The sequence below is a fragment of the Passer domesticus genome, chromosome 1 (assembly GCF_036417665.1).
Source record: "Passer domesticus isolate bPasDom1 chromosome 1, bPasDom1.hap1, whole genome shotgun sequence".
Taxonomy (NCBI): domain Eukaryota; kingdom Metazoa; phylum Chordata; class Aves; order Passeriformes; family Passeridae; genus Passer; species Passer domesticus.
In genome coordinates this window covers 104,133,330-104,205,418 of record NC_087474.1, presented here as the reverse complement: position 1 = coordinate 104,205,418, position 72,089 = coordinate 104,133,330, and the positions used below count along the sequence as shown (strand labels likewise).

At 37.5% G+C, this 72,089-nt stretch overlaps 1 protein-coding gene and 2 long non-coding RNA genes across 3 annotated transcripts in view; all 3 read right to left on the bottom strand.

The window, feature by feature from the left end:
- Nucleotides 1-8,391, bottom strand: part of LOC135289069 (uncharacterized) — an 18,124-nt gene extending 9,733 nt beyond the window's left edge. Inside the window, exon 1 of the long non-coding RNA XR_010351871.1 lies at nucleotides 8,256-8,391. This is a non-coding gene — a long non-coding RNA (uncharacterized LOC135289069). The remainder of the gene's footprint in view (nucleotides 1-8,255) is intronic.
- Nucleotides 8,392-23,009: 14,618 nt separating this feature from the next.
- Nucleotides 23,010-32,734, bottom strand: CBLN2 (cerebellin 2 precursor). Its single transcript, XM_064432279.1, has 4 exons — nucleotides 32,577-32,734; nucleotides 31,126-31,699; nucleotides 28,872-28,991; nucleotides 23,010-28,571 (listed from the first exon to the last, which is right to left on the bottom strand). Exons 2-4 carry the CDS (start codon nucleotides 31,492-31,494, stop codon nucleotides 28,374-28,376), a joined length of 687 nt encoding a protein of 228 aa, XP_064288349.1. The 5' UTR covers nucleotides 31,495-31,699; nucleotides 32,577-32,734; the 3' UTR covers nucleotides 23,010-28,373.
- A 1,186-nt stretch (nucleotides 32,735-33,920) lies between these two features.
- Nucleotides 33,921-71,435, bottom strand: LOC135307807 (uncharacterized). The gene is made up of 3 exons (XR_010368452.1): nucleotides 68,383-71,435; nucleotides 43,525-43,660; nucleotides 33,921-36,994 (listed from the first exon to the last, which is right to left on the bottom strand). It is a non-coding gene; the product is annotated as an uncharacterized LOC135307807 (long non-coding RNA).
- Between the last annotated feature and the right edge of the window lie 654 nt (nucleotides 71,436-72,089).

Sequence of the window (72,089 nt, the reverse complement as noted above, 5' to 3'; positions counted from 1 at the left end):
TTCAAAATATTTAAAATATAGCTCAGCAAAATTAGCAATTTACTCAGGTAAGTAAGCACCAGTTGTATGTAAGCTGAGAGAAGAACTGAATAGGGAGGTTTTGCCTGTGATCCACAACATCCACATAATTAAACAGTGATTCCCACACACTTTAATCAATTTCAGCTAAGTAGCTAGCCACAAGACATCTACAGTATGTATCTATCCAAAGGCCATCTGACCAAATATTTTTCCTACTTTATCACTAAAAGAGCTACAAACACATCAGATGATCAAACGATACACTGACTATGTATTTCTAACAATTTTTTTCCTCCTCGACCTAAAATGTAGTTTGCTGTCTTTCCAAAGAATCAGAAATTCACTTCTTGAGATAAATTGACAGCCATGAGTTCGCTAGAGTAATCATCAGAGAGAATTCTCATTCAACCATGTTGCACATATGGATAGGTCTGATTGCACAAAATCTACTAAAAATAATTACTCTGATTCAAAAACAATAGCAAGACTGCTGTTAATCATTCTATTGTCTGAAACATCAATTGGTAACAATCAAGGGAAAATACAAGAGCAGAAAAATTGTGGAAGGAACAATGACATTTATTAAGCATATACAGGTCACCAAAAGGCAACTCTTTTTATGATAGCACAAATGTGTAACTCTCTGTAATCACACAAGACTTACAGAACAATACATGTTATTGGCAAATAAAACCTGAGTATTATGAGAAGATCGCATGCTTCTGGAAAATGCCTCTCTTAAAAAACCCCCCAAAAAATCAGTAAGAGCATAATGAGGAATGGTGCTGCTTTATTTAACAACAGAAATGGAAACAACACTTTTGTGGTGCTTGTCTAGCTGTCAACAGAAAATGCTTAAAAAAACTCGCATCAAAACCATTTTTTTTTAAATTTAGGTCCAACTGAATTGAATTATTTTTGTATTTTTAAAAAAATCTATTATGAAGCAAAATATTTAGGGTTGTTTTCTTCACAAGAAATGCCTCATTTGACCTGATATTTCTTCAATATTTAATGAAATAAAATTAAATGTTAACCTTACAGTGCAAGGGGTAGGGTGGAGGTGGGAGAAATTTTACAAAAATGCTAAAGGAAAGGAAAGAATCAGGTTAGATAAGGACTCAGTGTTAAAGACCACCTAAATATGGCAAATAAGCTTGAAGCAAACTTAACCAAAATAACTTTGTATCCCAGCTTCTCACCTGGTGATTTTTTTCCTTGTTCATCATACTTCTGAAGCATTTTTTTTCTGTAATTGATTTTATCAGCAACATATTATCCTAAGAAAGACTCACATTTAGTATTTCACTCACTTCTCAAAGATAAAGAAATGGAAGGGTCTATATTAGAGTAATCAAATTTTTATACAGAGTGCAAAGTGACATAGAGAAAGCCTGAAATCAGAAGATTAATTAATTCCAATGGGAATCTGTAATATTAATCCTGTTGATATCCAGAACATTTTTTTAATAAATGCCTTGCATGAAAAATTAATTCTGCTTTCTACCTGTCCCCTCAAACAGGTAAGCATTTGATTTTTCTGACTAAGCTTTAGTTGCATACTTTCTGATTGTTAAAAAAAAAAAAACAAACCAAAAGATTCCAATTATGTGGTTCATAGCTTTTTATTTTTGATCACAGAGACACAAATGCATCAAAGTGTATTACTTATTGAAGGCAATAACTTCAAAACTGAGCAAGTAATTGATGACGGATAGCATGTTAGAAGGGTCTGCTCATAACAGCAGTTCAGCAAACACTAGTTGCCTTCTGGGAGTGAGGCTATATGTGTATTTGTCAAGACAAACCCACAGACATTTTTACTCCTTCTGCACATTTGAATATTATAAACGATTCCAAAAACATTACAAACACTCCCCAAAATAACCAAGAGAGAGTTCAGGAAGACTTTCTCTCTTGTGTCTAACAGAATATCAAACAAGTTTCAAATAATTAGGTAAATTTGTGTACCATTAAAAACCCCATACTATTTATTATTTACAGCTTATTTAGAGTCTTAAAAAAAACCAAAACAACGAGAAAACCCAAGATCAAACAAACAAAAAAGGCCAACCCACAAAACCACACCCCAAAAAATAAAAATTAAATGTATGTTGAACTGTTTGGAATATCAGGGGTTTAACTCTGTATTTTATTTTTTTCTACTCAGGCACTGCCTCCTAAAAGCATGTATTTCTGTGCGCATGCATACATGCTGCAGAATATTCATGTCTTACCAGTTTGTGTCAGGAGATTCTTTCAGTCTGCTTTTCTCCTCACCTTTCCTAATTTCTCCTTTTCCCAAATCTAATCAACTTCTAAGATAACTTTGAATAGTGTTTGCTAAATTCCAGGGTATAATGAAGGGAAGAAGTCATCACCATTGACTGAAGTATCTTCAACTCCTCCAGTTCTTATCCAATAATAACATTCTAAGACTTTATTGAGATATTGAAAATACAGACAAGAGAAAGCTTTAGATAGTTACTTATTGTCCAGTCATTTGATGAGAGGTATCTTACTTTGCAACTGACCTGAGAGCTTAGATTCGTTTTCTCATGTTTCAAAAAAATGATATTATTATTATTAAAGCTTAAGTAATAACTTTTCTAATTGGAGGACACCCACCAGGTTAGATATAATTTTAAGTTCACTAGCATCCTATTCTCACTTCTCCCTGAACTTCAGCACAAACTCGAGAAAGTAATTTAGACTTAGTTAGCCTTGGTTCACTGAAAAATTACAATACTAATGCCAAACTCTCTTGACCATTCTAAGATTATACAGTTCATATGCAACATGGGGAGACTCCATAATGAACTTCATTACAAAAATGTAAAGTATTATTCATATATTCCCTTGAAGTATCACTGAAAAATAGCTTTCTTAAATACCCTTTAGTATTTACTCCTAATAATCTTGATTACACAAAAATTCAATAACAAGCCCACAACAGTGTTTCTCTGCAAACAGATGTCCTTTTTCTAAGTTCTGTCTCAAAGAAAGTGGCCTCCAACATGACCAGGAATATAAACTGAGGGAAAAAAAATAAAAAAGGAAAAGGCTTGTTTATTTGGGATAACAAAATCTTCAAACCTCAAAAAGGTTTCAGCAAGCCTGAAAACTACTTTTTCCATATATTTGTTTACAAATAAAAACATACACCAATTAGAAGTGCTTAGCAAAGATAAAGGCCAGCATACCATATGATTTTCCACTGGCCAAGTACATTAGTAATGTCTTCCACCTACAGGGGGTCATAAACAGGAAAAGCAAAGACATGGTTTGACATAAGTTAAAACAATTTAGAAATGAGAAGCACAAGCTATTCTTTTGAGATTGTCTAAGAGAAAAAGCCATCCTCTGGAATACTGAGATTTTAATTTGGGCTTTTAAAGTAATCTGTTATTTGTTTCTCCCATTTACAATAGCTCTAAGTCCAAGCCTGGCACCTCCTTTTACTTAAGGTTGAAGAATCTAGTTTGGTAATAACACACAGTGTTTGACACTCACAGTTTTGTGACTGTGCAAAGATGAAGCCTTTAATCTTTGAAGCCTTTGCACTGTCACAAAGCTATACTGAGTAGAAGGAAAAGGAGACCAAAAAAAAAAAAAAAAAAGAGGAAAAGAAAAACAAACAGAAGAAAAACATGGAAAAGAGCGAGGAAAGATGGAAATGGATTGGCTGAATAACAACAGAATGAGGAAGGAAATTTCAATGCAATAGAGATAAAAGGAGAGAAAAATAGTCCTAACATCATTGTAGGAACCTGTCAGTCAGAGATCAGAAACACTTATTGTTCTGGCAGCCAAAGATTACAACCACAAAAAAAGCAAGCATTCAAGCACAACAAAATCTGAGGAGATGCTCTATTCAAAGCAATCATTTTCTTAGGAAAGTTTGTAAACATGAACAGCGAGGTTTATGAATAAAGTAAGTGACAGTTTATTTCAAGTATTATATTAAACTGAAAATATATCACTGATTAATTATTGAACTACATTTTAAAGATTAATATCTTGTTGTTTAAAACTCCAAAGTTTAATTAAATAACCTGATGAGTTTTACTTTACTTTTTAAGTCTTGAGATAATAAACTTCACTAGTTTTAGAAAGTTAAATGTATAAATAAAACAGATTGGCTGTCCACTAGATCCAGAAAATAAAATCATTCCCTTTAATGTCTAGAAGAAAGGCTTCAAAGACCAATATTCCAATCCTTTGAATAGTGACATAGCTGCCATCTGAGCAATGTAATACTGAAAGCTAGATTAACTTGTGTGAACAGATTCAGCATCATCTAACTAATGTAAGGTAAACAACACTGAAGGGATTAAATCCTTTCGACAAAAAATTCTCTCCTCCTTTACCAACTATGTTTTAAAAAAGAAGAAATTATCTACTCAGTAAGGGAAGAGGTCTGTCAATATACATCTAAATAATCAATGGTAAATGAAATGAGTTACACCAAGCTTTTGACATCAGCTGGAAAAGACAATAGCATGTCTCAAACAGAAACAATAGCCCAGCTGGGATGTTTTACCCTGTATTGGGAACAATTTTTGTTAACCAGTATATCTAAGCCATCTGTATAATGAATAAGTTGATAGTATGTAAATGGAGATTGAGTGGAAAGGTTGATAAAATAAACAAGAACTAGAACATCTATTGTGTTTTGTCCATTTTTGAAAAGATGAGAGTGAAGTTGCTTTTGATCAAACTGTAAATGTAAATTCTCCTAGAGCTCCCTAGAGAAGGCAAAAGAAACTCCTTATGATTCAATCCATCACCCTGCATTCATAAATACCTATTGAAAAATTAAAATGTTAACTGTTAAAAGATATTCATCAGCAGAAGGTTAATATCTTCCTTCATCGGTATTTCTCAATTTAATTGTAAACTAAAAGTCTTATTAGGCATACCCAGCAGTAAACTGATAATACCACCTAAATGCTCAACAGATGTCTCTAACTGGAAACATAAAATTTTAATAGTCACTTTCTTCAGTATTTAAAGACTATATTGTTATCAACATATTTTTCAAAAAGGAAGTCATGCACTTCTGCCAGTTATATTTATTACACCAAGGAACACTTTATTACAATAATGCAGATATCTTCATTCCACAAACCCCAAAGGTACTTAAAGCTAGGATTTTATTACTTGTGCCTGAGGCCAAACAAAGCTATAAACCTGCTACATTCTAATTCAAATACTGCTGGTGGGGCTTGCTTTTTTGTTCCATAAATTACAATACAATGTAATTAAATGCACACAGAAGTGGTAGTCATAGAAACAGTCTTACCAATTGACAAAATTTTAAGACAAATGAAAAAAAACCCCTGATTTATGAACAATTATTTTTACTCTGTACTAACTTATTTCCCCTCAAAAGGAATATATGTTAATATTATTCCAGCAGTATGGGATACTGACTGCCCCTGAAGTGCTACCAAGAGCTGCTCACACTATCTACCATTATAACAGTTATTCTGTTCCTGTCTAACAAGGTGCACCATCAATTGCATCAGCTCTGTGTTTTCAACAGGCTGACACTGACCAAGTGTTTCATCCAGTAATGGATGAAATATTCAGACACTAAATGCATAACAATTGATGTCTGTTGTGATATTGCTTTGTTTAAAATGAGAGCACCCATAACACTTGGAAAGCCTCTCTAGAAGTATCACAAGAACAGGAAGCTCTCCAGTACTTTGTGATACCTGAAGCTATAAGAATTTTAAATCATAAACAGTGGAATTCCCAGAGTACGACATAAAGTACACAAGTTCTTATATCTAACAAGACTTTATATTCTTCTTAAGAGTTCTGTTTAAGTTGTGTAGTATTTGGTAGCACTTATAAGTCAAAAATCTATAGCTTGCTTTACTAGCATTTTATTTCTAAAAGTATTTTAGCATTTAACTCATTTGAACATATTTCTGAAAAATCTTACTATTTAATATTATCTTGGCAAAGGCACCAGAGGGTCACAGCTAGGTTGAAATTTTCTGCATATTCCACAGACATGTAAAATGGCAGTCTGATACACATCAGGGCTTATTACATGTACAGTACTTGTCTGGATTTATAGAGTGTTATCCTGACTTTTCCACACCTGTCATAGAGACACCAGTTGTTCTTCCTGTAACTTATCAGGATGCCTAGACTGCTTTATAAATTTTCCTTGTCATGTTCATAATTTCCAAAAGAATAGAAAAAAGGGGATATGGTTGTGTTGGTGAGAAGGACTTCCCTGACATATTTTTTGTTACTAAAGCAACTGGCAATGGACAAAAGGAATGAAGAGGACAAGTACTCTTCTGAGTGTTTTATGAAGCCAAGTTTTAATGTAAAAAAAGAGAAACTAGGTGTCCAGAAGGCATAAATTGATGTTTAATCATGTATGCAGAAGTAGGTACCTTTGCGTAAAACACCAGGTTTGCACATGCTCTCAAAACAAGTGAACATAGACAAGTTTCTAGCACTTAGGCTTTTTTTCCAAAGCAGGAACTATCCTTCATTCATGTGTTTCAGCTCAGTGTTCCTGGAACTTTAAAATGCAGACTACAATAGAATCCATAACTATTAATAAGAAACATCAAACAACCCAAGATAATCCCTTTCCAACCATTAAACACATCCTCAAAAGAGAATTTGACTTAGATTCAGCATATTAAAAGCAAAAAACAACATGGAACAGAGAAAGTGCCACCTGTCACTTAGACGCTGTGCCAACTCTAAAGCAAATGTGCAGCAATTCTACACATACACACAAATGCTTAAAATTACAGAACAAAAGCTGACAAGTCCCAAGAAATAGTATGCATACTTATGTGTGAAATTCCCCTTCTCCAGCTCTCCAAAGTAGGTTCAATGAGTTCATACAGCACAGCAGGGTCAGAGTAAACAACAGTGTAATTTTCTTTAAAGCATATAAGAATGCAAGGAATCTGGAATTCAGACTAGACAGAAAAAAACCCCAAAACATTCCACAGCACACTCTTAAATCCTTATCCCTGCTATGAACCAGATAATCTATTTCTCTGGAGCACAAGTTTCCTCTAGCTCATGTGCTCAGGTTTCTTCCTGAGAGAAACCAGAGCAAAGGTAGCTATGAGTAAGCCATGACTAGTTTTTAGTCTGCATGGAGCTGGAAAACAGCTAATTTTACTAACTCCAGAGCTGATGAGTTTGGTCATCAATGCCAGAGTTCAGCTGTTAGATTTCTATTGAATAGAAACCTCAGCTTAACCTTAATTTCTAAATTCACCTTCAGATATAGAACAGGTGTCAAGTAAAGAATGTTACATGCAGAATGTTAGGGATGCTCTAAAAACTTATTATAGAATAGGAAGGTGAAAATTAAGCTTTCTGTGTTCTATTCTTGTTTGGCAAAGCCCAGCAGCTAACAAATATTCCTAGATTTTGATCCAATGGTTTCTCATGTTAGTAATGCTGAATAAGACTGCTAGTAGGCCCTTTTGATCACTCTGACAGTATTGTTCTTTGTGGTCTATGATTTTCTCTTATATTTTCTGATTGTTCATCACCACCACTACTGTATATAAAGACACCAGGGATTATTTCCAAAATTGGAGGTAGTTAGGCAGTAGCCGTTTTATTTTTCTTAGTTATAAGTGCACCCAGTTTCATTTTTTTCCAGCATATCCATTGTTTTGTGTCATCATTATACCAAGATATTTCTTAGAGTAAAAATTTCTTTCAGATAATATGCCCTCATATGTAATGAGATTTTTATGAATGTATCTCTCATTCTAAATCTAACATAGGCAGTCTAAGTCATAATTCAGGACAGTAATCTTGTATCAGAAAGGAAAGAAAATGCTTTATAAAATTAACACTGGCTTTCTAGCATTTTTAAACAGTTCTAATGATGTCAAACATTTTTAAAACATCAAAACTGTTGTTCTGGTTAAAAAACACCAAACATAAAGAAGAACAATGCCTTGTCCATTCCCTTTTTAATTTTTTGTAAAAGAATTTCTGATTAAATATAAACAATTAAAAAGTATTTAGAAAAAATAAAGCAGGCGGTTCACAGTAAATCATTGTTCTAATACTACAATTATTGTAAGTACTTGCATAGGAAAGTGTCATTGCAAGTAGTGTAATTCTCACCTTCCCTGGTTTCTAACTGCAGTATGCAAAACAATTTCATAGAAAAAGCCACACAGTAATAATATTCTCATAACAATTTCAAGTCTACTCACATTTTTTGTTTGCTGGGTTTTTTAGTTATGTTTTTTTAATATCTTTCTTTTTTTTCTACTGACTCTCAAAGAGTTATTTATTCAGACTTATAAACTTTTGTCTGACTTTTTCATTGGGCCTTCCCCACAGCTTCATCATTTAACTATCCACAGCTGCAATCTAGATAGCTGAGTACAGCATTAACTCATTACTGGCCAGCAGCTCAGAGCAGGCTGGCCAGTAATGAGTTGTCACAAATGTCTATTATCTTCTTTATTAGTGTTCTGGTGCATTTAAAAACAAATGCTGGTATCTTAGTAACAAAACCAGGTATTATGTACTCCTCTGACTGTGCTGTGCATGCCTTTCAGATATAAGAATTGTATTACCCACAATTTATTGATCAAGTGAAAAAAGTATTGCAGCTGCTGACAATACCATTTTGCTATTTGACCTTTTGGATTTGAAAGTGGCACATTTTGATTATCTACTGAACTGCAACTAACAAGCAGACAAACATCACTACAATCAAATTCAACAATGTTGTCAAATGTAACAAAAATTGAAATTTGCGCATATTTCCAGATATTGTTAAAAATTATATTTATACTGCTTTTTGACAATAGGTGTTAAGTAACTTATGTTCTTACCATTTGTTGCATTAGGACATGCACTACCACTATGTGCGCTATTTTTTAACTGTCTTGGGGTTCTCCTCTTTAGAAAGAACTATATATTTCACAGCTGATACATGTTTACACTGACATCATGGCATAGAATAAAGGGAGCATCAACCTTATCCAGAAATTTGAATTGGAATACTAGCAGTTACCTTTTCCTATATGAAATAGTGTGGCCTGTTGTTTTACTGTTCAGTTCAAATATTGTGTAGCTCTAACTCTGCAGAGAGATGATACATGTTTTAGTCAATGCTGAGATTTGGGTATTTAAGAGCCAAAAGAAGCAGTGTCTCTGTCTATATATCTGCATTTTGATTTTTAGTATTGCCCAAAGGCCTGCAAAAACAGAGAATCTATAACCACACAAATACACAGCAAAATTTTTCTGAGAATCCTTACTGATAACACTGAAGATCATTCTTTCTGTTCACTGCAGTGTGCCTCATCTGTGTTTTACACAATATATGAGATTTAATGAAGTCAAGCAATTAGAACGGACAATATCTTCTTTCACTATGTTAGTTAGCAGGTTTGGAATTCCCAATGGCCCTACCTTTCTTCTTGTAAGATTTTGTTTCTAGGAACTTCCTGTGATAGTGCATGGCCCAAACTTTGGCTGCCATAGCTTAAGAAAAAGCAACACATTTCTCTTCTAGGGTGTGTTCTCAAACACAACTGAATTTCATTTTCAGATACAAGCAAGAATAAACAAAAGGATCCCCCAAACAAACCATGGTCCACAGACATTTTTTGCCATCTCTGTTTAATCCATAATGCCATTCAAAACACAACAAAGGACACAACAAATTTCAGTTTTTCCTCCTGAAATTTACTTCTGAGGAAGCTCTGCATGATTTGAATCTCTTGATTCACACCAGCTGGCTGCCACAAATGAGAGAGAATGCCTGACCCTCAGCCTCCTGCCCCCACAAAGAACAACCCTTCCTCCTACAATCTGTTTCATACAATTACCAGTGTAGGTTACCTCTGCCAGGTTACCTTTTTCACTGTCTATTAGTTTAGAATATCATCATAAAAAATATCTCTTACCAATATTCCACGTATTATCCTAAACGCATGAGTTAATTAAAGAAACCATTCAACAATTACCATCAATCAGCATATCAGGAATGAGAATTAGGCTTCAAAAAACAGCTTAAATTTTCATTAACGCATACTCAATTTTATGCTCTTTTGTGGTTTGTTTTGTTACCTTAGTTTTTTTCTTAAAAATCTGTTTTAGCAGCAAAATATAAAAATAATTAAACAACCCTTTTTTGCTGTGTTGTGCTATTTCACAATTCATCACTAATTCATGATTGTTTTAGATATTACTTTTAAACACACCCTTGCACAGAGATGCAATTCTTCCATTTCAAATGTTTTAGCAATGATAACATGAAACTTAATGATCCTTGAGTTGTGAAGACTTCAGTAGTCTGCAGAGCTACTAGCTCTGCATTACCTGTATAGATTTACATCAGAGAATTTCACAGGGTAAATTAGTTTCAGCTGAGATTTCAGCTCGTAGTCTGCCCCCAAGTCACCCCCAAACAGCTCAACAAGCAATATGATTCTATGATACGGTCTGGTTTTAAAATAACGTAGTTCCTTTAGGCCAGGAACGTATCACAGATTTTGGTTAAAGTGGTTTTGGCGTTTGATTTATAAAGCTACACTGACTAGCTTGAGAGTAAAAACATCCTAAGAGAGTGAAACAATGCCCTTTTGAATTTATGAAAGTAAATACCAGAAAAGAAAGATCTTAGAAATTTCATTATTGTTATTTAGGAATAAAATTGAGATCAAAATAGACACAGTTGCCTGCGGGGTTGTTAATTCAATAAACTACATCATTCTTTTGGCACATTCTCCTAATAGGAAGGTAGAAAAGCAAGTTTAAAAGACAAGTTAATTCTGAGAAAGAGCCATATGAAAAAGAAATCTTTGAAATAATTCTCAGTCTTTGTAAGCCAATGCTCAATTTGAAGATTTCTCTTTTGGTCTCCTCTTTCCAATTATATAATTAATGAAGAAGAGTGAAAAAAAGAGAGTAAAAACTGCGCTTGAAGATTTTCTATGCAAAAATGTGCCTACTTAGGAAAAGAGAGCCTTTTTTTTATCCAGGAGCTTGAAAATCCATGGGGTTATCCTGCTGCTAAATTGATGTTGACAAACTCAGCATTAACACGTGCAGGCTCATTTTCTCCAGTTTCAGGCGGCCCTTGAGAAGGGAGTTAGTTAGAATCACTCTCACCAATGGCTTCTGAGGAGGTGAAGTTGCCATTAGGACAAGATATTTAACAGATGCTGCAGAGAAGCTGTAACTCGGCAATGGTATCTATGTCTCAAAAGGCCTCAGGTCATCCATGAGTTAAGAGGGACATACTCTTGCTAGAAGGTAAAACTTATCCCCTCACTGCATGATACAATAAAAATTCAAGAGCTTAAAAAGCATCAGGTTTTGCTTCTCACTCTGCTGGAGCAGTAGGCAGCTGACCTATGTGCCAGCAGATCTGAAATCACTACTTATATTGAAGAGAACAAGACTTTATTCCAGCCAATGGAAACTCTTTTAGCAACTTCTTTTCATTTTACAAATAGGATTTAGAAGGCAACTTTTCTTCTTTTGAGAGAATTCTAATACCTTCTGGGTTCAAAGTGCCATCTCTTGTCTTAGAAAAGGTTAGCATATTTCTTGAAAGAATCCTCTCTTCCATTGCTCTGTGGTTCATACAATTCTGTTCAGAATGTGAGTATAAAGCAGATAATAAATTCTCTCATTTATATTACTTTAATATATCTTCCAATAAGGTAAAATGGAGCTCCTTATACTAATTTAAGTATGACATTACATAGTTGTGAAATAATTTTCAGAGAGATTAATAATGAACCTTGCTCATGATGAATGCAGTCAAGGAATGTACTCAAAGGTAATGGTACCATTCTTTTCTTCTCTTACCACATAAAATGACATTTTCTGTGTATCTATTTACTAATTATAAACAGTAAGTCATCACACTTAGGTTGTTGTATGTAGTTTCTGACAGTAAAGTCTCAGCTAAAACAAAACTTATTCTGATCCAGTGTAAACCAGTGCAACTACTCTGAGCAGACTGAAATACCCTGACTTAGTTTCATAAAAATGGTTACTGAGTCCTTGCTGTGAAATCTGATACTATCTATGGACTTAGGGGTTTAGTAGACACCACAGTGCCATAGATATGTCATAAACTGGCTCATTGATTCTAGCGACTGGACTCCTGAGCCACTGGGTGTAAGAAAGTTGTCTCTGTAGTACACCCAAGAGTCTCTCATCTTGGAGGGCCTTGGGTCTTCAAGTCTCCCTAAACAGAACAGGAGTTTGGGGTCACTTTGCCAATTTAGGTTCAACATTTTCAGAACACAGATTTGGCTTTCTCCCAAATATACTTTTTCTAAACTTTTCTAAATTTTTCTAAACTTCTTCTAAACTTCATTGTGTGAGAACATATAACAACTCCCTTTGGAAAAGCTTTAACTACAAGTTGAATTTTTTTTTATTTTTATTTCTTAGAAAACAAGCCACTCTAAATGTCAATATTGTTTTATTCTTTTTAATTAAAAATATTTTTCATTTTCTGTCAAAATAATGCACAAGTTGTTTGACTTTTACTTGTCTAAGAGAAGTGAATTCTGCTTTCTTACTGTTGAAGAATGCTACCAGGTTTTTTTCTTGTTTTGTTCTTTTTTGTTTTGTTATGATAAATATATTTTTTTCCTCACTGGATGGGATTAACCTAGACTCCCACAGATACTTTACTGTTATTCAAAAGTACCAAATTCCCCTTCTTTGTGGCTGTGTTTAAAGAAAAGATGCTTTCTCTAGAGGTGCTCCCTGAAGTACTGGGCCACTACAAGTCATCAGCACCAAGATAATTGAGACTTCCTAGCTGCTCATAGATTTAATATAGCTACTTCCAGTATATGATCTGGAATACATTACTCTGCACTGCTTTCCATGTAGCTGTGAGATTCCTTTCTACCCTGCAGCCACACATTTTAATTGCCACTATAAACCATCCTTTTTTGTCCACACAGGTGCAGTCCAGCTCTAATCCAAAAGAAGCCTTCTTTCTTTCTCAAAATCCTAATGATACAAGGAATTCTTGCTGTTTATTATGTATTCCTGAGCAGTATTCCATGTGGACTACTTAATGTGTGCCAATAGGATGTATGACCTTTAAAGAGATTCCTCGCAAAACATCTTCTGAGAAATTGTCCTGTTTAAAAAAAACTTTATGTTGTGACACAAATTTCTATTTTAGACATTATCTGGAATCAGAACTTTCTAATTTGTATATTCCATCATTGCAGAAAAAATGTTCTCCATCATAATTTAAGGAATGGATTATGAGGTCACAAGAATCCAGTAATGGAGTTCTTTATGGTACCATACATAGAAAAGTCCTCCACAATGTAAGGATACCACAGTGATTCTGATAATGTTTAATGTAAAATGTTTAATGTAAAGTTAAATGTAAAATTGAAATCTGAATATTGATTCAGATTTTTGAATTTTTTTTTATTTAGATTCTGCAACATTTCAGCTAGTAACATGATTTTATTGAGAGCAATTGAAGTGGATGTGCATCGGAGAAACTATTACTTTTGGAGCTTTATGGGTACATGTTTTCCACGGCTTCAGCTTGTTCATGCATATCTCTGGAGCCGACTGACTGCACTTGTGGTACTGATCTATTTTTCTATACTTTCTCAGCCAACAGAAATAAATCTCTGTACAGTTTTAGCATTCCAAGCAAACTAGAGCCCAAATTTAAAGATGAGAATGCCCTGAAAACCTTTTTAGACCTAAATCCCAAAAGGTAGGAATTTGCATATTAGTCAAGCAGCAACAGTTTTAATCCCAGCACTGCCACCTACTGAAGAGATCATTATAATAATGTTGGGGGGGTTTTTCTGAAAGATGCACTTTAATACATAAATTATTATCTCAGGAATTGGGTTACTGGATAAATGGAGTTCCTAACCCAATAAGCTATACTATACAGTCTGGCAAGATGATCAAATGACCTTAAAATACATATAAATCCAATTACAGGAATGGTGACATTTCAGCAGTAGTGAACAGAAAAATACCAATTCACTGTGCCTAGGCCTGACTTTCTCCAATTAAAGGCAAATAAATCCCATCTGAACTGAATAATAGCAGAATCAAATGCTGTTTCAAGTAAGTGAGACTTGATATCAATCAATTAATTGCCCAAAGAGGCACTCAAATTAATAAATCAATGTTCCAAACTCTGGAGGGATGAATGCAAATTGTAGCTGAACGATATTTCATGGGGGACAAATAATTCCTATTTTCTTAAATAAGAAAATCTGAACAATAATTTATGAGTGAATAAAGCTTGATCACTCATGGACAGCTTCACCCCTGGTGTACCTGCCAGTTCCCCAGAGGATGCTTAGGGTACCTGCCAGCTGTCCACATTTTAATGACTGATAACTCAGTGTAGACACCTTGTTCCCCTGCTGCATCTGCTCCTGCATGAAACAGCTCTATTAGATGTTGGTGAACAGGTTAGGCCATATCCCAGATGAATGCACTGGATGGTTTATTGATACTGAACATTTCCAAAATTTATTCTTGAGGAAATCAGTCTCAATTTCCATTGTAAAAATATGGGTAGCCAAGTGCTGGCAACAGAGGTGGAAAAGTGGTTTGTTCTGTGTGGATTGAAACAAGCATTATACAGACATCACCTGAGATTATTTTGTTATTTTTACCTAAACCCAGGAGTGTAGCAGGGCACTGAGGGGGCAGATGACTCCCAGGGTTTGAAGGACTCCAGGATTGGAGTGGTCCCCAAGTGGTTCACCAGGAGCAGGCAGAGGGCAGAAAGCAGGAAAAGCTTTAGTCCCAGGCATAGGACACCTCCCTGGTGACAGGAATGTGACAAGGCAGGGCCAGGATGCTGACCTGCAGGTAGGCCTGGTTGGCAGGGTCCATGGCCAGGCAAGGTCAGGCTGTGGGGAGCTGAGACCAGCCCTGCTGTGGCACTGCTGGGGCAGGAGCTGATGGCCCTAGGGCTGAGAGGGGGTCCTCAGCCCGGTGTCTTAGGTTACAATGCGGGATATAGCCAAAAATATATATTCCATGAGCATCTCCATAAGCTATTAAAACCAGGTAGGGCAGCATTTGTCTCATCCATGACACATGGCTGATAACTCCCTCTGGGAATATCTTCTGCTAATGGGCCATCAAGTCTCACTGCATGACTCATAAAGCTACATCATCCCATTGTGAGATGATCTGCCCAGGGGTAGGTGCCAAGCATTCCCACCCGGACATAATCTGAGATTTGGAACACCACAAACAGCTTTATCCACTGGATTCCCAGAGGAAGACCAGACCCTTCTACAACACCACTGGACCTTCAGATGAAGACCAGGCCCTTCTACAGGATCACTGCTTCAACAGAACCACAACTGTCACTTCAAAAGGACTGCAGCCACCGTTTCAATCGGACTGCCACCACCATCCTGACCAGGGTGTCAGGATGTATCCTGACTCTGTCAGTTTAAGCCAGTGTTTCTGTATTACTGTCTTTATCTTAATTTTCTTATTAAATTGCAATTCTGACTTGGGATCTCCAACTGGTTTGTTTTCAAACTAGTACACATGGGCAGTGTGCGGAAGGTCCCAAAGGGTGGGCAGGGACAGGTAGGGCTGGCAGCAATTCAGTGCCATAGCAGGATGTTAGATTGGCTTCTAGTAAGCCCACCTTCCTTTGGAAGTGTTTGTATTCACTGTGTTTTCTGACCACCAAACTCACAGACTATAAACTAAGAAGTTTACACCCCCCCCCAAAACACTATGAAATTGTTTAAAGATGCATTCTTTCATATCATTCTGCCCCCCAAACTGAAAATTGAAATATTACTAAATCTACAGCAGAAAAAAAAAATCAACTCAAAATATGCATGGTTTCTTTTTCTATTGTTTTCAGTCAGGCACTGGAAAAGCACTGCAGCTAGCCAGATGGATTGCTGGTTGCCCTCAGCCACGTTTGGAAGCTGCAGCAAAGAATCACCATCTCTCAAGAAGAGCAGTGTTTTACAAGGAGGTGCAGGGCACACCAGAGGAAAACAAAAGGAAAGGGGCAGGCTAGCTGGCCCAAAACAAATTCAATAACATATTTTGATGGGTCAGGGAAAGAAACTTGTTCTTAGGAAGCAATGCTTACTTGCCACTGGCATAGTTAGGAGGGAATTGCTCATGCAAGCTATATTTTCAACAGTTGGTAGGACTGGTGAGTCATTTGCAGAGAATGAGTGGAACTAGCATAAATGGAAAGGATGTCAGAAAAAAAAAAAACAAGTGGGTACAAAAGCCCTTGACATAAATAGAAGCAAGAAAAGGAAAATGAGGAAGTGCTCAGAATTGTGCCCAGTCCATACATTTTTGAGATAAACGCATAAAATCTCACATCTTTCACTTTTACTTTCTAAATTTATTTTCTGCATCCAACTTGGAAATCACTTGTAAAAGCTATATCCCTTTTGCCATGGGGCTCCACTGTCACATCAGACATTTCTATGATTCTCCTGTCTTATCATGTATTTTTTGTACTGCATGATTTCACAGCTTTCCTTCTCTGTCTATACCTACTTCTTACTGCAAACTGACCAGATGCATTACAGGCCCTAAAACCCCATTTATTTGTTCCCTTCTTCACTCTGGATTTCCTTTTTTCTCTTTCTCCACATTTTGTTACAAATTTTTCTCCAGGTCTCTCACTCTGTGAATCCTTCTTTTCTACTTTGGACAAAATTCTAGTCTCTGACTCTTGTTCTGGTATTTCAAGATCAGTCCCATGTTTTACATCTAATTTCTCTCCCCCATGCCCTATCTATTATTATATTAAATCATTTTCAGTCCCAGCAGCACCTTCCAAAAGAATCCCTGCTTTCATTGAAGTCTGTTCTCTTGCCTCTCATGTTCTTCAATTTGTCATTTCATATCACTTCTTGTCTCTTCTGTCATATGGTTATTCCCATTTCTTCACAATTGCCTGACTTTAAGGTGCTAGAAAGATTCATGATGGTAAAAATATCAGTGAAGAAAGCACATCATTGTTTCTATTGTCAGATTAGTTGGTGCTGAAGTGTCAAGATGCTGTCCAAATGTCACAGATTATAATCATAAATTTTCTCTCCACTCAACAAACCTCAAAGAATTAGTACTAGGGATGCCAGATCTATATGCTTATCTCTTCACCTATTACTTGTTTCTAAGCAGATTTGAAGTGCATTCTGCACTCAGGATTTTGTAGAAATATAGCAGAGGCTCAGCCAGCCCCTAGATTATAAACCTTTGCTATGTACCCATGTGACTACCAATAGCCAGGGGGGGAAAAAAAAGTATCAAGACAGAGTGACCCTAAAAAGTTTGAGTGGTATCTTCTCAATATTTCCAGTGAAGGGAAAGGCTCAGGGACAATCAAAAGTACACTGTGTGCCAATATCTGCCTCTGTGGCTCATATCCCAAGCAGGGTTTGTGCGCCTGTGACCACTGGACCATCCCTTAGGATTAAGGAACAGTTGTCTCCATCCGATAAAGTGGGACAAAAGAATTTTTGAAAACAAATTTGTTTGCAAAATGACATAGCATTTATACATGGCTTTTCAAGATGTAGACCAAACCCCAAGAGAGGCAGCATAGTAGGAGTAAGGATTCTGAGAGACAGCACAATAAAAATGGTCTTCCACATTCCCTAAAAACATCACTACTGGGAATATATCCAAAGTGCCAAGACACAAATTTCTCCAGCGTAAGGAAAAAAAACCCGACAAAACAGAAAAAAAACCCCAAAAACCAAAAAACCAAAACAGAGGAATTAGAAGTTGTGATCAGTTGCTGAGTAACAGAAGCATGGTGGGATAGTTCACATTGCTGGGGCAGTGTAATGGGTGAGAACAGATCCTTTAAGAGGCACAGGTTGGGAATGACAAGACAAACTGTGCTTTATTCAAAAGAGCAGCTTGAATATGTGGAGCTTTACCATGAGGTGGTTCACAAGCAAGATGAGGGTTTACGGGTTGGGATCAGAGGGAAGTTAGTGAGGAAGCTGTTGTGATGATCAAGGAGTAAAATAAGATACAGTCTTCTTTAGCTGACTGAAAGCAGACTTGCAATCAGGAAAAGGATTAAAAATATTGATTTGACATGGAATTATGAATTCTAAAACTCTGCTGCAATTGAAACTGGCAGGCAATGTGAGTGGCAAAAATAAAAACCTCTATAAGTATACTGATGGGAAAACTAGAGGAGTCTTGTGATAAGGGTTTACAGTGTTCAAAGCTCTGATTGCTGAGACATTTTACTGATAAGGTATGCCCTTTGGCTTTTCAGGAGAGCCTGGAAAACTGAGGTACTGCCTATGGTAGGAACAGATTAGTTAATGATCAATCAAGCGAATAAATTTGTTTTACAGCAGTTCATGAGACCACAAGAGAAGCTGGTGAGGAAGCTTAGCCAAAACCTGGATGATCCAGACAGGGCCTTTGTGACTAGAAAATGGAAAATGTCACATCGTTATTCAAAGTGCAAGAAAGAGAATTTGGAACATTAGATGCTGGTCAGCCTCACTGCAGTCTCCTGGAAGATTATGGAGAAATCTACATATGGAAGTCATTCACAGGCATATGAATGTTAAGATGATTGGGAAAAACTGCAATGAATTTACAAAGGTAAAATCACACCTCGCTGGTTTCCCTCTCTGATAAACAAATTGGTGGTCAGGGCATATTATTTGCCTTGACCTTCTCATGATTTTTGCATGGTTTCCAATCATATCTTTGTAGCCAACCTAAAGAGATATGGACTGGATGCATAGACTACAAGATGCTCACAAAACTGATTGGACTACAGGGTGCATGGAAAACTGGTTGGATTACAAGGATCCAAGGGTAATGGGTTGCAGTTTGAAATTCACTTGCCAGATGGCTACCAGAGGCTTTCCTCACAGGCAGGTACTGAGACTATTACCATTTTATATCTTCACTAGCTACCTGGATGACATACAAAAACACACTCTCATCAAGTCTGTGGATGAAAACAAATGTAGAGGAAGATGCCTAACAACAAGGTTGCTCTTCAGTGAGGCTGTAACTGACTGGGACTGATGGAAATTCAAGAAGTTCAACAAAAACAAATAATTTCGAAATCTGGAATGAAATAGCCATGTGCAGCGGTATTGTCTGGGACTCACTAGATAGAAAGTTTTGCAGAAAAAAGAAAAAAAAAAGAGAGATCCTGAGGTTAAAAGTTTGAACACCAATCAACAGTTGCAGTTTATTGAAGAGTGGGATATATTAGCAAGAATATAGCCAGCAGATTGAAATCCTCTGTACTTGGCATTTGTGACCACATTTAGAGTCTCTTGCCCAGTTTTGGTTTCCCAGTACAGGAAAAGTAGTGACACTGGGGAGCAAGTCTAATGTAAGTAAATCAAGATAGACCCTAGGGAGATTTTTAAATTTTTAATAGGTCATTAACTCTATTCTCTTGTGCAGCTATATGTGGCTGGGGACTTCTTTTTCAGTCCAGATGAATTCACCACATTTACTGTTTACAAGAAAGCATACACTGCTTTGTAATCTTTGTCCCAGCACTAAGGTACTCTTGAGATACTGAATCTGTACTTGGCCATGCCACTTTTATATTTTCTGAAGTTGTCTTTCACTGCACCTGGCTGTCATGGGCATGGATAGAGTACAGCCTTTATCCAACAGATGTCCTGAGCCTGGCTCTTTCTAAACATGATTGAGACACTTAAACCCTATGTGGTGGCTTGACCTTGGCTGAATGCCAGGTGCCCACTAAAGAGCTCTAGCATTCTCCCTTCTCAGGTGGTCAGTAGAGAGAAAATAAAATGGAAAGAAATCTCATAGATTGAGATAAGGCCATTTACAAAAGCAAAAGTGAAAGGCGCTGTGTGCACAAGCAAAAAACCCAAAGATTTTATTCTTTATTTCCCATCAGCAAATGATGTCCAGTTGCCTCCCAGGAGCAGGTCTTCAGCATGCCTAGTAGTAACTCTGGAAGGCTAATGTTGCAAATAACAAATGTCACTTTATTCATCCTCATTTTTTTTCTTTCTTTTTTTCTTTTTTTTTTTTTTTTTTTTTTTTGCTGAACTGATTTCATATGCTTTGGAATATCCCTTTTGTCAGTTTGGGTCAGCTGTCCTGGTTGCATCTCCTCCCAAGATATTACCCAACTCCAGCCTTCTGTTGGTAGGGCAGAATGTTGAAGAGAGAGTGCTGATGCTGTGCCAGTGCTACTCAGCAGCAGCCAAAACACTGGTGTGTTATCACCTTTATAAATATCAGTGCAAAGCCTAGCACTGTGAGTCCTGCTATGGGGAAATGAACCCTGTCTCAGACAGACCCAATATAGCCTTGTTTTCACAAAATTTGGTGATCAGTGGTATGGTAAGAAAGCCAGTCCCTTATGGGTTTAACATGTTAACGTGCAGTTGTAAATCATATGTCAATTATTAAGTTCAGACATAACCTGAAAAACATTAGTGCACACATAAAAAGCAAGTAACAGGCAAATATATTAGGGAGGATGGGAATATGAAGACAAATAAGTAAGGCTCTTTTTACTTTCAGTAAGAACTGAATCATGCTTTATAGTGTATGTAGATTCCCTTTTTGTTTTCAAGAGGCAAGCTACTTCTCGACTGAGGGGTAAGGGAAATATACAGAAATATTTATAAAATGTTTATCTCACTTGTTATACTCCAGTGGTCTGAATTGTACTAACTGCAATCTGATCTCTGACTTTCATAGCTCTGTAAAGAAAATTTTGTAAATTTTTTGCACGAATAGCTTAGATATATGTTATATAATGCATCATTCCATGCTTGAATGGAATACACTGTGTAATATATCTGCATTGAGCCACTGTCCTTAATAAACATTTTGGTCCAATCACTAATTGCATGGGCATCTTTAATCCCACCAATATTGCATATGTATTTTCTCATCTTTTTTTTTTTTTTGCTTGCATGAATGTTAGAACTGTGGGAAAGTATTTTACGTACAGTGCCTGTCACCTATAGCTATAGTTCTTACATGTATATTCACATGTCCCGGGATGCTTTAGAGGTTTGTATTTGTGCAAAGAATAATAAGCAACTCTCCAGGTTTATTTTCAGAAGGGCTTCTTCCCTTCCTACAGACTGCTCTTTGTCACAAAGTGTTTGTGTTAAAGGATCACGCAGGTATTTGAAGATCTCATTTGTTATTTTTTACCAAAACCCTAACACCTATACAAGAGGGTCTGTAATTTCCAAATAGGCTCTAAAAGGGAAGATTCCCAATATGCCTGGAGTTTTTAAAAAAGAGAGGTACTGAGTCACTTGGTTGCTCAGTCGTTCGGGGAAAACAGACTGAATGAGGTCAAAATATTAACCAAAAATCACAGATTCATATACATATCTCCCACCATTTATTTATTTATTCATGGTTATATTTTTCTTCAATCAGATGGGGTTCTCCGGTTAGAGTTCTGGCTGCATAACAGAGGGAGAATAATCTGTGAGCAGTCAACTAAAGCTGTCATAATTTTGTATGAACAGGTTTTCACACAGTTGGAAAAGCATTATTTTAAGCAATACTCAAAAAAATTCAACATCAGAAGCATTTCAAATATGCATGAAAGGGCAACAGAGGGCAAGAGAAGAGAAATTACCATGTCTTAGGGAGGCAAGTGTAATGGGAATATTCTTTTCTCCACTGGATATTTTTAGCACAGTTCATGTGGTATAAGAAAACAATAGAGCCATTGCAAAGAAGCAGAAAAATGGATGCTTTCCTTACCCAGGTGAAATAATTAGGTAAAACTGGATTTACTTGACAGTCAGGGTTAAAGGACAGTTTCATCTAGAGAGATTGAAAATTTATATGAGAACACATAGCTGTACAGAAAATTTCAGATAGGGAAGAAGACACCTGTTAGAAGGTCTAGCTATACCCATTTAAACTCCATCCTAAAATAGTCCCAGTCATATTATTACTGGGCTGAGAAAACTCTTGTTGATAACAATAAATAAGAATTTGAAAGATTATTTTTCAACTAATTCCTTGTATATTTTCACGGTCACAAAAGTCTTTAGGAGCAACATATGTTCTTTGCTAAGTTATTTCTTCTAGTGAAAAAAGTTCGAGAATTCTTTTTCCTTTGTCCACTATAGTCTCTGTACTCTTCGTTCTGATAAGTGACAATATAATGCATCTCTCTAGATGTAAATTAACACAATCAAAATTAAGTCAGCATATAAGGATTACTGTTGCTAAACTAAATATAGGGACATGTTTGCTTTCAGTTTTAAAGAGTACTGAAATTTTCCCATCTGGTGTCAAGAGAAGGACAGAAGTGAACCTCCAGCTGTGGTCTCCCTGTATGTCTTTTTGAAGCAATTCCCACACAGCAATCCCCGCTTTAGTAAAACTAAAGTTTGACTCATCACAAAATCTTTCTACAGAACTTGAGGTACTTAAGTCTTTTATTAATAACTGTATGTTGCACTTTGCCCTAATATTACCTAAACTGTGGTAGCCCTCAGACACTGAAATATATACTGTTATTTGCTTTTACTCTGGGCAGTCTTATAGGTAAGAAAAGATAAACAGCTTTAGGTATAGAATGACAACAAATAAAATAAAAATCAATTTGTTGAGGCAATGCTTCAGAGAAAGGAAGGTCAAACTGCATATGAGAAAAAAGCAGTTCTCAATCCATCCCTAGCTAAAAATGTATTTACATGCATACATATACATATGCATATATGTATGAATACATATGTGTGTGTGCACTTTTTTGTACATTCACACACTGAAAACTAAAAGTATTTCAAAGAGTCAGTTTTAATTAATTTAACTATATCAGCATAAATGACAATGTCTCATGATAACTACTAATAACTAATTGATGAACTTAGGTTTGATTGAATTTATAGAACCCAATATCTTAATATGCTGAGCAAAGGTCTTTTAATGCAGCAGATCTCACAAAACAATTTAAATTATTTTTTATTCCCATAGCAAAAATGACACTTCATTATTACAATGGAAGTGCTATCAGTCAGAAAGATTAGTGTAAAATCTTCACTTTGATATTTTATGAGTTTTGGAGCATTTGTCAATAAGACCTGAATTTCTGTTTATGCACATTTTTTTTTTTGGTGCAGAATTTATAGTCATTATTTGCTTCTCCATGTTTTGCTATGTCATTATTTATACCATCTGTTATATGTGATCTGCAGGGAACCGGCAAGTTAGGCAACTTTATTTTGCTGATGAATAGCAGAGATGATTCACTAAATAGGTTAAGCTAAATGAGCTAAGAAACAGGAGATTTTAGATAAACATGGTATGTGAAGTGTATTTTCATTATGACACCCAGATAGCATTAAGTACAATTAGTGGTCTTTAGATTTTATTGGCAGTAGGAAATAAGAAAAGTAGATTATTATTTTAGATAAGACCATAAATGTGACTAGTTTGGGGATTGATTTAAAACACGCATTCAAAACATGTTTGTAGACCTTTGCTCATATTATCAGAAACATGACTAGTGTTGAAATACCTCAACACCCAAGAATAATTGTGTTAACTAAGGGTTTGCACTGATTACTGTCACTGGTTTTTAAATGAACATAATGGTAGAATCACGACCAAATCCAAACTGTACAATTCAAGCTCAATAGTACTGATGTTTTTCATAAGCTCCACTCACTTGCTATTGAGAACAGTAGATATTGTGTAGACATACTTTTAAGGAGCAGATATCCTGATACATTTTGTTTAGAGGGGGAACAGAAACTCCATAGATTGCAACAGGGATTATGATGTGAGAACAATTAAAAGACCTTCCCAGCACATTAAGAGTAGGCTTATATAAAGTAACAAATATAAATAAATTGATTAGGTAACAGTTAGAGTTGGTGTAAATTTAATGTTAAGAGGAACTCAAGTAAAGTCCATTCATAAGAGGGATGGACTTTACTGAAGTGAGTGAGACAAGCAAGATCAGCCTCTTAGCTGAAATGATGACATGTTTATTTCTCTATGGAACACTTGAATTTTACTGATACTTGATTATATAAACAGCTGATCTAAATGCTTGTCTATCATCTGCTGCTCAGCCACCTAGTCTGTGTCAAACTACACTCACGATGGATATCAAAAACTCTCAGGAATTTAAAAACTTCAAATGTGACTTAATTAACAGGTGGCCAGGAATCATAAAGTTCTATTTTAAGCATTCTGACAGGTGAAATCATGTCAAATAAAAGAAGCCACTCTATTAAGAAAATACCTATTTTACAACATATCATAGTTTACTACTGTGATTAAAAATTGGGCATGACTCCTCATGATAAATGATCCTGGAACAATTGTTCAAGACAGTAAGTGATTCCAAATCCAGAAACTATGCAATGACTCAAAAACATTCCTTGGCCTTTCAACAATATATTAAAAGAGGGGAATTGATTTTATTTCTTTAGTTATATATAACTGCCTAATGATAAGTCATTACACATGAAAATTAAGTATATTAATGACAATATTTTTTGAGTGTTTATTAACACTAGAAAGTTATCCTGGATCGAAGCAGACTATTAATCATATAAGCTATTTTTAAACAATGCTACCTGTGACTCTGCCTATTCCAGAAACCAATGTCACATTAGAAGGATGTGAAACCACTTTCAGCTATTTCTGAATAAATGCACCAGTAAACAAGCCCTTTTAGCCTATCTTCTACTTTGACAGATTGTCCAAGAAACAAATTTGGTCAATAAAAACAAAATGTTCTCTTTAAAAGTTAAAAAAGTCACAGCTGACAAACACAATGTAACTTCTAAACAACTCCTTAGTTTCATGTCCTGTCTCTCTCCTCCTCCCACAGATCCAGCTTGCAAGATGCTGACCAGTAATGAGATACACCACACATCCATCACACCCACTGTCTCAGGGGGAGGTGAGAGCACACAGGCTCTCTGGCAAGACTGTGTTCAAACCATGGGTATAAAACTCAAGAGGAAGGCAGCGATATATATGATGAGAATTTATCATTCCTAATACAGCTCCTGGCTTCTACCCTGCCGTAAGTAGGCTGAAGAAGTACTAAAACAGTGAACACCAACAACACCCAAGTACAGATTGTTCCCTGGAAGGGAAGCAGTCAAACAGACAGTAGTTTCATGGGAATATGTTACAACTGTTACACAGCAGCTTATGAGAAACCTTGAAAGCTGTTGGAAGGGGTCTTGTGCTACTGCTCCCACAGGAACCAGTCATTATGGTGCCACTGGTCTACTTCACTACCACGTGTTTTACACTTCTAACTCTTGTGGTGCTCCTCAACATTAAATTTAAACCAACTCTGAAGGTTACCCAAACAATTTATTTATATAAATTATTTTCTGTAAGCTTACTGTTAATGTACTGGGAGGCTCTTTTAATCATTCTCACTTCATATTTCCTGCAATCTACAGTGCTGTGGTTGTGCATTTCCCCCCTCCAACATAAAATATATCATGATATACAACCTTATGTATACAACAAAATTTCTACCGTTTCCAATAGCATGTAGATTTTACATTCTCAAACCCACATGCAAAATTAAAAGGGAAAAGATATTGCAAAGAACATAAAAGAAAAAAATCATGAGTTCAATTAGTGTACAATAAGAATTTACTCCACATTCTCCATTTATTTAAACTGTTTATATAAGAATCCTAACTCTAGAGCTCAGCATGAAGGACACCAGAGTAGCAAAGGGAAAGTGGAATTGTATGAGATAACTTCTTTAAATTCAGAAGATTGGTTACCATATAAACATATCTATAAAAAAAACATGGTCAAGATTACTGAGCTTGAATACATGAAGTGAAATATTCAGATTATGCAGCTACAATGGCCTTTAGAAATTTCCAAGGATAGTTCCAAGGAAAACATTGCCATTGGCTTCATTTATGATAGGAGAGATCCAGAACTAAGATGTCATTGCCTTTTTCAAGCCAAATGAACTAATGTAAATGGTGATTATGGTAGGCAGAATTTTAAAGCAAAACTGAGTAATTCTTATTTTATATTATTTTGACTGAGTATTTTTATTTTAAATTAAAAATATAGCAGAAACTAAAAACTTGGCAGCTTGAACCCACCTCAGTTTCTGTTTCCTTGCATGACACGATCGAGTTATAAACACAAGAAGTAGTTTTACAATGTCTACCATTAAGACAACTGTATTTATTGTATTTTAATAGAAAAAGGTTGTTGCTGACTCAGGTTTTATTTAATGTACTTAAACTTAGCCCTGTGATATTTTGCAACTAGAAGCATTGCAGTCATGCCAAAGCACAAATAGGAACTAGAAAATGCAACCCATTAAAAAAACCAACAACCTGAAACCAATTCATTAAGTAACTGGCAAAGTGAAACAGCAAAGCAAACAAACCACATCAATGGTGAAAATGCACAAAAATCTTAAATATTAAATTGGCTTATATTTTAGTCATCTGAGGTATATAAGCAACACAGATAAGGGTTTTTTAAGAATATATTACTTTAATTTTGTCCCTTGAATGATAAATTTACAATGAAAATGACATGTCCACCATAATTCTGAAATACAATGTAGTTACCACTGCTTTCCTGAAAATGCCTTTCCATTATATTTGCTTGTGGCAGAGGAGTAAATTTGACAAAAATAAATTCTTATGCACATCCACCCTTAGGGGATTCATAGTAAAATGACACATTTAAAATTAAATAAATGTTGATAAGACTTCTGTAAAATAAACATTCCTTCTGGATCTCCTCAAACAATATTTTCTTCAGCATAATGTTTTGTACACCACTTTAAAAAACCCAAACAAAACCCACCAAACTAAAAAAATAAACTTAAAAAACTGAAGAAACGGGACCTGTTTATTGAGAATGAGGCAAAAGGATACAGTTGACATTGGACTGACATTTTACCTCTTGCTGATTGGGATAATAATTTTCTCAGTGTTCAATACTGATGTCAATCCATCCCTAGAACTTTGAGGCCACTTTTGTTGGGAAGAGCAGACGCAGCAAATATACACATGGCACCTAAGCCAATTTCTGGAGCATTTGTTGATCCTCTGAGACCCCTCTCCCTCTGAGGCTCCTCTCCCTAAGGCTGTCAAAGATGCTTGTGTCTACTCCTCCAATACTTGCCACGGACAGATCAAGTAGAGATGGTTTTATTTAATTTGGAAGAGGAAAAATTTGCTCTGACATCTCTCTGTGCTCCCTCAATGTGTACTCAAGCATTAGTAGACAAATATATCAAATAAATGTTAGATAAAAACACCCAAAATATGGAAGTGTAAAGAAAGTATATATTTTAGGGTATGGTCAGAGAAGATATTCAAAGCCTCCACTGTTGCTTCTAGAAATGTCAGGACAATTCAGAAATGTCAGTTCCTTTACTGGTTTCCAGATTGTAATTGAAGGATCATGTAGCTCTCTCACTCTTTCTCTCTCTTTCTCTCTCTCTAAATAGGTCTATAAAGATCAGCTGGAAAGTGCAGACAGAAATTGTTCACTGGTTAGCTTTACTTAGAGCTACAGGGTATATATGTGCTTTGTTTTGTCTTATTGATCAATCTAGCTTACATTTTTAGCACACACAAACAAAAATCAGGAAAAATAAAAAGTTGATGAAAAACACGAACAACACAAATAAGGTTCCAATCGTGCAAATTTTGCTTCACTGGATAAAGCACTTCTTGACACAGTAATGTCCAGAATCCCCCTCCCCCAGAAAAATACAGGACTGAGACTGAAGCCATTCTTTTTTTTTTCTTTTTTTTTTTTTCTTTTCTTTTTTTTTTTCTTTTTTTTCTTTAAGGCTATACAACACAAAGAAATAAAGCATGGAAGAACACCTCATTGGGCTGAACACTCCGTTCTTCTGGCTCTGAAGTGAGCCTTTGACAAAGTGATTCTGTGGTCCGAGTTATTTGTTTCATTGGGACAACAACAAGAGAAAGAAAAAGAGGAAAAATGAAAGAGAGGAAAAAATAAAAAGAATAAGAAAGTCAATGATCCCAACAATAAAATCCAAAATTGACTTTACAATCACAGGTACAAATTGCTCAGGTCGATAATTTCATTTCTCCTAAAGATCACTGTCGTCTAAAACTAATTAGAGGCGCAGGTTCCAAGGAATTGTCAATATTCAAAGCAAATGTTGGAGTTTAGAAGGTTATCATTCTTCTACTGTGACAGTCTGACAGGGTGACTGAAAATATTGTCATGTGCTGCCAAGTTCAGGGTGTCATTAACAATTGAATCCTTGCTCCGGCTCACGGATCTGTCTCCTATTTGGCCTTCTTTTATAGTGGAAAGACTAAGAAGCCAGAAAAGGTTGAATATTTCCACCCTCCCATGAGGTTACCCCTTTCCAGTTTGAGATGCACTTTGTCTTCTCTTTCCATGAGGAGCAAGACCCCATTGCTGGCTGCTTCTCTGGTGACGTCCTGATCCCCTGCAAAAGCTGAAATCACTGGGTAGCCGTTTTGCATTAAACTTACCTAAAAAGTGCAAAGAGACAGAATCTGAGTTTTCTCAATACTCTCAATTATTTTTTTGCCCTGTGCACATCACTAAACTTTTGTACAGGTCAGAATCTAAGTTGAATTGAGCTAAGGAAATAGGCAATGTGTGATTTCTGTCATATATGCAGACCCCTTTAAAAATAACCCACAATCTCATTCTTCAATTTCTGGGGTTTTTAAAAATATGAGTCTAGAAATAAGCATTTGAAGGGAAAAAAAGAATTTAAAAAAACAAAATGATAGAAAGGACAGCATCTTCTTTTGATTAGAACCCACCTGGATGGTTTGTCTGTTATAGACCTTGACCACGTGGAAACTGAAACTATATATCCCTTTTCTTGGTGCTACAAATATACTGGACGTAAGATCAAAATGGTTGCCAATATTAACTAATACCTGGAATACAAACAAATAAAATAGAACAAAGAAAAGGAGAGAGAGAAGAGAGAAATCAGAGAAATCAGACTCCACCTTAGAGAAGCACCAGCAAAAATCTGACATGAGCTCAATGACCAACATAAAGCATAGTCAAAATGGCATTTGCAGCACAATTAAAAGTGCATGGCAGGCGAATGGAGTCAAGTTACAGAGGCATTTAAAAGGCATCAGAGTTAATAAAGCAATTTAGTTACGCAAAAATTATCTCCAAAGCCTGTTAGATGAAGTGCAAATGTCCACACTGAGCTGTCAATAAAGCAAAGGTGGCAGAAGGAGGAGGGGGAGGAGTGTGAAATGAAGGGAAGGAGGGAGGGGAAAAAAGGTAGGAAGAAATAGCAAAAGTCATTAGCTCACAATGGAAATGCATGTTTTTCAGATAGCACTACTGAAATCAGAGCTGGCCTCGAGTTTAATAGGGTATAGAACTATAACTGCACTACAGAGAGGGGCAAAGGAGGAAAGAGGATGCTCAGCAACAGCAACATCTGCCAGCTCATGTCTGTCTGTCCTTCTGGAGGGCTGTGCCACTTGGCCCACATGGTACTCAGGAGGCTGGGGTGGCCATGCTCCTCTTTCACGGAAATAACCTTAATTTTTCATATATTTCAATGGTTTTTTTGAAACAAAACAAAACAAAAAAAAAAAAAAAAAAAAAAAAAAGGAGTGGAGGAGTTGAGCACTCCGGCAGATGTGCAAAGATGTTGGGAAGCGGCGGCCGCACCCTGCCCATCCCGCCGATCTAACAGGGACCTGGTTTCGCCCGCCTCGTCCTCTGGCGCCTTGTCCTGGCTCTAGTGACGGGGAGCAGGGTTTGGCTCACCAGGCACGGGCGGCGGGCAGGGAAGAAGGGAAGAACCTGCGGCTCGGTGGCGATGCCGTCCGGCGAGCGGGTGTGCCCGAGCCGGCTGCTCCGCCGTGCCCACCTCGGGGCACGCCCGTCACGCTCAGTTTGCGGGCTAAAACAACCACCATCGCCCCCACGCCCCAAATCCCAAGCCTTTCCTCCCAAACAGCCAAAGTCTATAGTTCTCCCCCCCAAAAAAAGAGGAACAAAAAAAAATGGTTTATCGTGGGAGCACCGGGAAAACGCCTTCAGACTCCTAGGAACTGCACATTGCCGGGAAATGCATCTAAAATATTCTATATACTTAGCAAGTTGGGGGGTTATTTTTTTGTTGTTTTGGGTTTTTTTCTACTGATGACTAATTTTGTGAGATCTTGTATGTGAAGAATGGCTGTGCAAACTCATTAGGAAGGACAGGTAGACAGATAAATGAACACCAGGCAGGTAAAAAAGCCGAACAAATAACCCAAAAAACAACAAACAAACAAGCCCAGAGAAAACAGTCTGGTATGCTAATTTTGGCTGACTCTGCAATACTACTTCAGAAGTCAGAAGCGGTAGGAAAAAAGGAAATTTCACCGCAAAAATAAAGTGGATGAACGGGGTTTGGTCTCCGGGAGGGGAGCGGTGCGACGAGGGAGGGGCAGAACGAGCAGAACAGGTTGTTCGCTGCTCTGCCTGGCGTATGCCGTGCGGGATAACACCATTCCGATACAGCTCGCCGGGGACACCGTTTGTCTCGTCTGATAACGAGGGAAACACGCTCTTCTTCCTCATCCCCCCCTCCCTCTGAGAGATGCTGTGACATTGCCAAATGCGCACCGATCCAGCGACTCCTCATCGGCACCTCTCTGAATTTGCACCGAAGGAGGGATGCGCACCCTTCCCCCGGGTCGTTCCTGGCTGGCCGAGGCAATCCCTGGCTGCAAGGCGCCCCCGCACGCGTGCGAGGCACAGACCTTCACGTTAAAGCTCTTTCCGTACTAGTGATTGTGACCGGACAAGGAGCCAGCGTGTTCACCCCCATTGCCACCCTAGGAAAGCCCCGCAGCTACCTAAAAGAACTTTCCAAAGTCTTTTTGGGCCGTTGAGACGTGAAGCTGCTATTGAGCGAGCGGGTCGGGATTAGAAGATGGAGCGGGAACCAGGAGGAGAACACGCGTGCAGCCAGGGGGAGGCAGGGGCGGGGGATGCCCGCGCAGGGCGCGGGGACAAGGGGTAGCGAAGGCGAAGCAGGCGGCGCCTGACCTGGTCGAAGTAGATGGTCATGGTGCGGTTGCTCATCTCGGAGGGCTCGTGGTTGGTGCTGCGGGTGGCCGAGAAGGCCACCTTGGCGCTGCCCGAGCGCACCGAGATCCCCAGGGAGGAGGTGATGGCGCCGTCGGCCGAGGGGCTGGAGTCGCAGACCACCAGGCACTTCCCCTCCAGGACGATGGGCTCCGTGTCGTTCTGCGCCCGCACCGGGCACCCGGCGGGCAGCAGCAGCAGCAGCAGCGGCAGCGCCGCCGCCAGGCAGCAGGAGCAGCCGCCCGCCGGCTCCGGCAGCGCCCCCCGCCGCCGCCGCCCCATGCCCGGCGCCGGACCGCCGCCGCCGCCGCTCCGGATGGCCGCCGACATGCGGGCGGGCGGGCGGGCGGCCGCGGGGAGGCGGAGGGGGCTGCGCGCCTGCTGCCGGCCCGGCGCCCTGCGGCCAGCGCTCTGCGGGACGGCGGCTGGGCAGCGGCGGCTGCGGCCGCGCCTTCCTCCCCTTCTTCTCCTCCTCCGCCTCCTCCTGTGCGCGGGGCGAAGGAGCCTTCTCAGAGGGCGGGCGGCACGCAGCAGCCTGCCGAGGGGAAAGGCGGCGGTGAAGCGCAGCAGCGGGCAGGCGGGAGCCCGGCGGGCTGCCCCTCCCCGCCCCCGGCGCCCCAGCGAGTACAACAGGTCTGGGAGACACCTGGCTGCCCGGTGTTCCCTCTTTCTCCGGCTCCCCAGCAGCCTGCCGTACTCCGAGGGGGGAGGAGGGGCAGCGCTCATGCCCAAGCCCCCGGCGGAGCATCCTGGGGTGCCTCGGGCAGCCCCTTTCCTGCCCCACAACCAAAGGGGTCTCCAAAACCCGGCTCCACTTCTTCCCACAGACCCACTATTAACTACATCTGCGACCCTGGTTTGTATCCGTCTCCTAACGCCCCAGACACCTCGGAAGGAGATTTTACTCTTGTTATAAGCATCCCCTCGATGGAGCTGCCCCGCTATCTGTAGAGTTCGCTGGCGGCCGGGGCGCCCCGAATTCCGCGCTCCGGCCCCGGCCGGGCTCTGGAAGCCGCCGCCGCCCTTTCTCCGCCTGAGCTGCTGCTCTCGGGCACCGATTTGTACTTCCCAACCTTCCGTGCCCCAGGCCAGGCTACCGCCACTGCTGCCGACCTCGGCGACTCACTAAACTCCCGAGAAGGAGGCAGCTGGCTCAGACATCCTCCAGTTCCCACCCCGGCATGCACACATATCGCAGGAGTCAAATCCTCACCCGGCTTCTCCCTCTGAAGTTGCATCTCAGTTTTTCCCGTTCACCAGAACGCCCGGTGATCTCGCTCCTGGGAGATCGCCCCTACACTTCCCCAGAGACATCTCTACAGTTGCCCTAACCCCGCACCTTACTCTTGCTATCATTTAAAATGATATTTTGCAAAAAGAACAGCCGGCGGGGAGGAGAGCGGCTTTTTTACCTGGGAGGTCCATGACGGGAGAGGCGGGTTGGCTAGATAGCTCGTCCGTGAACTTGTATAGCTTAGAGAAAATGAGCCGAGATTGCGCTGGCAGAAAGAAAAGGAAACAGGAGTCGCCTCTTTCTCTCCCGCCCATTGCCAATAATCATCCCCCTCCCGCCAGCCGCTACCACCACCACCCCTCTTCCTCCCTCCTCCCCTCTTCTCCGGCACACACGCACACACACACACACACGCACAGGCACCCGGCAGGGATTCAGACACCGGGACCAGAGCGGAGTGCTGCCACAGCACCGCCGGCGATGCTGCGCCCCAGTCCTTGCCCCGGCCACGCACCCCTGCGCCTTGGAGCCGCACCCCGGCACATCGCGAGCAGCAGCGACAAGCCGCGATGTTCCCACTGGGACAGCCTCTCCGGTGTCACCGGAGGCAGGGATCAGCCGTGCCGCCTCGCCCCCCTCCCCCTCGCCATTATTTCTACTTGAACCCGTCGTGCTAAGACGCCCCTGTTCCAACATGCCACCGACACATTAGCGCTTACTGGGAGCTCTTTGGAATTCACAGACGTTGATTCTGACAACAATAATCGCTAAAAAAGACGTGTTCTTCGGGGCACTTCGGGCCGTAAGGCTGCGCCCCGCACACCGCAAAGCCCCATTCCCACGCTCGGACCCGCACACCTCGGCGCCCAAAGTTCGGCGGCGGCTCCCCCTTTATTGATGTTTTTCTTCCCCGGGGCGTCCTGATTCCCGGCCCGTTCGCAGACCGTGACCCACTCCCTGACCCGCTTCAGTATTCTGGGACTTGCTCCCCGACCCGCTCCCGAACCGAACCCGTTCCCAAGCCGGCTCCCGTTCCGGGGCTAGCTCCCGGCCCCGCTCCCGGCTGCTCTCCCGGCCCCGGTTCCCGGTCCCTCTCCCGGCCCCGGTTCCCGGTCCCTCTCCCGGCCCCGGTTCCCGGTCCCTCTCCCGGCTCCGCTCCAAGCGCGGTCGCGAGGCGCCACCTGGCGGCGACGGCGCGAGGCGGGACGCGGGGCTGCGAGGGACGGAGGGAGCAGGGAGGGACAGAAGGAGCAGGGAGGGACGGAGGGAACGGGGAGGGGGACCGGGAGCTCCCGGCAGGGGAGGGAGGAGGGAAATTCCCAAAGGACAGAACGCTCGGCTGAGGAGCTGAGTGGCCGCCCCCTCTCCCTGCCTGCAGGGTCTGGGTGAGCTGGGCTTGTGGGTCGCCCCTGCCTTGCGGAGGGAGCGGCAGCGATGGTGTCTGTCACAGCCAAGGTTATCATCAGATGTTGCTGGCTGCAAATGTTTCATGCTCCTCAGCTCGTGGGGCTGCTGCCGAGAGGTTATGAGCAATGCGAGGGAGGGTAAGGCAGGGCTCTGGCAATGCAGTTTTGAGAAACACCATTGTATTTTGATGCATTTCTCTCAGTTGTAAGCTGGGTTTTTCATTGCATATGGCGTTTTCCTAGAGATCCTGAAACTTAGACTTCAGCATCTGGAAGGAATTTATCAAAAAACTGTGTTTACGTCTAAGTGGTAGCTCCTGATATAGAGAAAATTTGCAGATATATGTCAACAGTAAAATTACAATCATCTCTTCTATGAACGAGCACTCCTCTGTTACAATCTTCTGCTTTAAGCAGAAGCAAGGGAACCCCTGAGGGTGTCTGCCTGGTGATTTGCACCGAGAAATTAATCATGCCCTGAAATTACAGCTAAGCAGTGTGCAGGGAATTCCTAACCTATAGCTCCTTATTTCAAACGAGAAATTTATGCTAAGCCTGAAATACTCATGTTTAATGGTCTTTTTCCGGAGTTCAAGCACGGAGCGATGAGAGTAGAAAGCTGAAAAGTGTAGTGCATTAAAATTATCAGAAATCAGAGCAGGAACAAGTCTATGGCTGTAAGGCAACACCCATTCTGCAAGACAGTGAAAAGGACCACAGGAACTCCTTTAGAAGAGACTGACACTCAATCTTACCTTTGTCTGGTACACTAGGGAGTTGCTGTTATTTCTCTTTGGATCACACTACTCATTGATTATGACTAGGTTGTATAAATGAGGTATTAAAGCACAGACAAAGGATTTGTACCTTGTTCTATATGACTTAGAACATAAGGCCCAGTGCTGAGGGAATGATGGCATGTTATCAGTTCTGCCTGCAACTTTCAAGGAAGATGGGCATAAGAACTAAAGGGAACTGAAAAGCCATTAAGTCCAATGTGCACCCACAGGGGAAAAAAAAAGAAAAAAAAAGATATTAAATCTTGCCCCTTTTTTGTACAAGAAATGGATCCCAAATGTATAGAAACTCCCTTCTTCTTAGATAGGTAACTAGTAGAAGACCTGTAAGTAAAAATCATTGCAGTATGAATGGGGGGGGGGGGGGGGAATAACAGTAGAATATTTACTTTTAATAAAATATTGAATTATATGACATTTACAGTGTTTATTAGAAAACAGTTCTGTGTGTTCCTTCTAAATAAATATTGTCCATAATGGAATAAAACTGCAGTCTTCATGGAGCTATGTAGCTGGTGAATTTACTTAAGCATCTTTCTTTTTATTTTTGAGTTGGAAGGCTGAAAATATAGAATATTAAATTATTAATGTCAGAAAATGCACCTCAATTATAAAGTGACTTCAGAAGGTATAGCTTCTAAAGTAAATTAACAGGTAACTTTTCAGTGAAGTTCTCTTTCTTGAGTTCAAAAAGTTGATTGTAGTTGGAAAATAATAGTGGGTAATCAAGCTCATGTCATTTTTCATCACTTTGCCAAGAATACAAACATTTCTACCAGGGATGTGTTGAACTTGATGGTGTGGAAGTTACACAAGAAATAAAACTGCTCATTTCTTTGGAACCATTCCTAAGCTAGTCCTCACCTTGAACTCATTTAATCCAACTGCTTCAAGGGGAAAAGCTTTTTGTCTTATCTACTAAATCAAGTTATCAACAGAAAGGTATTTTGATCAGTAGCTCCCAAGTGTTTCCCATACATTATTTACTATAATGCCAAACAAAATAGGACACTCTTTTCCAAAAGAAAATTGTGTATGTCCTTTCCTGAAATTATTTCACAGATATTTGCATATATTATGCCATTGTTACATATATATAAACCGAGAAAGAGGAAATGATCATTTAATGTGAAACATTCTTTTATCTACCTGAAATATAGTAACAAATTTGTACCGAGGACAAAAAAAACCACTTCCATGACCAGCCAAGGTGATGATTTCTGAGTCCACACTTATTACATAGGTTACCATTTAAATGGCTAAACTGTATCTTCACGGATTACTTGGCCTTTAAACAATGACTTTACTGTAAATTGTAATAAATAGGATTTTAAAAAATCTGCTCATTTTTTTCTCACAAGTACGCTGTTGAAATATAATCTGATGGTAGAGAAAGTTCAGTCTTCTGCACGTACCCAGTGATGACCTCCGTATTAACCACAAGTTGTCAGAGAACCAGCTGAGGTATAGCCACCCTCTGTGAGAGCAATCCTTGTGCTAAATTCAGCTATCAGCATGACTAAAAGAATGTTTTGTAAATTCAAATCCGTGTTTAATTCTCTGTTCTATGGGGACTCCAGGGCTTATTACCTTATAGCTGTCAGCTATGGCCAGGAATATATAACTGTGTGTTCACAACATGCACAACATTCTGAAGTATAAGCAATATAGAGAAAAATTACATAATAAATTAGAATACATTCACAGAAATACTTAAACTTGTTTGCTAATCTCTGAGTCTTAGTATTTCACACATCAGCCAAGGCAGTTAGGCTTTTTCCCTGCATAAGAAAATTCACCAAAAGTTTTTATCGGGTGACAGTTCTCAAGTGCAAAGGTTTTCCCTTCACTGGAAGGTGAGGAAAATGGAGGATGGATGGAGGAATCTACCCGTTCTCATAAAGAACATCATGTCTGATATAATTTCAGGAATATCTTCATAAGATTTTGCACATTGAAAGAAGTGAGTGTAATTTCTCAAGAACATTTGGTTCTTATAAAAATATCAGAACAACCCAAACATCATGTTCTGACTCTGTCATCAGCCTCTTTGACCAACATATTTTTGAGTCATTCAGGTTTGTTAGGGAAAAATTTGAGATGGAGATGTCATATCATTAAACTGAAAATGGTGCAAATGGCGCTTTTTAATTTTTTTTTTTCTAAATATATGCCAATTAGAAACGTCCAGACAATGTGCATCAGCAATCAATGTGTTCTGAAGGTTCAACACTTGCACCCAGTTTTCAAGGTTTGGTGCATCCTAAGAACAAACAATTTACAGCGATGTGGAGCAGTTCTGTTGTTCTCTGGATTCCTTCTTCACAGAGCTTTTAAGTAGATAAATGATGACAGCAACACAGTCTGTCTTCCAAAGACTGCAAATTTTTTGTCTAAAAAAGAAAAGGCATTTGTGAGAATTGTTTACTACAACAACAGCCAGACACTGGGCTTGGCAAGCACAAATAATTATTTTTTCTTTTATATGTAGCTCTGTACATTGCTTGCATGCCTAGGTTTTGGGCACTTTTCATTCATATAAACTCACAACTTGACCTTATAAATAAACCCTCCATTTTTTAAAAATGTAGCTCCTAGCTAACAAAAGTAAAGACCTTATTTATTCTCTTTCACTTGTAAAAATGTATGTGGCCATCCAATATCCTCTCTCTGAGCTTCTCAACTGAGTTCAGAGACTGAAGAGTTTACATGAAATTTATAATGAAAACACTGCTATAAACATAGCACAATCATAAGTTTCATTACAGGAGATCCCTTTGGGCTCCTAGCCAATATATACAAACTTCAAATGAGTTAACATATGTTAGATAATATCTATCTATCTATCTATCTATCTATCTATCTATCTATCTATCTATCTTATAGTGTCTTACAGATATTACTTAACTTATTTTATATATTTATATATATGAAAGATACTATAGGTGCATATATATTAGGTACCTTATTTTATATATATGAAAGGTACTGTAGGTGTATATATTAGGTACATACAGATTTTGTGTGTTAATAATGTGTGACAGTTGGGAAGAATTGGTTGTATTAAACTATATTTTTGTATAGATTTTCTTGTTGTAGGTGAGATGCTGCTATACAATGGCACACAAAAGTAAAATTCAAGAGATGCAGACTATTTCTTTTCAGAAGAGAAAATCTTGAAATAAGACTTTGAAATACAACAAAGAAATGCTACAGCCTTCAATTGCTTTACTTAGTTCATTGCTTCTTTTGTTCATTCAGCTAGATTTCAAAGAAGGCCTTCCAGTTCTAATTGGAAAACAAAGTTATACTGAACCAAGTTTTTAATGATTCATGATAATTTGTATTAGCAGAGAAGACCTTGGCATTTCTGAAAATGATCCAAAGAAATAAAAATACATGACATAGATGGAAGATCACATTATTAATGATTTTATTTAGTTAGTTCTGAGTAGAATTTCAGAATGCAAATCAGGTTTAAAAGCAACACTGTAGAAGACAGTCTCATTAATGACATACATAGAAGGAAATCTATAACTCTATCATTCAGATACTTTTTGTTGTTTTTTTTTTCTTAAGTCTGCTTTAAAGATTCATTCTTTTCTTTTTAAAAAGCAACTTCTCTGAAAACAGGCGTCTATACCTTGATTCAAGTTTTACTATCACAAAGTAGGAATACAAAAAAAGCTTCTTTCTATGGAAACCTTAGCCATTATAAAGAGCTGTGATCACCCTGGTAGGGAGCAAAACTGGTTAAGTTCAGTCCTTTTAAAATTAATTTTTCTTCTGAAATAAATATATCTGAGTTGCAACCAAGAGACTCCATCTTCAGAGAGTTGGAACAGCTGTATTTGGTCACTTTTATATGGTAATTCCAATTCAGCACATGGCTTGTGAGAACTCTGATAACATTTGAGAGACCCAAAGGATTTGAATCTTAGTTTCCTTCACTGAAATTAATAAAGAAGTTTTCTGGTCATTGTTAACTCACTTGTGTATTTCTCTCAGCTTTTATTTGTATTAGGTTTGTTTCGCTTTTCCTCCATCAGAGCTTTTAATTTGAACTAATAATTAGACTAATATACTGTTGAGATTTTTTGTCATATATTTTTTTGTGGATCTGTCTGTGGATGTGTCTGTAGAACTTCCTTTATTTGAAATGGGAAAAAGTGGAGTTCCCCACCCAAAGAACACTTACAATCCAATCCCAACTACAAAAATGGTATTTCATCTAAGGTGGGTGTAGAGAAAATCCAAAGTAGTCCATGGCTGTTGAAATGTTGTCTAGGATGCAGGAAGATTTACATCCATCTAAGGAGGTCACATCCTTGATCTGAGTTCCAGACACCTCACTTCAGTCTCAGCTCTCTGCTGCTGTAGGTTTCAGCTCTACCACTTATGACAAAATTTCACACTGCTTTAGCTTTCTCAGGTTTGTGGAGACTTCTGTTCTTGCCTCATCTGAAACAGTCCTGAATAACAACTTTCCATCCTTCGAAAGCACCAGGAAACATAGCCAGTGCAGATCCTGTCACTGTGCATCAGTATGACATTAGGTTCTTCTCTTCCAAAATCTAAGGCTTTTATCAAAAAGAAGGTTTTAGCTACCATAACTGCAGCAATAGCCTCACAAACCAGGGCTTTGCATGAAATGGCAGCTCTCCACTGCCTTTAAGTATTTGTATTATGAGGTGAGACTGATCCCATTCATCTCAGTGACTGCTAAACTGGGTGTCCCTGAAAATATTTGTGACATGTCACTTCTTCCGTCCTCACCAAAGCAGATAGGAAAGGAGGTGAAACATTATCTGTTGCACATTTGTACAGTCCACTGTGAAGGAAAGCTCATTTGAGCTAGATAAAGGCATCTGGGAACAACAGGATTTGTCTCTCCTTACAATAGGGAGCTCAAAGCCAGAATCCAGTTAATGTCTTACATCTTTAATGGAATAGAGAGTGGAAGGCACTGAGGCCAAGCTGACATATTCGATGTCAAAGATCTTGAGAGCAAGGCCCACAGGTCTGGGGAAGGTATGAGAAAGAGTATCTGGACCGTTATCAGTTTTAACAGCTTCACTGGAGGAAGAACTGACAATTAATTTTTTGTGCTGAGCTGAACCTTGGGCATACATTACTGTTTAGACATTTCCTGTTCTCTTAGGAAGTATTGCAACAGGTGAGAGATATGTTTATGCAAAGTTGTTGCACTCTTTTGAAGGATATCTACATACGTTTGTACCATACCTCTGTGAAACCGTGTACATCTCTGATCACGTCATTTGATATAGCCAGAATTCTCAGGGTAGTAGACATAGGTAATCTTTCACTGTAAACTCTCATATAGCCTGATTCACACCTATTCCAAATACTGAACACCCAACATGCTTTATTGCATGTGACTGCACAGAAAAATAGTGGTGCCTGAAGGCACAGAGAAAAAGAGATGACAGAGAAGCAGTCATTCCCATCACCTTGTATTCCTCCTTCCAGGGAAAACTTGAAACATTTAGTATAGAAAGAAAATGCACTAAATTTCAGACATTTGCATGAGGAACTTTGAGGCAGACATAGAATTTCCAATTCTAATACTGAGGCCTTCACAAGGGATTTCACATCTGAAGCTTTTTCATTGCATTGAACTGAATGACACTAAATCAAATTTAAAATAAATGATGAGCCAGAACTCTGATAGACTTTTACCAAATGCAACAATAATGTGTTGTAAAAATGAAATAAAATACACATTGCAAATAATTCCTTTACATAGCAGTATATATATATAAACAATATACACTATATATATATAAGAGAAATTAATGTGCAGAGACACTGAACTGAAAGTCTTAGGCCTTCAAAGACTTAGTCTGTATTTTACTTGAAGCACATGAGCAGTCCCACTGTGCTTTGCTCTTTATGTACATAAACCTTTGTAGGCCTGGAGCCACAGCACAGGAGGCAAAAAATACCAAAAGCAATTCATAGCATTTATTTTCATGACTTTGTGCTTGTGATGCTCTTGAATCTGTATCATTATTACTTTTTTGAGTTTTGTCATTGTGGTGACACAAAGGATTTTAGTGCAGCTCTGTAGAGACTGTTATGCCATGGACATATGTTTCAGCATCAGTTCTGTTCTGTTTAAAGACAGAAAGAGATTCTGGAGGTGGGATTTGTAATGACCACAAAGCATCTGGCATCTTGTAACTGTCCCTTCTCAAGACCAAGGAAAATTCTGTGATATCTTTTACAGCTCTGATTAAACACTGCATGTGCCAATGACAAATGTGTTTAAAGCTATTTACCTTTTTAAGCCACAGTGTTTTATCTGAGTAGGACTTTCAAATAAAAGAGGATAGGGGCAATGACTTTAAGCTGAAAAAGGGTAGGTTGATGTTAGATATAAGGACAAAAAATCCTTATTTTCAGGGTGGTGAGGCACTGGAACAGCTGTCCAGAGAAGCTGTGAATGCCCCATTGCTGTGAAAATGTTCAAGTTCATGTTGGGCAGGGCTCTGAGTACACTGGTGTAGTGAAAGATGTCCCTGTCTATGGCAAGGAGGGCTGAAATTAGGCAGTCTTTAAAGTCTTTTCCAATCCAAGCCATTGTGTGATCCTATGATTCTGTGATAACAGTGGGCAGGGTTTCTCATGGAAGAGAACTGATAATGATGTATCAGTCTAAGGGAGTGTCTCTCTATGCCCTGTCTGAACATACAGAATAGATATTTAATTTTTTTTTCTCTCATTGACTTTCTTTTTTTCTCTTTCCTAAGGTCTTTATGATGTTTTATACTTCACAATATATGGGACTTAACATTAAATTTAGGGCTACACAAACACCATCTCCAAGCCAGTTTTAAGCCCTTGCTTATATTAAAATCTGCTTCACATCCATGAAGTCTAGTTACTAGTACTTCAGGTCTTGGCTGCACACTGATAGCTAGGCCTAGAAACACACCAGTCAGAGCAAAGTCAGCTGGCTGTGCTGAGCAATGGAAGATGGTACTGCCACACTGGTGAGTCACAGCTGGGAGTCAGGGTTGTCACCTCTTAAGATCAATCTTGGGAAAAACAAGAACTCAAACTATGTGTCCCAAAAAGCAATATATAAGTAATTGACTCACCTTAAACTATTCAAAAGCAAATTGTAACACCAACATAAGCAAAGGTGATGTATATCTGTCAATCTTTTTAAGGAAATAATTATTGATCTGCCAGAAATTATGAATTCACTTGAATTGTCACAATCCAGCTGAGAGTATTGTGCTTAGTGTAACTTACTTAAGAACAAACAGTAAATGCTATAAATGCATGTTAACACTACTTCCCAGTGATATTTGGGCTGAAGAATAACTCTTCTATTTCCTTCCAATTATTTTTTCCCCCACATATGAGCTACAATTATATGGAAATTAATGCAAATGAACACTGATTTTCAAATATGAAAATATTGCATCAAATGTTGCACCATTTTCACTTGAAACACAATTGCTGCCAGTCATATCTCCTCCTGTTTCATTCTGACAGTTTGCATCATCCTGCTTTTATAGATTTTCCTGTTATAATCAGGTGAATGCCCTCAGAATGCCATAAATGTTCTATACTAGTATGCCATGGCTTCTCACAGTGAAAAAAAAAAATACAAGGTAAATTATATATTTATGCCTCTGTTTTATAAAAGTAAACAGAGAAATACACAGTTGAATTCCAATTGAACCAGAATCCTAAACAAAGGCTTTCTGACTCATGATGACACCTTCAATCAATATTTTCCTAAGCAATCAACATAAAATGTAAACAGGATAACCGCAGTGTTGGTATGTTAGAAGCAGGCTTCCTGAAGAGGAGCTTGTATCAAAAAAGACATGCAAAGATGAAAGAATATGGCTTAAGTTCAAATTCAGTTGATTAGTTCATCACATGCTGAACACTGAGCAACTCAGTAGACTGAACAAAGCTAAAAAGCTGATTGAGTGGAGTTGGACTGCTTGACTTTCTTCAAGCAGTCTTTGACATAATTTGGAGTTCCTCAGATTCCTTGGGACCTAGACTATATTCACCCATCCATCCTTTTATCCACACTATAGCTGGCACCACTACAACCCTTAAACTGTGAGGACTGAGTGGTCACACTCTGCAACTGACCCTGTGTGAAATAGCCCCTCCTTTCTATGTGTGCTCGCTCATAGTGTTCTTGAGTAAAAGTAAGATGTTCTCTAATCTCTTTTCACTGCATCTGCCTACAAATATCACAAGAATATTGGGAAAAATATAGTTCACTCATGTTGCAAAGTTAGCCTTGGTGTTTGGAGCAGCACAATATTTGCATATAATTTTGTAGTTTGTTCAGAGTTTCTAGCAGTGCACTGGTTTTCAGCATTTCTATGTTTTTTACAGTAAAAAGGCTGTCCAATACAATGGGAAGTTAAAAATACTTGAAGAAATCCTGAAGTATTTATTGAATTTTATTTTCAGTGATTCATCTGTTTTACTCTTAAAACTTTACTGTTCCTCATCCCATTTATAATGCACTATGTATATAACCCAAGTGGAACATTGCTACATCTGTCTTAAAAACAGCCCATGACACAGGATAAAATTCATCTTCATGGTGCCCTAAGTATAGATACAGTTAATGGTCGACACAGCCAAGAGATTAGACCCTCTTTGGGGAGATCCATGTGCCTGTACAGAAAAGAAAGTCATTAGGCAGATAATTATGACAGGTTTGCAACCGCTGGAAACTTCATGACAAACTCCAGAGGTGTATTATGGAGGCTTAACTACCTAAGCAGTGGGATAAAATTCCATAGCAGCAAGCTGATATTTGTGTTTGAATTTTAAGATACTGAAGATCAGGTTCTGTGCAGAAAACCATAAGGTTAGGCTTTTTAAACAATTTCTTGCAAGTGATAATATTTACCTTCAGATCCTCCAAAAGGCAAAATTTCTTTCATATTTTTCAGTACCATTCAAGTGGACAGAACATGAAAATCTCACTCTTTCAGATTTTCAAGTAGTTTAGAATCCAGAATAGACTGAATGTTGAAGGGCAGAGTCTGTGTTGAAAAAAACCAACAAACAGAAAAACACAGCAAATATGTTTGGGTCATGCAGAAGTCTAAAAATAGAATATTCTGAAAGCTGGTTATGCACTGAATCATCACTCTTTCAGTAGTCCATATTTTTTGTGTTGTCAGAAAGAATGTTGACTCATAAGGGTGCAGACAATTTATACAAATGTTAACCACACCTTTTTATACTATCATTTGAAATTTTCACTTGGAATGAAACAGAATTTCAGAATTTTTTAGAACTTCTTATGCCATTAAAATAAGCTTTCCAAAGAGGACGCATGTCAATAAGCCCTTTCTACATCAAAACCTACTAAACTTAGCTTTCTCTTTCAGAAAATTTGTCAAATTTACTGAAGGCAGAAGCATATTTAGCCACTTAGCCACTCCATTTAAGCCACTTTAGTTGTGGATTGCACTGAAATCTCTAGTCCTCCTTTGGAGCTGGCCAGTTTCACATACATGACTAAATAAACCCTGGAACACATAGAAAAATTAATTTAGTTATTCATACCTAAATTCAAACCCTGCTCAGAGTAGTAAAGGCATCCCTCACTATAATTGTAACATTTTAAAAAATTAAAGACTCCCGTTGTTTGGAATGGAAGAATCTTTTCTTTCTAATCCTTAGAAACTTCACCCAATTACCACACATTTTTACATACCTAGTCATTAATTTTAAGAGTCGTGATGGGTGTCTAAAAACTAAAGCTAATCAAAGTGCAAGCTCTAATTTCTAATATGTAAATCTCACACTGATCCATTGTGGTTCTTTTTAGGATTTCTTTTACAAGTGACTAGTTACAAGTGACACAGAGTTTTTCTTGCTTCAGAGCACATAACCTTAGTATTGTCATTCTCTCAAGACCTAATGGACATTTCAGAGAAATGGATGACTGGATACTTCAAAAGACTGATCATGAAGTTTCAACCAATTCTGAGGTTAATTGTTATCTTGGGGTTTGGACTAGATGACTACAAAGGTCCCTTCCAACCCAAACCATTCTTTGAATGATTCTTTGGTCTTCAAACCCAGAGCTGACTCATGTACAAAGGAATTATTATTACTTCTTGATCTCCAGTTAGATTCTCTTAAATAGTTTTGAGACTGAAGTCAGCCATCTTAAAAGAGCTTTCTCCATCTCTTTCCTGTGTAAAGAAGATATCTTTTTCTTCTGCAGAACCCATTTTTCTAAAAACGCATTTCAGATGAATCAGAAAAAATATGATGCCTTCTTCAGAGGAAATGTTTACAACAGAAGACTATTCCGTTGTATTAACTACTCAAAAGCATTTCTGTGGATAAAAGGAGTTAAAAATAAAAGAAAATTTTCTCTTAAAATTAGATATTTTAGATGAATAACCACATTGCAGAGAATGGCCTTTTTACATTCTGTAATATAATTTCATATGTGCATACACAGTAAGTAGCTGGAATATCCGGGGTTCTTGAAAACCAAAAGTAAAAAGACAGAAATGAACAATTATGATGAAAACTTGCTGTAATTTAGGACAAAAGTGATATTGTGGTAACTAAATAAGCTACAGATAAACTTTTTACTTACAGATATATGCAGAGCTTTGCAGTACTTAATACTGTGGATTGTGTCAGTATTTTCTTCTGGTTAGTCTGTACTTCTTGCATAGGTATGAATGTATCTGCTGTTAAAAATTCTCTCAGCTTTTGTAAGGAGAATAAAATGATAATATAACTTTAAATAAAGCAGGAAAAATATATTTTCCCCCCCCCAAATTTTAGATAAGTTGTGTTTCCTTGTATTGTATGTATTTACACTTTTTCTTTTTAAAAGATACATGTTCTTCTCCATGTAAGCTGGCCTAGGTATCAAGAGATGTTGCCTTCTGAACAAAAAGAGCTGGTAACCCTAAATTAAGAGGTGAATTAAATGCTTGTGAAAGTACCAATTGACACCCTAAGAGCTGGAAAGACCAAGCTGCATTCTTCTTCATATAATTTTACCAAGATTCAAGTACCAGCAGCATTTCCTGCAAACATCTTACAGTGAAGTCATTAGCCTGGATTGAAGAGGTACCAACTCCAGGAGTCAAACCACATTACTAAGGTTTGAATTTGAACATGCTGCTCTCAAACAAATGAGGAATTAGGTCACTGAAATTAATCAAGTTAAACAATGGAGATGGATATGAGATGGAGATGGAGATGGAGATGGAGATGGAGATGGAGATGGAGATGGAGAGGGAGATGGAGATGGAAATAAAGTAAATAATTTAAATGTGCAAAATCCTATTGTATATTTATTAAGGGTGTATCACCAGCTACAAAACCAACACATCAGAACCTGCATCAACGACAGGATGATTGAAAGTATGTCCAGTCAAACTCTAAATTCTTTTGTGGTGCAGCTTCAGTGAGACTCTGGAGGACACCATCTCTGGCTGGTTAATGTGATTTGGTGGCTTAGCTGACCTAGTCTGGCTGAGGCTACACACCCTCTGTATATTCCTCAAGAGGGAATCTTGGGGATTATCTCATGTTGAGACCTACACAACAGACTGAGAATGTTAACTTGGGCATGAGTAAAACCTGTAAAAACAATGATTGTAAAAGAAACTGTAGCCATTCTTGTGTAGACAGTGACATATTCTTCTTCCAGTTTCTGTAGTGCTTCTGTCTCTGACACTTAATTTTGTTTCTAAACATCCCTCCACCCCAACCAAGTACATAACACCATATGGCTTCAATTCTACTGTGCAAAGACAGTACAAATGAAATGTCATGAAAATAGTTTTGTCATTCTCTAAATGGATGCTTAAATCTGTTTGTTATTTAAAAGGTAGCAACTCTCCATCTTACAGGGTTTTTACTGTTTAAATTTCAAATTCTAGAGATGATATTTGCTTATGAATAGACAAATAATTGCATTTATCTGAAATTGAGAACCAGTTTTCTACCAATTTATCTGTTTTAAGATAAGATCATCAGGACCTTAAACTTTTTCTTTTTTTTGAAATGCATTGTTATTTAAATAGTGTAAAAAAAACTTACACTGTGACTACACTTACAATGAAAACTCTTGACCCATTGATGGCCTATTCAAGGAGAACTGACTTCTAATTCTGCAAAGAATATATTTTGGATTTGTGGATGGAGAGCTTCACCATGATGATTTCAAAGATGTTATTATTGTCCAGATTCTCTAATAGAAGAATATAGAAAAGGTATTCTGACTGAGATTATTGTTATTCTTTGCTTGTGTCTTTAACTTTTTTCAACTCAAATTTTCTTTTCTTTCATTTATAATTTAATTATGACAGTTCAGAATTGCAATATTGTGATTGATTTTTAATTTTAATATTCTTTGCAGAGCAAATACACATGTAAAACCAGAAATCTCAAGAGGCATTAAGAGAAGAGAGAATGAGAATTGTTCTGCTATGTATTGTGCTCTAGATTTGTACGAGTTGGCTATTTCTGGAATAGAATTATGGAGTATTCAGTAATTGAAAACACCTCTTCCTTTTCTAGGACTGAACCTTTGAAGCTAACTGAAGTGTAGTTTGTACATTAAGGAAATTATTTTGAAGGAGGAAATAATTTTAACAAATATATTTTACTTTTTGGGGGATAATAAAGGGAGAAAGGGAGGTAGTTGGCATTATTTTGTTTAGACTTCTAAAGCACATTTTACATGGTATGACAGATAAAAGCAATTTTGAAAGTAAATTCTGTTTGGGTTATAGAAGGAATAAAAAAATTGGTATGTGGCTAGAGGAAAAAAAGCAAAGATCTATGATTTAAGCAGTAAACTTGAGCTAAAAGACAGTAATTTGTTTGGTTCATTACAGTGTATTTGTTAATGTTTCTTGTGCAGGTCCTGACTTTTCTAGTAGTAAAATATAGATGTGTCTAAATTATATTAATTAGTTTTTAATTCCATGAACAGTAGGTAATTATACATTAGTAAAACAACCCTCTTAATTCTAGAGCATGGTGAACCTGGGTAATCAAATTCAACATAAGCTAATTAGGTGTTGAATGTCAATTTATTTGATCTCCTTTACAAATTCTTATTTTAATGCATTTCTATAATATTGGTGGAGAAAAAAAATCATAATATTTTACATTCTAACTGCTCATCTTTATCTGCTTGTGTTAAAATTGTGCTAATTTTTTTTAAATAAAAATTGTTAAATCCTTTCTGGCTGCTAGTCACTGTTTCAGCTGTTATATGTTATATTAGTGTTGAACAAATTACTGCATCCCAATCATTTTTCATATGTCCAGAAAGACATGTACCTTTCTGTAAATAAGAAGGAGGCTGGAAGAGAAGCTGCAGAAAAATTCCTTTTGTTTAATAAAATCTGACTTCAGCAAAACTCTTCCATTTTTTTTTTTTTTAAGCATACTCAGAGTCTAGTTAAACATGTTCTTAATTTTGCTCTTTTGACAAATTCGTTCTAGGCTGCCTTCTTTTGAAGGAAGACTGTGTCTGACTCTTTACTAATTTAGAACATATATCATTTCAGCTCCAAAATAAATACACTGTGGGAACAGAGGGTGGAAGAATGAAAAGGAGGTTCTATTGGATGTTGGCTCTTTGTGGTAACAGTGCATCTCCAGCTATGTAATGATAACAGTTACAAGGGGAAATGTAGTCAAAGGTTCAAGCCAGGTGCTTTCTTCCTCAGTCATATAATTATAGAATATCTTGAGTTGGAAAGGACCCATAAGAATCATTGGGTCTCTTTCCTATTTATTACATATTATTATTATTATAAGCATGGTATAATTTCCAACAGTATGATTAAAAAAAATAGGAATTATTTGGGAAAAAAAAGTTAATTAAAAGAAAAGTGTATCTATTAAGTCTTTATTTAAGTCAGGTTTACAGTATTCTCTGAGAATCAAGTGCTTATGTCAGATAGTCCAAGGACACTCTGAGTAAATGTAAAGGACTGTAACTCAACATGAGTTTTTTTGCTTTTTCATTACCAAGTCTGGAGGATTTGGCACAATGTAGTTCTACAACAGGAACATAGATTTTAGATCTATTAACAGCGAGTAAATTATTTATAAACTTACAGGATATCAGGAGTTATTTGGCAGTTGGCAGGCATCAGTGAGCCAAGGATTAACAGAACACCAATTTTGTGTCAAATATCTTCTGAGCAATCCATTTCAGAACAAATTTTTTAATAGATACTCTTATTAAGGACAGAAAATACCCTTAAGCTGCTTTTCTCACTTAGTATTGCTCTGTCTATAGGCATAATACTATGTTTTATAGTGACTGAAAGGAGAAACTGAATACATTGTGAGTTGTTTCTGAAAACACCAGTTATGTACAGCTACTTAACAGAGGAATGGATTTGCATTGTATGCTAAAATCAGCAACAAAACTTGAGCACATTCTGGAATAGTTTTTTGGTCCTGTTACAATGGGAGAAAAAGTGGCAACAATAGAAAGACACATGTGAAGACAGCAAGAGACCATTTCTTCAGAATGATCTCATCGGGAAGCACACCCTGGGCTGCACTAAAAACAGAGTGGCCGAGGCAGAATGAGGGAGGTGATTCTGCTCAGCCCTAGCACTATCCACCACCAGAAGAATAACCATGTCCACCTCTGGACACCAATTTTTATTTTTTTCTGTGTTGTCCTCAGCACAAGAAAGACATGGACCTGTTGGAGCACGTTCACAGTAGGCCATAGAAATCACCAAAGGGCTGGAGCACCTGTTCCACAAAGAAAAGCTGAGATAAGTTTGGGTTGTTCAGTCTTGAGAAGAGAAGGTTGTGGGGAGACCTCCTTGTGGCCTTCTGGTACTTAAAGAGGGCTCACAAAAGAGGGAGAGAAACTTTGTACATGGGCAGAGTGTGACAGGACAAGGGAGAGCCACTTTTAACTGAAAGGAGGTAGGTTTAGAATATATGTAGGAATAAATTCTTTGCTCTGAGGGTGGGTAGGCACTGGAACAAGTTGTCCAGAGAATATCTGGATATTCCATCCCTGGAAACACTCAATCCACCCCTGGATGGGGACTGAGCATCTTGAGCTAGTGTTTGGCACCCCTGCTCATCATGAGGGAATGAAACTAAATGAACTTCAAGGTCCCTTCCAATGCTATCCATTCTACGACTCTCACTGGCAGTCCCATTATCATCCCAGAGGAGTGGCTTGTTTCCCAAATGGCTTGTTCAAGGCAAAATTTAGCAGATAAACAATTTTATTGTGCTAAAAGACTTTCCTGTTCTTATACTCTGCACTTTTATTCTGTAAGATGCAACTGTGAACAAAATAGTATTTTGTTGTCTTCTCTAGTTGCAGCTGCTTTTCCTCTGTAAAATAACTGAAAACACTGAAGCTTTTGCAGCTTCTGCTGGTTTCTGAAGTGTCTCAAACTTTCTAAGCTATCTGTCATTTCAGTATCTCTGATACTGCTTGAATTTTATGTTGTCACACTGGATCAAGAGCTTAGAAAAAACCAACAAACCTTAGGCATTTTCCTTTTCAGATGTGTTTCAATGGAAAAGAAAGGGTTCAGCGAAAGGCAATTTATCCCAAAATAGGAGCTTTCAAAGATTCTTCTGAAAACTTCAAAATAGGCCCTCTCCCCACCTGGGATCCCAGGAGAAGCCAGGTGAGGGGGACAGAGGATGATAAGTAGGCCATTCTATTTAGGTGAACTAACAGTTATATTAAGTTAGAAATGCTTTTTAGTGTGTTTTCAGCTGCTTAAAATACTTGCATATTTACATTTTCCTATGAAAATATTAAAAGGAGTAATCACCTGTGAATAACAAGCTCTGAGTGAGAAGTGAATCTCTTGAACTACCATTGAATTTAGAAAAGAATATTACAGAAATTAATATAATTTTCCCAGTTAAAATTACAGTTGTGAATAAACTATAATTTTTTCACAGGAAAATGTAACTTATAGCAAAATAAAGTTTGAAAATGACAAAATTGTTTTTCTTTAAAATAAATTTTAAAAAACAAACACAATTATGTTGATTTACTATAAAATTTTATTGTAATAATAAATAATATTGTCCCTACTAAAACTTTTTGAACAAGTAATAAACAGTTATTAAAAATCGTAATAAACTATTACATATCTTATTAGCAATACCTCAAAGATTAAAGCAAACAACAAAACTAACCAAAAACCCCACACAAACTCTACTGCCCTCAAAAAAACTTCAAAGAACAAATCAACAAAAATATCCTCAGAAAACTCAAACCCAACCCCAAACCTTAGAAAATGGGTGGCAAAACAGCCCTGCCAATATCTGCGTATAATGAACAAGGGATACTCAAATATGATAGGATACATTAATAGAAAGGGTAAACCCTGAGAACTTGTCATCATGGAAGATAGATAAGGTTAATTAACCCTATAGTGATGGCCAGTCCTACCAGATGATGGACACCAATTATGCGCTCTTATTCACCTCATAATATACAATTCTTCATCTAAAAAAAGAGCTAGCAAATAACTAGCCCTCAGAGACAGATAGAACCAGTTTGAGAAGTACTTACTAACATTAAATTCTCATTTAAAAATCCATTGATTTTGATAATATTTGTCATTCACACACTGACCACGCAGTTTCTGTCACCCATCCCAATACATGAAAACCTTACATTTGTGAGGAAAGTAATAAGTATTTTGATAATTTTCGGAGAAGAACTATTACACAAAAAAATGCTGTGCTAAAGGAAAAATGGTGAAAACCAGATAATCTGAGTTCACTTACATGATAAGTACAGCTAAATATTGAGGCTAATATGTTGGAAAAATAACAAGGAACTAACCCAATGACAAGCATTAAGCTAATTTGTATGTAGAAATGTAGTTGTTTTCAGAGTCTTCCAGCCCCTTTCTAAAATTCTTTTAATATATAAAAACCTGTATTATTTCTGATCATGGACAAGTCAATTTTTTTCTTACATTCCGACCTTTTTTCCCTCGACATTTCATGGTAATCAGCTAACTAGTTTTAGAACACATAATGTTTGTTTTTATAGAGTCTATGCAGACATACTACCCCTCCAGGGTATGAAACAGCTCATAAATGTTTGAAAAAGTATTCCTGCCCCATTGGTTTTCAGGCTATATCACTGCTCCACACACAAAACGACCATCCACTTCTTATGATCGTAGAGTACCTGACTGCTAAAGAGGCTGAGCACTATATGGAAACACATAACCTTAGTTTGGAAAAGTTATTTCCAAGCTCTATGTGAATAAAGAAATTTGTGTTGCTATTGGGAATTAGGATTTTTCTTTTTTCATCTCAAAGTACGCACATATAGCAGGTATATCATGAATTAATATTTTAAAAAAAAACAAAAAAACAAAAAAACCTGCCCTTGAAGCAGGCATCTGGGAATCTGATATATAAATGAAAGAATAAAATTATTTCTGCATTTTTTGTGGAAGAAAAGGTATTACATAAAATCCTACTGTCAATTTTAAGCCATAATTTTTATGTTATTTTTTTCAATTTTTTTAAAATTTAGTCTTCTGTACCCCACGATCACCATTAAGAGTGTCTTATATTATGGCAATAAGTAGGGGTAAGAAGGAAAAAGCCATCGTTCCATAGGAAGAAATGAATGTACTTAAGTAGGCATCACACAGAGTTATTTGCAATACTTTACACTCATCAGATTTGATTTATTGTCCCTTCACATACCACAGAAGACTCAGAAGCTAGACTAACACTTGTAAAACTGATGTACTGGTAAAGGAAACATATATATGTATATAAATCCTTATCCGAGTACCTACAGTAGGTTTGTTATCAGTGGCTGTGGCTTGATTTCCCGGTAGCTGTTGGATGGCATTCAATGTGTTCCTAGAAAGCATAATCCAGAATAGATTCATTTCAAAGAAATGGAGCTTTGGTCTTCTAAACTTCTCTACTCCCAGAACCAAAACATTTCAAAAACACACAGCTTTCAAACAGCCTAAGCACAGCTCTTCCATCTAAAATGGCAATATAGATGAACCTAGCTGATATAAGACACTCAAAGTGTCACTGCAGTGTCACTTTGAGTAAAAACATATGATTTCACAAAATATCCTGATTTGGAAGGGAACCACAAGGATCTTCAAAGTCCAACTCCTGGCCCAGCACAGGATAACCCAACAATCTAAGAATCACACTGTGTGCCTGAGAGCATTGTCCAAACCCTTCTGTCAGACTTGCTGCTGTGACCACTGCCTGCTCCAATCGCTAACTATCAACAAGGCAGAAACTTTTTTCCTCATATCCAGGCTAAACCGCTCCTTACACAGCTTCAGGCCATTCACTCTGGTGCTGCCATTGGTCACCAGAGAGAAGAGATGAGTGCCTGCCCCTCCTCTTCCCCTCGTGAGGATGCTGAAGACTGCACTGAGGTCTGTCCTCAGTCTCCTCCAGGCTGAACAGACCAAGTGACTTCAGCCACTTCTCACACAGCTTCCCCTCAAGGCCCTTCTCCATTCTTGTGGCCCTCCTTTGGATGCTCTTTAGTAGCTTAATGTTGTTTTTATGGTGTGGTGACCAAAACTGCACAGAAGATTTCAGATGAAAACAAAATCCATTGTAGACTGAATACCCTGTCTTTGGAGTTTAGTACTTCCTAAGAGCTTAATACTTTTAAAAATGTCACTGCTTATGTTTTTTAGCTTAACAATGAAGACAGTTGTACCAAGAAATATCATTCTGTATTTATTTCAGTGTTTCTGGATATATTTCTATTTCTGCTCTTCATAAATATCCACAAGTAATATCAAAGGAAATTTATAATATGAAACCAGGGAATATTTTATGCCTCAAGAAGCATGTGAAAATAATCCTATAACCACCTGTGCCTTATTTTCATGTGCAAAACTTCTGCTCTGTTAGACTATAACAAGCAGAACACAGATATCATGCCTGAAAGCAGTTTTCTCCCCTGTGAAAGTGCAAGGGGATGACCTAGGACTTTTTCTTTAATGTTTTGAAATTTGCATAACTAAAATATTTCTGCCTAAATACTGTTCTGAAAAAGCATTTTGAGGCGATATTGAGAAAGTTCTTCAATATTTTACCTCTGGGAATGAAATTCTGACTCCACCAAAGTCAAACTTTATACTCACAATATCAAGGTTGAAGATGAACTATTCTGTTTCAAAAGTTTGTATCAGTAGAGAAATATTATTTCCACATATATACTAAGAATCTATCTGTAACATGCTCCTGGGATACTTAAAAAAAATGAATCATGTTCTTGACCAAATGCAAATCTTGTCATAACTGAATGATACTCTTTCTATTGCAAAAGGAAAAAAACCAAAACCAACCAAGAAAAAACAAAAAAAAAAAAACAAAACAAACAAAAAAAAAAAAAAAAAACAAAAAAAAAAAAAAAAAAAAAAAAACACAAAAAACCTGAGCACATAAAACCTATATACCTTGCCTATAGAAACACACATATCTAAAAATATTCAGTCTATGAGTAATGTTCAGATATAATGTAAAAAACCCCCAACAATCAGCAATGATGTATTTCTTCAAAACAATGTGGAATGTAGAACCAGAAAATCTTTCTCCAACCCCAATTTCTCTTCTGCAATAACTTTGCAATATACCTACCACTCTGTATGCCACCAAGTGATTAAATTTTGAGGAAGCTATTGTTCCTGAAAAGGAAAAATTCACCTGAGAAATTTTCTCTCACACCTCATCTTTATGTCAGGATGCAGTTCATTTTAAGTCAGAAAAGGAATTGTCATTCAAGTAAAAGAGACAAAAAACCAAGGTAGATTTTAGTGCTAATAATTCTAACTAGAGGAGCCACAGGGCGCTGGAGCACAAGAGTAGCTAACAAGAAGTGTATGTACATGTCATAAAAGTGTTTGAGATGCAGTAGGTTTTCCAACCATGACAGTCCAACTAGGAGATTCTTACATAATACAATTTTATTGCAGAATATGAATTAGACATTCAAGTACAAACAGAGAGCAATGAACCAAATAAAAAAGGAGAAATACACTAGTGATATTTAAAAATGCTCAATAAATTATGTCTATTAAAGTACATTACCTTCTCAATAATTTTCATATTTGGAGAAATATTCCAGAAAGCAAAGAACAATGTAGCCAAAATTGTTTCAGTTCACCTGTTTGGTTTTTTAATTTTTTTTTTTTTTTTATTTTCAGAGTATACATAAGTATACTAGTAAAAAGTAAGAAAACCATAAGATTAATCTAGCTGTTCCTTATTTTATGGTGGCTTTACAAACATTCTGTCTACAAAGAGATTGTTTATATCTTAAAGTAAGAAAGAAACACCTGAATGTTTCCTTAGTGGGCTTTTTGTGTCACTAAATTCTGAAAGGCGGTGGCATTTCAAAACTCAGATGATGCCAGAAAAAAAATCTAAACTAACAAACACAACAAACTTCTTACTGAAGTACAGAGCTATATTTCTATTGTATTGTTATAGAGGTTGTTGATGAGTTTACACAATCATATCTTTCATTTTTGAGCATTACAGATTTCGACAGAACTTGTTGATGTTATGTCTGGAATAAATAGGAATTTATGTTTTAAAATATGCTTATCACAATAAGCAAACACATCCACAGTGAAATTTCCATGTTGTGAAATAATTTTGACACAATGGTAAGTCAACTCCCAGTCTGAAGGGCTCTTATTATTTTCACATCTTTCAGTGAGAATGTCAATTTTTCCATAAGGAAATCATGCAGTTATGAAATGTCAAGGTTTGAAGTTTCATCTAAATTATGATGATTTCTCATGCACCCATTCTTGAAAAGGGTTCTGTTTTTTAGATAGAAAGTTGTGTTGTGAATATCACTTGACTTTCTTTTTGCCTAAAAAAATAATTTAAAAAACCCCAGACCCAGCTCCTCAACAAATAAACAAATAAAAATACTAGCATTCCAAACAGACAAGAAAATCCTTGAGCAACCAAAAGCACTTTTAAGGATTATGTGATATAAGACAGGTCACTGTTCACAGCACATGAAACCTGGATCAAGGGTCAGCTCAAACTAGCTTTTGGTTTCTTTGGAAGGGGTTGGGATAGCAAGAGTGGCACATCAGCTGGAATGTGCTGAATATTAAAAACACCTAGAGAAACAGGATGAAGAGGAGTTGTAGCATGGTAACCACAAGGAAGATGGAGATTTTTTTATCAGAGATGGATAGAAAAGAAAATCTAAATTATGGAGCTGACCCTTTTGGTATTTGTCCCTGATGAGTTCAAAGAAATTGTATACTCTGTCTGCATCTTCTGCCTAAATAAACAAACCTGTACTAATAAATACCCAGATGTTATCATCTAACAAAAGACTATCTTAATGATTCTGAATATTATTTAAGTAGTCGTACAGAAGGGAAAGAAAATATGCTTTAGCATGCAGTCACTGAATAATTTAGGTTGGAGTGACCTCTGGAGGTTATTAGGTTCAACTTTCTTCTCACAGCAGGGAAAATTTAGATCAGGCAACTAATCATCTGTACTGTACTGTGTCACATTAAACCATTTTCCTAATATATAATTGGAATTTTACATGTTACAGATTGTGTGTCTTGCTTCTCAACTTGTCACTGAGCCCTTCTAGGATAAGTCTATATCTTTTATTAGGATATATTTGAAGACAGCAACTAGATCTCCCCTTAGTCTTCTCTTTTTAGGAATGAACAAAACCAGATCTGTCAGCCTTTTCTTGAATTTCTTTTGCTGCTCTGCCTTGAGCCCCCTCAGGCCTCATGGGTCCTCTCCAAAAATGTCCAACATTGTCTTTCTTCCTCTACGGAGCCACAAACTGGGCAGAGGGCTCCAGACGCAGTCTCATAAGCATTGGCTAGAGGAGAATAATTACTTCTAGTTATTTAGAAAATTTACTGCTGGTTAAATTTTTGCTAATACAACCCAGAATGCACCTAGAAAATATGTCTCCACAAGGACATTCTGCTGACTCAAGTTTAGCTTGTGGGCCACCTGGATGCCCAAGATCTTTTTCTGCAAAGCTGCTCTATACCCCAGTCTGTGTGGTGGTATGGATAGGTGTTGGATTTTTCCTATACATTTTTCAGGTGTAGGATTTTTCATCTCCTTTTGTTCAAGTTCTTGAAATTATTGTCTGCCCACTTCTTCGTTTGATATCACTCTGAGCAGCAACTCTGCACTCCAAAGTATTGAACACTATCCTCAGTTTGGCTTTGTAGCACAGTGAAAAATGCCTCTTGCAACCAATTTCCACATGGACTTAGTAGCTTCGATCCCAACTTTTTCAGCCCAGGGCTTCTGACAATTTTCCATCAAGCTTCTTATTTATGTATTTCATCCACATCTCCTCAATTTGCCCAGAAGTAGACTAAGGAAGAACATGTCAAAAGCCTTGAAGATATCAAAGTCAGCATTCAGAGCTCTCCTCTTGTAGTGTGCCAGTAATCCCTTCAGCAGAAGACAATCATGTTGGCCAAACACAATTGTCCTTGGGAAATTTGTTCTGTGTTTTCCCACTTGTCCTTTCTTTTTGGTGCCTAGCCAGAGCTTCATTAACTGGAAACTGCACATGACCAGGAACTAGTTCTAAATTGTTTCCTTTGACCAAAACAGTATATGCAGCTGCTTTTTACTTTACTTTCTTTTTTCATTTTTACCATAAAAAAGAAACCTCTGAACATTAATGGAGTGAAAAGCTCACTATCTTGTTAGAGCTTTGTGTTACCAATAATGACCATAATGTGAAAAAGTTCAGCTCAAACTTTTCTCTGTCCTCAACTGCTCTTAGCATTGCTATCCTAGAAATTATTCTTTTTCTATGAAAGTCATTATTTCTGAGACCAATTTAGCATTTTCTGTCTCCAGTGAAAGGAAGGTGTATCAGGCAAACCCTACCATCTTGCACTCTAAATCAAAAAGCAAGGTAGGGCATATTATTATGAACATGCATTGAGCCTGAAGGGTCCTGAAAAGTGCAACTCAGGTTTTTCTTTTTCCTTCCAATTAAATTAGTAAGTTTCCTGTCTATCTGAAAATAGTGTACATTTTATCTGACAGTGTTTTGTTTGAGAAAATCACAGGGAAATCCCAGGTTGGAATTTTTATTTCTTCTGTTTGTAATGGACTTTTGTAGCTATCCTGAAATATAATTAATTAAGCTGTCAATAAATATTGCAGCCACTAGAGAAAGACAGCCAGTCAGTACTTTCCCCAGATGAAAGGCATATTAGAAATGTTTCCACATCTGTCTGAAAAAGGTGAAAATTGACAAATAAGTATCTTAGCACTTCACTCTCCTGCATGATTATTGACAATTAAAGCTCTTCATTTTTTCTAAACCTACTTGAGGCTTTCGGTATTGTCTCAGAGGCAGACCAATAATTATGAAAAAATTAATTTAATTGTTAGATAAAATTCATTCTGAAAACCATGACTGGCCTGAAAGCTACAGTGGGAAGGGGAAAATATTTTTATGTAAGGCTTGATCAAGGGTTTTGCTGTTAGATTTGTTCTTACCTTGGAGGAAGGTCAGGAAAAGACCAGATAAGCTGAAACATAACATTAAGAATGACATTATATACTGTATAGCCTTTAGCTCAATATCATGGGTTTCTATTGAATTGATTACCTTAGCACTGATAAAAACATAACAAAACTGATTAAACAAGCAAACAAGCAAGCAGACAAAACAACAAAGTAGGATAGATAAAATAAGAAAGATCAAGATGAGAGCCTGATTCCTTTAAAAAAATACATTGTTTATTGGAGACTGTGCAACCAAAATAAATCAAGATTTGTAGATGTCTGAAAAGACAGAGCACATATAAAGTAGCAAACAAAGTCCAAGAACCATAGCAGGCAGAATTGGCGACAGTAATTAACACATAATTTTCTGTCTTGGTAGTTCAACATTTGGAATATTGAAAACAAGCTGTAGGGTGGAAAAAAAATTTTAAAAAATATATAAAAAAAGAAGGCCTGCTATTTATCATTGTTAGTTGTCCAGGCCACCCCACTTGCTCACTCCTCATCAGCGGGTCTGGGGAGAGAATGAGAAGGGCAAAAGACAGAAAAATCATGTGTTGAGATAAAGACGGTTTAACAGGGAAAGAAAAAGCCAAAAGCTGCGCACACAAGCAAAGGAAAATAAGGAACTAACTCATTTCTTCCCATGGGCAGGAAGCTGTTCAGCCATCGCAGGAAGAGCAGGGCCCCATCACATGTAATGATGACTTGGGAAAAAAACACCACCACTCCAAGTGTCTCTTGCTTCCTCCTTCTTTCACCCACTTTATATACTGAGTGTGATGCCACAGGGTAAGGAATTTGGTCATTTGGGGACACCTGTCCTGGCTCTGTGTCATCCCAAATTCCTATGCATCCTTACCCTCATCACCAGCATGGCAGTACAAAAAGCAGAAAATTATTTGGTTCTGTGTAAGACCTCAGCAATAACAAAAACTTTCATATTATCACTATGTTCAGCACAATCATAAACAAATCACAAACCCATATGAGCCACTGTGAAGAAAATTAACTCTATCCCAGCCAAAACCAGCACAATGATAGACCTAATTTCTGAAAAAGTACACAGTTCACATTACAGTGAGTGCTAGAACACATGACAAATACCTACATCTCAGAGATGCTGCCTTAACTTCTCTCCGCCCTATAATTGTCTCAAGAATCTCCTGCTGGAGTTAAAATGTCTGTAGGCAATGTAACATAAATGAAACAAAACATCTAGTGTTATTACTTCAATATTAATAAGAAAGGATGAATTTAGGCTTGTTATTTCCAACACTTATGATGGGATAATGTTGTCTAACCTGTAACATCAACAGAGCCGATATAGACCCAAACATGTAGAATCAGTGCACTTGGAAATAGAAATATTTAATTCGATTCCCTCATAAGTATCAGAAGTATCAAAATTCTTTCATTTACACTGTTTAAAAATAAGATACTGAAAGTCTTCCCCTTGCTAGGCATTCTACATACATTGATGTATAATGTATTTAGTCACTGCAAGATTAAAATGCCTTTCAAAGCATCTAATTTAGCAACAACAAAGGAAATTAGAAATAGATTTTTACATTACAAATCTAAAGAAATCAGCAAGATACTTAAAGTGAATCCTTCTAGAGGAACCTTATTGATTACCAGAAAGTCTTTGGCTATATCATTCTAAGAATCAGGTTAGTAATGCTTGAAGTGCATTTTCTGGCTCATCTAAGCACATTATAAAATTTGTTTGAGAAGGCACAACATAAAAATTAAAAACTCTTTCCTCCATGCACACAAACCCCCGCTAAAAGCCTGACTAAAAAGAGGTATTTATATGTTTCAAATGTTAAAATAAATTCACCTTTAGTTTTACTTGTACTAAAGTCTCCCCAGATTCACAGTTAAGAATGGAAGTATCTCAGCTCATGCACAGGAAATGCAACATAAGGTCTATTGTGAGGAAGGAAAAGGTAGAGCAGCCCAGTGAAACCTCACTACCATTTGAAGCTAAAACGTTTTTAGTCCCTTTTTCTGTCCTTTATTGGCTGAATTTACATTGATGAAAGGGGTAAAAGCCAAAATAATTTCTAAAGAGTTAAAAAAATAAAAAGGTGCAACTAGCTTTAGTTTGTTGTAGAATTTGGACAGAACACCATTATGGGTAACTAGTAGTCATTAGTACTCTCTGTAAATTAATGTCACAATGCATAATAAGTAAGTACTGATGAAAATAAATTATTATAAATGATCATTTGAGCTACCTTTTATATTTTTTTTCTGCAGGGTTCTTAGTTTAATATATGAGTTTTACACTTAGTTTGAGATTAGTTCATAAAAAGTATTAGCAATTGCATTTAGACCTTCTTCAGACTCAAGCTGAATGTCTTGTAAAGGAGTAAGGGAGGTCATAAGGAAATAAAAATCATTCAGCGACAGCAGAAATGCACCAAATTAATTATTATCTTGAACGCACTCACTGTAGAGCTATTTTATTTGCTCAGTAATTTCTTGCAAAATAAAGACTCATCATAAAGCTTGCATATTTTCAAAAGCATAATTAAAACAGCAACACAACTTAGAATTTGCTCCATGCTCAGTACACAGAATGCTGCACTAACTCTTACAATATATCAGCCCTGAGGTTCAATGGAAAATGGGTCACTACATGAGTATGTATCACACAAGCCAAAAAAGCTGACAGAGCATTTTGGCTCATAGATGTTCTTGTAGACCACATGACCAATGGGGGCAGAACAACAATCTTGTTTATAATCACCTAATAATGTGTTGTGGGGTTTTGGGTTTTTTTTAATATGGAGTAATGTCTAGCTGCTCTGTGACTTAGAATAAACCTGGTTTTCTTCAGAAAGACTTGATTCCTATAATCAATATTTAAACAAAACAGCCACAGGATTTATAAATTTCGAAAAAACTGACAACAGCATCTGTTGTGTTCTGTTGTATCTCATAATGTAAGGTCTAATTTGTCTGTGGTATTCTAACTCACTAGCAGAAAAAAATGAATGAGTTTACTTGGTATAAGACTTTAAAGCTCTCCCAAGTATGTGTATGTAACCCTGCTTTGAAGTTCAAAATATACAAAAATAATTTAAAACCACAACCATCCCAAATACTCTTCAGTGAAAATTTTAAATTTATCATCTCTCTCATTGAGTTATTTTTATTGTTCCATAAATGCCCCAACAAATATTCCTGTATATTAAATGAAACACATAAATAAAATCAATATATTTTTGCATTATTAATTTAAAATGCTTATCAAAAATGGAGAGTCAATTCTATAAATAACCACAGCAGAGAGTTCATACTCCTTAACTGATGAATTATATATCTACCACTGTAGAGTTTACATGAGCAATATAGAGTGGACAAAATAAGTATCCCTAACTTCAAGACTAAGATACTGAGAAAACCCAAGAGACTGACATCAATGAATACCTCTAACACATCTTTGTAATGTTGTCAGATTTTGTTGGCTTACTCGTCACACTTTGCAGATAAGAATTGATTTGATACCTTCAGAAGAAATATTATGATATAGGTGACACCTTGCATCTTTCATGCCTGAACCCTTCAATGCAGTATTTACAAAATAGATATATAATAAAGGATAAAGCTGTACATTGGAGAAGGCTGAAGTAGTTTTGCTCTCATTATCTTCTTGTGTACAATTTTTAAAGGTGTAGAAAGCAAGAAACTAGAACTTTTAGCTTATAATACCTCTCCCTCCATTTTCAATGGGAGTTTATAGGCTGAATACTATGGAGAATGAGCATAAGAAGCACATTAAGGGCTCCATAATTTAGAGTGGCTTGAAGAACTCTCTTCCATATGCTTTACTTTTCTGTCTTCAGAAAGTACTAAGTGGTCACTGGAATGCAGTCTAATAAGACCCCTAATTACTACGAGTTGTATGGACAACTTAATTTCCTATGTCTCTTCTCTAATTTATTGGAAAAGGAAGGACATTAATTACTGTCTTATCCAAAACACTAAAAATTAACAATGATTATAAACTTAACACTAAGACATTGTAGCTGAAAGCAGCACAAACTTAAATAATGCAAATTTGCACACTAAATTAGGCAAAGAAGAAAATGAGCAAAGAAAAGCAAAACTAAAACATTAATATCTGTGTCATTCTGGCATGAAGATGGAAAGAATCTGAGTCAGAATAATGTTTTATTTTGCCCTGAGGAAAACTAAGGTCAACATACCAATGCTCAGTTTCTAAACTTCATACTACACCCGCGGCAGAAAAAAAGCGCTTTAAAACCACCATAATTGATTCTGACTACCAACATTGAAAAGCAATTGTGTTAATTAAAGACTGTGCAAAATGTTTATTTCTTTTGGTATTTATGGTAATAAAGCATATCTTTCCCAAACTGGCATTGCTAATCTGCAATTTATCTTCTTTTTATAGCTCTTTCAGAAACTCCTCTTTTAATAATGAAAGGAGCTTTTATTTTAAATGGCAGAAGTGCAATGGGATTTTAGACAGTTATATGACAAGGTTCATTAACAGTGACATGCAAATGTTTACACACTGCTCATTCAAAAATAAAACGCTAACTGCATGCTGCAAGAAATTAAAGAAAACACAGTCTAACACAACTGCTAAAGGCTTCCAGACCACAGGCTTTCCAGCTATCCCAGCTATTTCTGAACTATCAGACCTTACGCAAGGTCACAATGTTCAACTCATTTCACAGTCTCTTCAATGGTAGATGTCCTTCCTCTTCCAATAAATTGTTTTCAAACTTTTCTCATGGTAAGTAATATGTATCTCTACGTCTGAAGTTGAAATGGAAATTATATTTTAGAATAATCGTGAGCAAATGAGTGAAGCCACCACACTCAGTTTTGACACACAGAGAATTTACTTAGGAATTGTTCAAATCTTTATGGCCTATAATGTTAAATGGATATTTATGATGTCTTTAAATGTCAGAAGTATTCAGTCTAGTCAGATGCTAATGTCTGAAGCTGCTATCAGATTTAAGAATCTACAGTGAAAAACAAGTAAAAGATCTCTGCCTCAGTTTCAGTTCCTTTTCAGGTTTATCATTCTTCCAATTATTTTTTGCTCCCACAGATTTCATTGTGGGGAAAAACAGGAAAAGTAATAATCAAACTAATTAAAATGCTGGGAGCACAATGAGCAACAGTAGCATAAAAGAATAAAAACTTTCCCTTATGAAAAGTTTCATACTGTCAGAGGCATTCTTAAAAGACTTCAAGACTGAATTCAGGAAAACAGATCTACAAAAGAGAACTACAAAGCTATTGTCATTTGGTTCAGAATGACTGAAATCACAAAGAACTTTTCCTTTGGTCAGCTCAGAGGGAGAGAAAAAGGAAAGAAAGCAAAAACAATATTCAGAGTAGGAATAGGGAAGAAGCACAGCCATGCATGAAGCTCTTGTGGAATCACCAGTGAAATACTCCATACAGTTCTGAGCACACAGGGAGCTCAAGCTGGGACAGGAGTAGGGAGGCACTTCAAGCAACCTAATTTACAAAAGGTTTCATCTCTAGCTAGATGGATAGAACCTGCAGATGAAATCATAATCTTTGCTGAGATTTTCTCTTTTCATTCAGAAACATTTACAGTATTGCAATACAAAAATAAAATGTTAACAGTTTGAAATAACAAACCATTGGATAGCTAATTTTTTAATAATAAAATATTTTCTTCATGATACTTGTTATATTTTAAGTAAAATCTCATATGCATATTCCTGTTCCATTATGGGGACTTAATTACACAGAAAACATGACTGTAATGAATGCTGTAGCAGAACATTCTCTTCAACCCCTGTTTTGCAGTTGCACGTCAAGATATTAAGAATATTGAATAGATTGAAACCTTCACATGATGGTAGATGCTTGACCATTAAATGCATTTTAAAGGTTCTCTCCAACAAATACTTTAAGAAAAAATAATACTATTGAGCAGCATAGCCTTTTCTTGAGATGATTTCAATAAACAAGCAAGCCCTTAAAATGAATAAATCAATATTATAAATGGAATTAAAGAAACTACACTTTGCACATTAAAAAAAAAAAAGTGAAAACATAAGTGCTTTTGAAAAGATAAGAAAGTTTTCTGTAAACAGCCACAGCTGACCCTATACTTTTTAGAAATATTGGAGAACCACTTCTGAGGCATGAGACAGCTTTACAGTGAAAAGGAAGGCAGGAATGTTATTCTACAGTGCAATAACATATTTTATAACGAAGTCCAGAATGATCTCCTTTCATTGAGGGAAAAAAGTCGTATTCAAAAATGTAGAAAATATGGACTCTTTGGACACAGAAACTAAAAATTAGCAGGATTACGGGAACAGGCATTTCTTTATGTTGAAGAAAACAGCAACAAGAATATCCAATGGATCACCAAACACTGAATATTTTTTTTATATAACATATAATGCCATATATTTTTGAAGAGAATTATAGGAATTAATTTGAAAAAAGTTTTAATTAGCTAATAAAACTGAAAATGGTCAAGATATTTCAACAGAAGCAATCTGCCAAGGACTCAACCAAATAGAAAACCAATTGAATAGACAAAATATAAATAAATCAAGTTTCAACATGTAAGACTAAGGGACACTTCAGGTGTTTTCTATTAATAACTAGGAGCTAATGGCACTGTTGTTTTACTTTTAAAAATGTATTCTCTTTTATCTAAAATTTAGTTAGAATTCACTATATTTTGCAGAACTTTTACTGGGGGTTACAACCTCAATACTCCAGTGGTTCCTGAGGTCTATTACACCCATTTGCTCTCATTCCAGCAGTATTCCTTTGCACAAAACAAGACTCTCAAACATGTTCCTCCCCAATCTACCATTCTTTTTTTTTTTTTTCCAGAACATGTATATCCTCTCCAGATATTTATGTTGGTACATTCTTTAAGGCATGAAAGTAATTATGGCTGACCTCTATTAGATTCAATTATTAGCTGGAAAATCATGCACAAAATTAGTTATGATCCAGTAAAGAAACATATCTGTATCTCTTTGTTTGGTTGCTCACAAATTATTCAGTTCTTCCTTCCCAATGACAAGTATGGTCAATCAGACAGGATTTGTGAAAAGAGATAAAGGGAATATGACCACATCAAGCAGAAAAACTCACATATCATTAGCTAATAGAATCATCCCCCAACAACGCTGACCTTCACTCTCCTGCTGTGCATGACTGGAGAAGCACACACACAGGGCCCCTTCTCGCTACCAAGTTCTTACCCACTTCAAAATTTATTGCCCATATTCTGACAGCCCAGCTGCAGAAAACCTTCTATAATTGGCTCTTCCTTGAAGGTTGCATAATTTTGGGAATTTTGCTACCATGCTGAAGGTCAAAAAAAAAGCTCTGTACGAGAACTTTTAACCCAGATGGCCATTAAGGATGGCTCACATATAGAGATGATCGTGTCATCCACAATCAGCCATTTATGATCTACCATGTGTTATGATTTTTCTGTTGGCTACTCCTCTGGCTGTTTGTACTGTCTCAAACATTATATCAGATTTTTTTCTTGTTGTTTCTTTTCCCCCTTCTAAGCATAAAAAAAGTCAGTGGCATCTAGTAACTTATGCTGCATCTCACTGGGATTTTTCTTTTGATTGTACATTGTTCACTTAATTTTACTCACATCTTAATCCATTGTAAGAATCTAGAAGATTTTATTTTATGGCAAGAACAGACCCCAAACTCAACATCAGACCCCGAAATCCACTCCTGTAACACAAACTGAACAAAAAACAACACCTATTTTAGAAATGATTGAGGGTTTTGTACTGAGTTTCTTTCTTGTTCACTTGAGAGTTGAGTTCCTGGAAGTTGTTTCTTTTTATTGAGGTCCATTTTTTTCTAGGGATGGGAAACCTTTCATTATCTTTTCATTGAAGCCTATTTTTTCTATTCAAAATATGAGGAAACATCTGTTTCCAAAAGTGGAAGTTTTCTATTACGCAAGGAAAGACATGGATCTATGCATTTAGCTTCCTCTGTATAGAGGAGATTTGCAAAATGCGTCCCTCCAAAATATTGGGTAGCCCTGAGACTGGTATACAGGCAAACAGTGGCAGATCATACTTACCTACAGAGAACCACTGCATCAATAGGACTAACATATTCATTATTTATTTTCATTACTATCACATCTATTTGGATAGTGCTTTGAGAAGTTTCATTTCTCAGACTTGCAGCTCCCCCAGCGGCTCCTAATTCATGCTTTCTAGATCCTTCACCACCTTTGTTGCCCTTCTCTGTACTCATTCCAACACCTCAATGTTCTTTTTGAAGTGAGGGGTCCTGAATTTATCACAGTACTTGGGGTGTGACATCACTGGTGCAGAGTACTGAGGCACCATCGCTGCCCTGCTCCTGCTGGCCACACTATTCCAGACACAGACCATGATGCCTTTGGCCTTGCTGGCCAGCTGGGCACACTGCTGGATCATGTTTAGTAGGCTGTCAACCAACACCTTCAGGTCCCTTTTCACTGAGCAGTTTTCCAGTAATTCCTGTCCCAGCCTGTAGTGCTGCAGGGGGTGGTTGTGACCCAAGTGCAGGATAGAAACCTTCACCTTATTGAACCTCATGTGGTTGTCCTCAGCCCATCCATCCAGTCTGTCAAGATCTCAAGTATAACTTGCTAAAGGCTAATATTCCCTGCCTCCAAAAAGTGCTAACTATATGAAAAAGACCAAAGAAATATGCTAGAACATCTGCTTTAAGTGGGGAATTATCATCATGATTATAGATTGTCATATAGAGAGAAATTCAGGAACAGAGATTTATTCAGGAAGATCTTTCTCTCTTCCTTTTTATTCTTTCCTCCCCCAGAAGTTAAGCTTTTCCCCACAATGAAAAATAACAGAGACCAAAACTAAGAAAACAGAACTCACCCAGAAACTATATCTATATTGCCCATTAATTTAATTCAAACTTCAAAATTTTGTAGCCTACAATAAAGTGGTACAGTTTAAACAAAATTAGACTGGTGTCTAAACACTGAATCATTTATGAGCACATTACATAAATATATTTACATTTTGTGCTACATTTTTTGCATTTGGCCTAAAATGCATCTCTGGAGTTTGAAACTTTATTATCTTTTTGGAAATCAAGGCCTTTGGATAATTACAGTTACTTTTATATAAAACAAAAAAACTCTGCAATCTTTCTAACCTATATCTAGATGTAATTGCAATTTTTGCACTTGCATTTTATTGCTTTGCTTTGAAATAAATAGTAAAAAAAAAGGCAAAAAATAACATTTCACATTTAATCTTTATGCCTATTTTTTCTTCATGCAAACTTTTCATTAAGTACCTTCAGATAGATTTAGTTCTGTAAATTAAAATAAATATTTTTTGTTTCAGAATTATCTAAATACATGGAGAGGAATAATAATGAAATATTATATTCTCTATCCACTTGTCACTTGTGGCTGAGATCACATAGATTCAGGTTTTTGGAAAATTGTGCCTGGTTTGCCCAATACTGCAGATCTTCAAAGTTTACATTATTTATTTATTTATTTATTTATTTATTTATTCATAAAGGAACATCTTAATCACAAGGAAGTAAATGTAGTTGTATGCAGAGCACTGTCTTCCTGAGTTTCCAGACGAGCCAGCAAACACACAAATACTGGTGCACTAGGATTTTTTTTTTTTTTTTTTGCAACTTGCCATAAATATCAGTTATTAAGTTTCAAATGCTACATTAGAAAAAAAGTAGATGAAAACATCTCATTGTAGTCCATGATATCAACTGATATCAACTGGTTGTATGCTGACAAAGAAATTGACAGTTGATATGTAACATCATCAGGGACAATTTCACGGCCATATTAATGAAAATAAGGAAGTGGATATGAAAGCTACATAGACAAAACACAGTCAAAGTTCAGATACACAGAGGGAAAAATCATAAACAGTAATTGTCCTAAGAGCCTGTAGTGGACCTCTAAGCTGGTGAGACCTCTCAGAAATTCTTGTGTCCAGATCATCTTATATAGAGCATTCCCTATAAGGAACAAGTTTTGAAAACACAGATTTATTAGACTATAAATCAAGATAGCAAATTTTAACAGAAAAAAAAAAAAAAGTGACTTGGGCAATCACAATGTGGATAAAAGGGTTTATACCCAACTCACCCATTGCCTCATATGTCTTTGCAAGAGTATCTTGCTTCCAGGCTTGGTTTGAGTCACTCAGTAACCTTCTGTGCTGCTGCAAACTCTGCACAGCTTAGAAAGTGGGTTTTTAGAAGCCCTTCCTTCTTCATCAAAATTGACATCTCCCTTCTCCTCTCAGCAGTCTAGCAATCACGCTGTTCAAACTGCCTTTCCTCTAGCTCTTCCCAGCATTCCTTGCAGTTTGTTTTCTCTTCTGTATTTGACCAGGATCAGTAGTCACAGATGGCAAGGATCAATCTTACTTTCAAGTGGCTCTGCCTGACACAGTATTTAAGGAATGAACATAATCTAAATATGTATAAGAAGGAAAAAGACACATAATACCTCTCCTGATGGCCTACTAAGTTGTACTATTTATATCAAAATGACATCAGAAATAGAAAACAAGATAACAAATAATGATCAGATTCTTCCATTCACCAATATCCATATTTTCCACAAACACCAGAGGAATTTCATTAACACTGGAGGATGGCATGCTTTTTCATGTGTACTTCCACCCACTACTGATCTGACAATCTCTTGAAATCAGTCTGAACTCCTCCATACAACATTTCAAAGAGTCTTGTCAGGTCAGAAGTCATGGGTGATACACTTAAAATCACTTTCCATCCCCCAAAAGATCTTTATGAACCCTTACATACCCCACTGACATCAAAGATAATTTTGGAATTTCCCTCAGGTGTCTCATGTGGCTTCCTTGCCTCAAAGGCAAGGCTTTGTGTGATGCGAATGAATCCACACTCAGTGCCTTGGGAGTGCCATGCAAAGCCAGATGGGCAATTTTCTTCCAAAATCTGTCTGATTCATTCTGTCACATTCCTAGTAGCCTAAACAAATTTACATCCTATCAAAGACCATAACAAACAGCTGAAAATTAATATTTTAATGTATAATAGAAATAGAATGAAACTCCTATAAAAACAGTCACCATTACAATTGTAAAATGTGCAGATTCTGAAATCCTGTATCTAGAGAATATGAAGACTCAGGACAGCCAAATGAGTCACTGTTTTTGCAGATGTTGTCTCCTATATCTTTTCCTGATAACATTCCCAAGCACATGAACTTCAGATCTGATAGGGACTTAGGAGAAAATGAGGGGTGGATCACATTACAAAGTCTGCTACACAACAACTGCAGTGAAAAACCGACTCCTTGACTTCCTCACTAATGGGCACTTACAACACTTTGGAAAGACATAAGAGTTAACATTTCCCCACATACAGACAATTGTTTTCTAATGTATTTCCTCTGTCTGCTTGATCAGCTCTGAGCAGAGGCAGCTGCACGGGGACACCCGACACCTTTTGCAGAGCTGGAGGCAGAGAGGAACATGGCACAAACACATTTGCTATGGCAAGTGCCTTCCAATCCTCATTTTGACCTAGATTTAGCAGAGTACTGTGCCTTAACTTGGATCCAGTAAGATGTCCTATCACATTTAAAACAGGGCAAATTTCATAGCTAAAATAATGATATCTTAGATGGTTCACTGTAGTGGGCACCAGTGAACATCATTCATTCCTTGCTGTATTTTGGTTACTGTCAAAGCTACTCACTAACAATCCCAGTAGACTTTTCATCCCAAGAATGACTTTTCCTACTTATCACAGGCACATTTGGCTTCCTGCAGCTCTTAACCATTCTAAAACTAAATCACTAGACAATTAATTGATTTATCATTGTTGTCTAGGAAGAAACTAAATTGCTGGAAAGTGAAGATGTCAATAACATTATCTTGGGTCAGACAGTGGCTTAGCATGGGATGCAAGTGGGCACATAAATTAATTTATGTGTTTTCAGGTAAAACGCTTAAGTATCTCATGGTGAAACTATAAAATTAACTAGTAAATTTCTGCAAGGATAGGATGCCACTGGAAATTGTGAAGTTTTGATTTAATTTAATTTATACTTGCTCTTACTTTATTTTCCTCCTAAGCTGGTTCTGATATTTCTTTTGGGAGAAAAATCCCTCAGAGAAAATTAGATAATAAGTTTGTTTTTCATTATTCTGCCTAAAAAATGTTTTCATTTGTTGGCCACTCCTTTCTCCTTTAGCAAACTCTACCAGAGGTCTGGCTACAGCACAACCTGTCTGGTGCCCTGCTGGACACAAATGCGCTGCCTTATTGCCTGCTGCTCCCCCTTTCAGCCATGAAACCTCAAACTCTTGGTTAACTCCATAGATGCCCTCTCCTCCTTGAGTCTTTTCTCCATTTCTTCCTTCATCTTAAATGCTGTAGTTTATCCCTAAGCCTTTGTACTGGGTACAGGTGCCCAAGCACTGGCTTGGCTGGGGAGGGCTGCCAAGGGCGGCCTCCCACGAGGAACACAATCTGTTCCAATCCACCCACGTCCAGGACACAGCTGAACACCTCAGCCATAGGTGTGGTGCCTCTGAGAATATGTGTTTAAGAAAGAGTAAATAATGCTGCAAGCAGTTAAGAGACAGAAGTGAGAAAAATGTGTGAGAAACAGTCCTGCAAATACCAAGGTGAGAGAAGAGGGAGGGAGGGAGAGAGATGCTCCAGGCACAGAGATTTCTCTGCAACCCCCAGAGAGGACCATGATGAAGCAGATATTCTCACTGGGGAGGGTACCACACTGGAGCGGAGGTACATGCCCTGAAGGAAAATGCAGCCAGTGGAAAGACCCCTGTTGAAGCAGGCGAACAGCATGAGGAGGAAAGAGCAGAAGAGAGGAGCTGCTATGGATTAACTATAACCCCCATTTCCTATCACCCTGCACTACTGTGGGGGAGGCAGTTTGGAGTAAGGAGTGAAGGAGTGAAGTTGATGCTGGCAGGAAGGAGGGATGAAAGGAAGGTGTTTTTGTTTTTGTCTTCATTTCTCATTATCCTATTCTATTCTTAATTGGAAATAAATTAATCTTTCCCAAGTAACATTAATCAACAAGCACTTTTCCTGTTATTTATGTCACCCCTTGAGCTTTTCCACCCCATTTTCTACTTGTTGAGTAGGTAGAGAGGAAGAGTGAAGCTAGGTGGGCATCTGGCAGCCAGCCATGGTCAACCCACCCCATCCTGCCCCCTCCCCCACCCAAAAAAAAAGGAAAAACAAACAAAATAGGACCACCACCCTGTTTTTCACTCTGCTCAAGTACTGCATATTCATTCAGCCCAGAGTACATCTTGTGTACAAGCAAAGATCCAAATTGCTGGAACACAGGCTCGTTTAATATTGTAGAACTCTGATTGTTAGCATGTTAAAATGCTCATAATTCATACTTGTTCCTTCAATGTGATATACCCACAATCCTCTCTGACTTTATCTTCATTTCTTACTAGTGGATTTCTTGGGGACTCAGACAAGCACTAAAGCTGTTTATAATGGGAGCATTTGCAGGAGGGATAAAAAAGTAAAGGTGGCAGAGAGGAAAGAGCTAGGGAAGATCCTTATCAAGTTCATTGCTCTTTAACATAGAGACCTCCTGTGCCACTACACTCTTAAATTTCATCCACGCAGAGATCAGTGCAAAGATGAAAAAATTTTCTGCATATCACAGTTAAAATTGTACCGTGTGGTTTGCTGCCTGCTCTGCAAGTAAACCACTCCTAACACATCCTTAAGCCTTCACACCTTGTTACTCACCTGTTTGCCTGCAGACTTCCTGGCTGTAGAGCAACATATGTCTTAAAATAG

What these genes read in the sequence shown, in the direction of transcription:
- CBLN2 (XM_064432279.1), bottom strand. Translation starts at nt 31,494, where the DNA reads ATGTCGGCGGCCATCCGGAGCGGCGGCGGCGGCGGTCCGGCGCCGGGC. An exon ending in TGACCATCTACTTCGACCAG is followed by an intron (nt 28,992 to 31,125) that starts GTCAGGCGCCGC and finishes TTTGTATTCCAG; the next exon opens with GTATTAGTTAATATTGGCAA. An exon ending in ATAACAGACAAACCATCCAG is followed by an intron (nt 28,572 to 28,871) that starts GTGGGTTCTAAT and finishes TGCACTTTTTAG; the next exon opens with GTAAGTTTAATGCAAAACGG.